Raw genomic sequence first — 72089 nt, forward strand, 5'->3', positions numbered from 1 at the left:
TTAATAATTCATTTAAATTTGAATGAAAATTCAAATTGGGCTAAAGTTTGAATTTCAAATAAGTTGTCATTTTCAATGTAATTAATTTAATATTTTTTTAAAAAAATCATTTTTGCAACTCAGTTAACAATGTTTAAGAGAAAGGACGATTTTGGCAAACATGGAAGATGAAAAAACATTGTCATCAAATGAGAAGGTGAATGCGTTGGATTCTTTGGCAGTGATGGTGGTGGGGTTTGCGGTGGTGGCGCTGAAGGGGCGGCGGTGGGTTGTTAGCTAGGGTGGCAGCTTGGTTCTTGATAGAATGCAGCGTCTTGTGACAGACCATGCGCGATATAAAGAGAAAATCTATGGAGGATATAAATTTAATTGTGATGCATTTGTAAATGAAGGAAGCTGGGTGGGTCTTGCGACGGTGGCTAGAAATGCAAAGGGAGAGGTTCTATATATTTGGGGTTAGATTGGAAAAGATGTATGCACTAATCGATTTCCCTAAAAAAAATAAGGATAAATTCTAATTAACAATGTAAACGTTTATATATTATTTGCAGATTATATTGTGTTACATATTTTGTGTTTCAATTGAGTTATTAATCCTCCTAAATTATAAAATGGGTATCTTCGCAAAATATACTCATTTTCAATTGAAGTAGTGAAATGAGTAAACGCTTCCTATCAATTTCAAATGGATTTGGATTTTTGTTTGAAATACAATAATTATTAAAGGCACACAAGTAACCGAAGCCATATTGATAAATAAATAAATTGGAGATTTGAAGGTTGACAACAATAATGGTTGAAAATGGTCTTAGGTCGACAAGGTCGTCGACATTGGCGAAAACCCCCAAAATATTCGAACAATGTTGTTTATAATATCTTTAGTAACACGGGAACTATATCTGGTAAGCACATATCTGAAAAGGACACAACCATTCATAATGTAATTTTTAGTAACATGGGAAACTACATTTGGTAAGCACATATTGTTTCCGAATTACATAATTCCTTAAAAGCGCATAATTTATCCCTTTGGGATTTTTTTATTATTACCTTTATAGCGATATTGTGTAATTATTTTTTTTTTTTGGTAATTACTTCTTCCGTTTTCTTTTACTTGCAACACTTCCCTAAAAAGGAAATGTCACAATACTTGCAACACACTATAAAAGGAAAGTTACATTAGGGAAAAACTATACTATTTCCCTTATTTAAAGCACATGGCCCACTAAATTACACTCCTAACAACCATTCATCCTTTTTTAAAGTTTATTAATTATATCATGTAAACCCCACCTTTCTTTATTACCGCGCTAAACGGTGTGTTGCATCTAAAAGAAAACGGAGGAAGTATAACTTAGCTTCCAAAGTTACAAAAAAGGAATTTATAATATTAGAGTGGCGTTGACCTTATATAATTGTATTTGCTTAAAACAAACTCATATTTTGAGGAAAAAGGTCCACCTATCAAGTCTTTTGAGAATTAGATAATGTGACACCATCAATGAAAAGTAATCATGGTGAAAAGTAAAGGTAATCAAGTAAATAATTATTTTTCTTAATTTATTCAATAGGTTAGTACATTAATTAGTAACCGTATATATGTTAGAGGAAAAATGTAGAATATGTAACTTGTTTTTCTAGTAATAGGGGATGCTAATTCATGAAATTAGTTGTAAACTATATGGATTATTTAGCAATGATAAGTTTTTGTCAATTGAAATAATTTTTTAATGTAAGATGTCATACATGAGCAAAATAATGAAATTAAATAAACACTATAAATTTTGTTAGACGATCACCTTAAACACTTAAAAACCGATTACTTGTCAAAGGAACTTTCTATATTGCAGAATATAAAATTGTAATAAATGTAATATTTATTTTCAAATCCTTACTAGCATCACAATATGATAAGTTCATTTAAAAAGATAATGGTGGATTCTATTTCATTCTATATAAAAGATTTAACTGAAAAGCCTTCATTTGCATATAGTCCTTATTGATATACGACATATCTTATACTTCCTATGTTTCTATTTACTTGATTAACATTTCTAAAATGAAAATGTCACATTACTTGACCCATACTATATTTGGTATGCTTTTGGTAGATAAATTATCTAAATTATTCTTATAAAGTGCAATTAATGGTAAATATGTAAATAAACATATTAGACGATATACTCTCATCTATTAATAAGAGTTTAATTATTAAATCACACAAAGAAAAGGTTAGATGCAATTAACATCATATCAAAAGGAGCTTAATTATAGGTAAACTAACATTATTAGAATATAAATGTTCTCACATATATTCCCACATTATTAAATAGATTTTTCCCTTTTATTTAGTATCTTAATTTGTAGTCGTGTATGTATTATAGGTTTTAAAAAAGATATAAACCATTTTTTTTAGTAACAACACTATGAAAAATCAAATAATTTTAAACATAAAATAATCCTTAAATGTTGTTCAATTAAATACTATAATTTGTACAATATGATATGTTTGTATGTTTTTTAATAAATATAATAAATAGCATGAATAATGGGTTCTTCGCTTCTTCCCTTATTGATTATACTAACCAATATGTATTAAAATATGTGGTTTGTTACTAAAAAAATGTCGTTGTTACTAAAATAATACTACTATAAAACTTTGCAAATAAAAAAGATAAGTTATAAACACACGGGAGTATTTAGCAATAAGCGATATAAATTTGTGTGTAACCTTAACTTTTGTGATTTCATGTTAACTCTCAATTATTTGATTAAAAACCTTCAAGAAATGAATAAAACCCTCCAATATAATGTATGAATTAATCCGTACAACATGTACTTGATAATTGTATAATTGTAGCTAACACCTATTTAATTTTATATAGTTCCTTATACGTAATAAATATATAATATGTACTTTTTTGGTATGTTTGAAATTTTTGTAGTAACAATAATGACAAATTACTAACCCTTCTTTAAAAAAGTTAACAAACATAGTAAGGTTAAAATTGTCCAACTTCATCAATTTTTTGAAAATATATCGATATGGATGTCTATAAAAAGATCTTTAAAAAATAATTTCATTGGTTTTTTTTATAATAATTTTTTGATTTGTAGTTTGTAAAATATCGTTAAATGAAGTATTATTCGATTCTTATAATAAACATCTCTATTCATTAATGACGTTGACTAGGATGCTATTTTCTCAGTAACAAAATTGTATATTTTAGTAACCTAAAATATTTTTTAGTAACAAGAAAGATTTTTTGGCGCCAATGAAATTTGTCCCGCCTTCTTATGGTAAATGGCGCCAAAAACCAAAAACTTTTCCCTCTCAATTTTCCCTCTCATTTTTTTAGCTAATGATGAGTTGTCAATTTTTAATTGGTAATGTATGTTGGGACCACATACATTCAATGTATGTGTATCATTCCCCTGGTGTAGTAGGAGGTGGCAACAACATGGATTTCATCTTATCCAATGGGTTTCTAATGGTCGAACATGTATTTAAAATTGAATTTGTATAGGAGGTAGCAACTAAAAAAAACGAAGGAAGTATTTAAAATTGAATTTGTAAGCATTGAATTCATTGTTATGTGAGAATAATTGATTCTGGAATAGACCATTTTGGATGAAAATTTGGAAGAAGATAGTTAAGTCCCCTTCAACAACGTCTATTTCCTTCACTCACAGAGTATATTTTTATCCATTTAATCTAATTGTCTAAAAAGACAAAAAATAGTACCAAGACATATTCACAAGAATGTTATTAGAATTTTAATTAATTGCCCTTTATTAAGTGTGGTCAACACTTATTTAGGACTTGTTCTCTTCACCTGAAACAAGTAGATCTGATCTGATCTGAATTTTTATTATCTGATCTGGTCTGCTTTAATAATTTGACTAAATTTAGACCGCATTTTTATACTAATCTATAAAGAAAAACATTATCAAAATGGATCTTGTTAGATTCGTCTCATTATGAACTTTTCAAATATGTAATTTTCATAATTTTTTGCAATACGTAATTAACGATATTTAGCAATAAGTAAATGATAATTAAAAGTTCTGATCTGGTCTTATTTGAATATTTCAGGTCTGATCTGATCTGAATTTATTAAGAAATAAGTAATAAGTACTCAAAATAAGTTAAAGAAAACATATCCTTAATATGGGTGTTGGGTGTTTCAAAAATTTCATACACTCTTTTACATACATCAAGTACGTGACAAATTTGACAAACACAAACACAAACGCAAACATAAATACAACCATGAACAAAAATCCCAAAAAAAAAAAAACACCCAAAAATCTTATCCTCGAATCGAACACGTGTTAAGTCTTTTAGCCTGTTAGCCCTTCTTGATTTGTAGCAAAACAAACAAGACAAATTCACACACCATCCAAATCGAATACGACGTCGTATTACCCTTATCAATAACGCCACTCTCACCTCACTCTCACACTCACTACTTGCAGTTGCAGCATAATCAGAGAAGAGAAAAAAAATGGTGAAACTCGGCGGGAAAAAAGTAGGGGAAATGGTCGGAAAAATCGGCGGAAATGGCGTCGGCCAAATTCTGATAGCCGTCGCCGCCGCTTTCTTCGTTCGTTTGTTTTCCGGCCCTGGTCCTGCGTTGTTGCCGGAGAATGAATTTGACGGCGACGAGAATGAATCTGATGATTCTGATGAGTCTTCGTTTGACGGAAAAGTTTTTCCGGTTACTATTCGTTGGAATAATATCACTTGTTCACTCTCTGATAAAAAGTCTAAATCGGTTAGTTTCACTGAATTTTGCCATTTTTTATGAGTTGTTGTATATAATTTGGTTTGAATGATTGTTATTGTGATTTGTTGATTGCATTGTTATTTGTTTGTTTTATTGAATTATGCTGATGCTGTAGTAGTTGACTTGTTGTTGTGGAAAATTATACTACCTCCCATTCCCATATACTCCCTCCGTTTTTAAATACTTGCTCCATTTCTCGCGCAGAGTTTTAGGAAAAATTGGAAAAAGTAATAAAATAGGGAGTAGTGGGGTTGGTGGAAGAATGAAAAAATGTAAAAGACAAAAGTAGTTTAGAGAATTGTAGGAGAGAGAATATATGTTGAGTCTAGAGAAATTAATTAAATACTGTAAAAGCTTTCCAAATAAGGAAATAGAGCAAGTATTTAAAAACGGCTGCAAATGGAAAGTGGAACAAGTATTGAAAAACGGAGGGAGTATATCACTAGTTGTATTGCAAGGTGGAATCAAGGTAGTTTTTGGCTCTATGTCCATGGTGCACTAGGGTGTATATACTAGTAAAAGGTAGTTAGGGAAATTTATAGTCGTAGCATAGTACCGTTAATACTACCTCTGTAAGCTTTCTACGCTCTTCGTTCTAGTTCATTTTGTTACATTATCTTAGGCAAACCCCGTTTATTATGCTCTGACTTGTAAGTTTAGGTGATTATAACAGTAACTATTGGGAAACATGGGGGAATTCTATCACCATTTTCCGGAAATGTGGCACTATATTTATAGAACACTACAAGAAGGATTTTTTTTTTATTATTTTTTTTTATTTTTTTTTTTTTGCTAAAACTTATAATAGTGAAGCAAGGATAGGAACTTGGAAAGGTAAAAGCGAACAATAGTTGCAATATTTAACAATGATTAAGTGTTAGAGCTTGCAATGGAAAGGGTTTGTTCGGCATCACTGTGTTTTTTGTTTTTTGGTTTTTTAAAATCATATGATATATCTCATATAATGAATCAAAAAATAGTCAAACTTATTAAGTTCATGATAATTTTGAAAACTGACAACAGAAAAGTAGAAACACTTTTTTCTTGTTTCTTGTTTCCTGTTTTTGGTATTTTGTTTTCAAAAAAAATGAAAACTGAAAACAAAAAACGATGCCAAACAAGCCCTTAGCTCCTCGTTTTTGTTGCTGTGTTGTAAGCTCTAACATTGAAACACTTGTATATTCTATGAGTTGGAATGCCAAAAAAGTACAAGAGTGAGCAAGGCAAGCACACCCCACAACGCGAGGTTGGAAACTGTGATAAAGATTGTATGAGCTTCAAAATCCTACTCCCTTCATTTGTATTTATTGATGCAACGTGTTGAAGATGCACATTTTCTAAGGAGCTCATGAGTAGAGAAGAGAGATGAAGAGAGCTAAATAGGAGGGCCCATGTGACAAGTAGTGAGAGATAGAGAACCCAGAGCATATATTGTGATAGACTAGTCAGCAGACTCTTGAATATGAAGCCTAAGCCTCAGTTACTGAATTCTCATTGTAGCTTTACTGGTGTACAGTACACAGAAAGATGATGTGGCTAATTGTTGTGTGATTAGTCTAGATGACTAAAAATGGACTAAATTTGGTAAAAGACTTATGTTGTGTTAGAGCTAAGGGATTACTTCAACTTGAGTTTTCTTCTTCAAATGGTTGAAATATGTAATTGCTGGTGGTGAGTGCCCTTTCTCTTGTTAAACTTCCTAGGACACAAGTGCTTTGGTACACCCTGATTATTGGGAAGGTTTTTTTGTTTTTTGTTTTTGTTTTTGTTTTTGTTTTTGTTTTTTTAAAATTATTTTAATATCATGATATATTACGAAGAACTCAATGTATTCTTTCGTGGGTGCTGAATATTTTGGCAATTTGTGTTAAATTTGCTTCTTTTGCATGAAGTTTTTGTTTTCTTTGATATCAATTGGCTATGAGCATCACGGAGCAATTAGATCTTATGGCCTCATGTTTCATGTCTGGGTAGCATAATTTTAAATAAAATTTTCTAGCTTGATTTCCTGATTTATTGTTTAGGTAAGATTCCTGCTGAAAGATGTTAGTGGGGAGGCTAAACCTGGAAGGTTGCTAGCAATAATGGGGCCATCAGGTTCAGGGAAGACAACATTACTTAATGTTTTAGCTGGTCAACTTGCAGCTTCACCAAGATTAAGTTTATCAGGTTTCTTGGAGGTCAATGGACAGCAAAAGTCAAAGAAATCTTACAAGTATGACCGCCTTTTATGGAGCTAATCCTTTTTAAAATTTGATCATTGGAGATTTTGTTTCCTGCTTAACTTCATTCAATGATGTTCTTGCTGTTCTAGGTTTGCTTATGTCAGGCAGGAGGACCTCTTTTTCTCGCAAATGACTGTCCGTGAAATACTTTCTCTTGCTGCAGAACTACAGCTTCCACAGATGTCTTCAGCAGAAGCAAGGGATGCTTATGTGAATGATCTCTTGTCTAAATTGGGCTTGGTAAGATTGATGCTATTGATAATTTGTTGAATCCTCCAACTGAAATTTGTATAAGCATTTTGGAAGAAAATTACGTGTTCACCTTTTGTTTCTTCTTACTTGATATGAAGAGCCCTTGCTGAAATTTGTTTCTTGTATCGAACTATTCCCAAAGGTCAGTTGTGCAGATTCAATTGTTGGTGATGCAAAGGTGCGTGGAATTAGTGGTGGTGAAAAGAAACGTTTGTCTTTGGCATGTGAACTAATTGCAAGTCCTTCAGTCATATTTGCAGATGAACCAACGACTGGTATGCATGCTTCTCCTTAATTATGCAATCTTGAAGGTCTTCCCTTTTCAGTATGATGTAGTCTTTGCATTATATTTCATTGACCTGAATCTTAATACAGGTCTGTCAGTATAATATTCATTTCATTTTACCTGATATGCTGTTTCTAATCGATTACGCATATATTTTTTCCATGGACACTGCTACATAGTATCACTCTAAACATTTTCAAAAACCAGTGGTAAAGATTATCAGATTATGTTAACATAAGCCTTGGGGTTTATCTAATCTTCAGATCATAAAAACAAAGCTGGTTTATTCCAATTTTTATGGAATTCCAACTTCCAAATCCCCATGTAATTTATTTAATCATGCTGTTCTGTATGAAATTTGTACTGCACAGTTGTGTGATTAAAAACCATGCGACAAATTTGTATCACAAAACCTAGTTTAATTTGTTAACTGGAATATCTGAATAATACTGTTGTGATTTACTGTACCAAGCTCTGTTTAGTACCGTATGATTAAAGTAGGTCTGTCAATGATTATTTTTTAGATAGTGAGAAGATAAACAGAGATATTGTTTCATAACATGGCGTCCTGAACTCATAGCTATTTTAAACTCTTGTCAGTGTCAAGTCTCTGGGTTCATATTTTTGGATTGATGGCCAAATTCCTAGATGGTCTATATTATTTTAACCCAGGCCAGAAGTGAATTATTTTATTATTATTATTATTTTATTTTTTTTCCATAAGGGGTTTTGATCCAAAGGTCCATCTGTCTTTATTAAATTACCCCATTTCACTGAAGGCACTCTCTTCCCTGTTCAGTGTTGGAATATTTATGTATTATATGTTCTTATGAGGATTTCACAAAGATTTACATCATTTGGAGTTGTGTAGTTTAATGATGTAGATTTAATTTAGAGCTTAGAGAACTAAATAAGGATAAAGAATTATGTGTTGAAGATTGTATTGCGTCCGTGTTCGCTTGTGCCTAAAAGTGTAAAATTGTAGAAGTGCCTGAAATTTGGTGGAAAAGAATAAAACTCTAGAAGTGCTTGAAATTTGGTGGGAGGTTGTTTTGAGGAGAGAATTTTTTCTACAAAGTAGCCAAAGAACTTAAAATTATGCTATTCAAAGTTTCATTTAACAGAGTAGGGATTACATATACACAAACCATTGTTAGAGCAACCTTGTAAGAAAAGTCAAGTTTAGTTGATCTTCATTGTATCTCAGAAGTGTTACCGTGAGTGGGGTCAATAAATAACTATTAGGAAAGCTGCATTTGGTTACTCGTCTAATATAACCTACCCTCCCATTACTAATAATGTTTTTGTAAGATACAAGGGCTAACACCTACCCTCCCAGACCTTTTCATCAGTCTCTTCAATAGTCCCTATGCATTTGAGATTGTAGCAGAGGTTTAGTTAACATGCTCACATTGTCACATATGTATAATTGTATATCTCTGTTATAATCCTTTTAACTCCAAATTAAATTTGCTTTAGATTTGTTAGATCTGTTTGATTGTCTCGTTAATCTAGCTGGCTTTTGTTACTTTTTCAGGGCTTGATGCCTTCCAGGCAGAAAAGGTAATGGAAACGCTCAGTCAACTTGCACAAGATGGTCATACTGTGATCTGCTCAATACACCAGCCCAGAGGATCGATTTATTACAAATTCGACGACATTATCTTGCTGACAGATGGTTCTCTTATTTATGCTGGTCTTGCTAGGGATGAACCATTGTCATACTTTGCAAATCTTGGGTTGGTTGCTAAATCTCACACTATATGTTGTTCTAACGCCACCTAATATTTGGTTTTTAATGGTGTAAGCATTGGTATGTTGCCTAATCTGTGGGTGCACCGAACAGGTACCCTTGCCCAGATCATGTCAATCCTGCTGAATTTTTGGCTGATCTCATATCTATTGATTATAGTTCATCTGAAAGTATTAACAGCTCTCAAAAAAGGATTGATGGTCTTGTTGAGGCATTTTCACAACAAACTTCCTCTGTTATTTATGCAACTCCACTTACCAGTGAAGAGAAATTCATAAAAAGAATGAGGTTTGGTAGAAATGCTTCTGCTAAGAAAGGGAATTGGTGGAGGGAATTCTTCTTGCTTTTTAGACGTGCGTGGATGCAGGTATCTGATCGCATAATTTCCATCTTTGTATGAATATTTTTTATGAAGTGCTCAGAAATGAGTTATATCTTCTATATTTTAGTATTACAGCAATGTGAATACATAATCTGTGGCTCGAATGTTTTGATTGAAGAGATGATGTATTGTTCTTTATTGAATGGGTCCAGGGAATGGTACATTATGTCTTTAAGTTGAAGTTCTAATCTTTTGTTGTCCCACTTATCTCTTGTAAACAAAGTCACATAATTATTTCTGCTAGAAATTAATCTTTTTGTTTAATTTGTGTCTCTGGTTTCTGAATGCTGCTATAATATATCTTTTATTGCTGCTATTGACGTGGCTTGTGTGATACACATTTGTCTTCTGAGAGATTCCATCATCTTAATTTTCTGTTATAAGTTTTGTACTTTGATCTGTGATTTTGTTAGTTCTCCTGATCTTTTAAGTTTTGCTTGATCAGGCATCTCGAGATGGACCAACCAATAAGGTACGGGCCAGAATGTCAATTGCATCAGCAATAATATTTGGTTCAGTCTTTTGGAGGATGGGAAGATCTCAGACATCTATTCAGGACAGAATGGGGCTGCTGCAGGTACAATTTGTACTTCACGAGTTATTTGGCTTGGATTAGCATGTAGTGTCTGCACGTTCTCTTTTATATATTGTCTGGGAAGGAGTTTCCATGGACCTAGGGAAAAGGGAGGGAATTGTTGGTAGAAGAATATAAGGTATGTTAACGAGGGATGTTGAAACAATAGTGAAGTGTCACAGTCTGTATTTTTGGGGGTTCGGCATGCACAGCGCACTCTTGCCATTTGGTGGTAAGAATTGAGATGATTGTATAATCCTGAATCCTCATTGAGTCAAGTGCTAACTAATCTGGTATGAAGGCTTTTAGTTGTGTTGAAAACCCCATTGTTGTACACATGTGAGCTGTCCCTTAAAAAAAGAGAGAAAAAAACCACCTTATAAGCTAGAGGAGTTACTGGCTTACTCCTACTATCGCCAATTGTTAAGAGGATACCAAAGTTAATAGTTTGTGATGTAGAGTGCACCCGATTAAGGTTGTGCTATTCTCTGTTGTGCCTGCCTTTTCTTGTTGTAAGTTTGGTGATTAATTTTTGGTTCCTTGTGCTAGTAAGAAAAATTCTTGAACATGTGGAAAATGTAATCATGTGACAAATTTTCAATTTTATGTTTTCTAGAATTTTGTTTTTGCAAAAGCTGAGATAATTGATTGTGGATTTACAAGAGTGTGGACAAATTATTTATTGCTCTCTTACATCAATCATAAGTTGATTTTGTCACTTGATTTTTGAAGCAGGCTTAATGTACATTATATGTTATGTGAATGTTTGTGGATATAGCTTGGTATTTTCCATTTGAACTCAAAATGTATGAAATTTCGGTAGAAGGCTTTTTGTACCACAGGGTTTCTTTTTGTGGCTGTATTTTGGTCCCTTCTTCTAGGTACTAACATGTGTATCCTTTTAGGAAATCTTTCCATCGTTGTTGAGAAAGTTATTAATATTTTAAATGGGTGAATTTTCAATTTTAAATTACTGATCAAATGCCTCACTACCTCACTAGTGGCTAGACTATGCGTCTTTATTTTGTGTGTGTGTGCTAGTAAGCTGCCTTTTATATCTAGGGTCTAATAATTCCCTCTTTACAATATGGGGGTAAAGCTGTAGGAGCCTCTATGCAATTGTACATGCAAGGCTTCTTATGCTTGACCTTCCTTATCTTGCCTAGGCATGAGCCTCATTAGAGGCTTTGGGGTAATGTTGTAGTTGTGTATGCATAATTAATCTCCAAAATGTACCTGTGAAAGCATGGATGTTTATAAGTCAGTTTGTGTAAATGGGTTGTATTTGTCTGTTTTTTCCCTGATCTTGTATATATTTTGCTACTGCTAGGTTGCTGCTATAAATACTGCAATGGCTGCTTTGACGAAGACTGTGGGTGTTTTCCCGAAGGAGCGTGCCATTGTAGATAGGGAACGAGCAAAAGGATCTTATTCATTGGGTCCATACTTACTGTCTAAGCTGCTGGCTGAAATACCTGTTGGAGCCGCTTTCCCGTTGTTATTTGGTTCCATTCTATATCCTATGGCACGCCTGCATCCCACTTTGTCCAGGTAAAGTTCTTTGAAGATCATGTAAACAAACTTGCGGGTGAGAAAGAATTCACTAGCTCTACTCCGTGATGAGCAATATTTAACGGGGAAATGGGTTAAGGGGTTTCTTACTACCACTGGTTTTCAAAATTTTGTACTAGGCGATCTAGAATTGTTTTGATGCTAAGGACTTAGGGAACCAGGCACCCTCTGTCTTTTATGTTTGCTTTCGCAGTGGACATCCTGAGTGCTTGTGTTTATTTATTTTTTATGTCTGTTAGTGAATTTCTTGGATCATTCTTTTCCTTTCTGTACCCATGTTATACTCTTATCATATGATGCCTACCTGTGTGCAGCATGGGTTTGATGCTTCAAAATTAGCAGAAACCTTAGAAACCTTGGAAAGGTAGATGTATATTTGGAATAAACCATATCCATGTTCAGCATTATTGGCAAGCCTGAATAACATAAATGCTCGGGACTGGGAGATTTACTGAACAAGAGGCTTTAGAGTAGTGGGGGAGGAGGTGTTTATTCATTTATTGCTCGGTTGCTCCTGCTATTTGTGGCTTCCTATGTGCTATATCCTTTTTCTTTCCCCCCTTGTCAACCCGAGAGGTTACTTTCTGTGATTTTCCAAATTGTCTTTGGCAACTCAAGTGTCGTAGACTCGTAAGATTAATTTTCAGGTGCTTGTCTCACTTTGGATGTCTGTGTATGCAGTTATGCACTTTATTTGGTTTTTCTAATGGTATAGAGGTTTATGATTTAGAACTTTCACTTTGTATTGGGCATTATTTTACAATTTCAATTACATTGCACTCCATGTAAGTTTACTTTATTGTTGTCACGCACAGAGTACTGTTTTTAGTCCTCCTCAGTATTATTTCAGAAAAATGTTGAGTGATATTTGCTTTAGTACACTTCTTACCCTACATGCTTAGTCTGTATTTGTGACCTGCAGGTTTGGTAAGTTCTGTGGAATTGTAACTGTAGAGTCTTTTGCTGCATCTGCTATGGGTCTAACTGTGGGAGCCATGGTTCCTTCCACTGAAGCTGCTATGGCTGTTGGGCCATCTCTTATGACTGTCTTCATTGTCTTTGGGGGATACTATGTTAATGCAGATAACACGCCTATTATATTCCGATGGATCCCTCGCGTGTCTCTGATACGATGGTAATTGCACCACCTCTCCTGTCTCTAATAAATCTTTAGGTTTAGCCTTTAGGCAGGGAAATCTGTAACAGTGTCTTGAAAAATCATAATTTTTGCATTGCTTTTGTCCACTTCCGAATATGTTTTTTATTTGTAGGGCCTTTCAAGGACTGTGTATCAATGAATTTAAAGGCCTGCAATTCGAGCATCAGCATCCATTTGATCTACAAACTGGAGAACAGGTATTGTTATACAGACCCCACCCCCAACCCCTCTTTGAGATTTTCTGAAAATCAAGGCTATTTGTTGGTGGTGAAAACCAGAAAAAATGAAATTCCTTGCTAGTAAAGGAAGATCTGCTGTTAAACTTCATACTAATATGAGACGAGAAATTATGGTTTTGCGGTTGACATTTCCTTGTTTCTACTAGTATCTCAAAGTTTGTGATTTCAAGTTTCTTGTCCTTATACATCTCTGTTTGCATTAGCATCCTGCAACACCAGAGTTAAGTGACATATACACATTGCAGCACACCTATTCCTACATATTTTATCATCAGTCAAAGCTATGATTTCAATTCACATTTTGGTTGCAAAACATAAAATCTAATTCATATGAGTAGATTTAACCTCCAACTGATTCAATAGGGTCAGGAAAAGATTGCTGTATGTTCAATATGTTATTTTCATCTATTTTTGTGACACTTTAGTGAATAATCAACTCAATCAGTGAAATTAAACTGCAATCTGAGCAAAATGGTTCAGATGTTATGCTAGTTCATGGTTGTCTTGGAGATTTGGTGTTAATGAAACTTAAATGCTAGAGCTTCTTAAGTAAGCTTATCATGTTTTCTTTCATCAAAAATAGATAAACAAATTAATTTTTATTTTTTTTACTTGTGGTGTTTTTTGGGGGGCCTAATTACACTTTCGCAAACCAAGAAAAGTAAGGAAAAGGTGGTGTAGCTTTAAAGAAATGATGGATAAATTGTGGAGCAAGGGGATAAGATGGTATTTTTTTTTTGTAAAGAAATGGTGGTTAGAACAAAAACTCACATTTTTTTTTTAAATTTATGTTTTTAAATGTGGAAGTATGTAGGATGGAGAATGGTTAACTAGAATAGTACTGTCTACTTTGCCTCTCTGTTGTGGACTAGTTGGTGTTCATGCTTGTGCCCTGTCAAAAATAGCAAACGTCAGCTACCCTTGGGGTTTTAACCAAGGAAACCTCCTCCAATACCTATGTCATTTTTCAAGTATGAGATTTTGTATTTATAGAGAGAGCATGTGTTTAGAGAGAAGTGAGAATAAAGTACAATGTGTCAGGAATCTCTCCAATGGGAGTAAGTAGGGGGTATTTATAGATGGACTCTGTTGCAGGTGCGCGATCATCTGATGCCCTACACGTGTATGGGTGAGATGATTCTTTCTAGCTGAGCTGCTTGACAGACTAGTGATCAGCTAGGTTGCCATGCTTAGAGAAATTTCATTATACGTGTCAGGTCTTTTGTTCAGGGTTGTATTCCATACAGTTGAGACTTGGGAGTATGTGTCCCAACTTGGGGGAGGGAGTATCAAGTAGTTGACTACGACACATGATCTAAAATGACGTTTTTTAGCGCCATGGTTGTTGTGAGTGTGATTGTATGTTAAGTTTATGGCAAATTCTATCATGAGTGTAACATTTAATAGGGGAACATTGCATAGAATTTTCACTGATAATATCATACCTTGTAAAAATGCAAAGCGGCTAAAACATAATAATGAAGCATGCAGTGCGTTATTTTTGATGTGTTTGCATGCTCCACACCAATAGGTTCAGGCTACAGCGACCTGAAATCCAAATTGCAGATTATGTTACTAATGACTTAATGAGACAGTTGATTGAATTCCTTTGTTGTCTCTCAAGCAAATCACTGTCCAAAAATGTGAGGAAAATATTGCCAAAAAGGTAAAGCAAAGAAATAAACATAGCCATTATGTAATTGTACACTCTACACTGTACTAAATTTTGGAAGAAAAACCTTCATATATGATTTTATGATCCTAACCATTTAATTGTATAACCATTAGTTTATTCTCTAAACTATTCCAAGTAATTTAGCCGCTTGGATGTTTTAGCATTTAAGATGTTAGATTTGTACTATCTCTAAGAGATGTTGTCTGCAAAATAAGTGGAAGATTTGTCCTGCATCTTATGTTATCAGTTATATTTTGACATGGAAAATAACAAGGAAGATTAGTTTTGCAAGTTCTTGTTGGGACAGGAGCCATCCTTGGTCTGGCTCTCATGTTATCAGTTTATATGTGTGCAGAGGGGAAATTATTGCTGTCAGTTATTTAGATTATTAATATGTTATGGCTCTCTTGTCATGTGATTTGTTGTCGAAAATTTGTTTGTACAAAATGATATATGTTCTGGTAGCTTTGGAGTTTTGGCTTCAGTTGTACGTTTCTTATTTTGAGATCAATCTGCAGGCACTGGAACGACTTTCATTTGCTGGCAGTCAAATTAGAGAGACTGTGGCAGCGCAAGGCAGGATATTGTTATTTTGGTATTGCACAACTTACCTTTTGCTGGAGAAGAATAAACCCAAGTACCAGCAACTTGAGGTTCCTTCTCCAGATCAAGTGCGTCAAGTGCTACCATCTGAGACTGCCGTAGATAAAGAAGATCAGCATTTTTCTGATCAAGTTGAGGGAAAAGAGCAGCTTGAACCTCAGGCAGATCAAATCCAACCATTTATCCTGGAAGGTTTGTAGAGTCTTGGGTAGTTGGGTACATTATAGTTGGCATACGATACGAAGGCATTTATTATTTTATCTCATACAGGTTCTAAGTAAAGAAGAAATACTTTGGCACCAAAGGAGGCTGTCTTGCCTGCTCTGATAACAGAAGATAACTCAGTAAACAAGCTGTTGTGCTCGACTTCACAATGTAGCTAGAATAAGGACATGTAAGAAACTGATCATTTTGGTCCATATGGAATGCTTGATCAGCTAGAGTCTGATCATAGAGCTTGTTTTGTTGTACAGAATCACTACCAGATTTAGTCCTAATTCTCTTTTTTCAGGTGTTTAATATTTTCCTAAAATGGTGGTCAAATTAGAGTTTCCTGATGATATGGGAAACATCTTAATGTCACATGTTTTTCATTGACAGTCATATTCTGGAATAACCCGGTGTCTGTGATTTTGTGGCTAAGCGCTCGTGGAAAATCAAAACTGTTGAAAAGGTGTTGTAGGGAAGATTATTATTCTATGGTATGGGTTGGAGTTAGAATCCCTGTGGTATGATGTTCCATGCTAACAATAAAATCACCCAACCAAACCACTAGAATGGATTTCAAACTCTTTTCCAAGAAACACGTGTTGATTCGATGAATTCTGCCTCCATCAATTGCACCGTGTAGCGCAACTCTGTGTGAAGTGTTGATGCCATATTTGCTCCCTTATGTACACGGTTAATGATTATTGTAGGTCAATATATTATTCATATTTGCACAAGTTCCCCTCCTGTTATGGATTAAGATCCTTGATAGTCAAAGTTAGGAAAAAAAATGTATGTAATTTATTATGGAATGGAGGGTATCACTTTGCATTAAATTATATTATCGTTAGATATTGAATATGGAGTAATGAATACTCTACTCTTTGAGAATCAACTCATCAAGTATCCATCAAAGATCAAACTTAACTTGGCTGCCAAGTGGATGGCCAAGTCCCAACAATAGCAATTACAAATTTGAGACATTCCACGAAGACCACAAACAGCAAGCCAACAAAATAAAATGAAGTCATTGCTTCTTTATTGCAATATCAAAGGCTTTTACTTATATCCTAAGAACTTCCATCTAACTCTCTAATTTGCTTTTAAAAACAGAGGGTCTCTCACCGTTATATTTGTAATGCTCCCTTCATCTCCTTTTAATTGCCTTCTTGAATTAAGCCCTTTTTAAAATTTTGATTGAGAGAATATTATATGCATAAGTATTATTAATTATTATGAGCATTAATTGTTTTTTATAGAGAGAATATAATAAGTGTATAAAATAGCCGACAATCAGTCAATCAATAGCCAATCACTAAACAATAAAAACAATTTTTGATTGAGAGAATATAACAAGTGTATAAAACAACCGACAACCAATAGCCAATCACTAGACAAGTCCGTAACATGAATCATAAAAACGATTTCATAAATTGTTTCTTGGGAAAAGCCTATGTCTTTAAACAATAGCGAGTACTTTGTATAAGAAATAGCACACAACTAATTCATTTGTTCCTTTTTGTTACCATATGGTTAATTGGTTATTAATTGTACTAGAAGGTTACAATGTGTGACTTTCCAAAAGACGGCCACGGTGTAACAAAGTCAATACCAAAGGGTTATTACATAGAAAAACCCAAACAAGAAGAACGTAAAGCGGTAAAGGTAATTTAATCAACGGTTTTATAATTAAATTTTTTTAATGGTAAATTTTAAGTGGGCCATACCCCTATACCCATCTTGGCCCATATATATAGCCGCTTGAACTCCATCTTCAATTCCTTAAAGAATCTGATTTCAACTATGGAATATACACCACACTATAAGAAGATTAATAACTCTAAAACTCAACTAATTGGCCTTACTTCTGGGAATCTTTCGTCACTATTCTGGAAAATGCACAACAAATCTCGTCTTTTCTAAGCACTCATCAACAAAACGTGTAATCCCATGTAAATCTTTCTTTCTCAGTTCTACTACTCCTGTCATTTTCAACTATGTGAATTATTGTAATTTTAAATTAAAGATTAGTTAGTAGTTAATTGTCTCAATACATACTTTTTCATTATTGCTTTCAATTATTTGATCAGATTCACTTTCTGGGTTTTTCTTTTGCATGACAAAATTGCTATTCATTGAATTATTTATTTTGTTTGATTTCATTTTTTTAATTATTTTTTTTCTGGGTGGTTGAATTTGCATGATATACTTTGTCAAAGTGTATTCTGAGTTGATATAATATATGCTTAGATTTGTTTTTTTATTTTTTTTTTTTTTTTTTTTATTGATGGTGCAGAAACATATTTTGATCTGAGAAATAATGGCACAAATTGGTAGATTGTTGTTTGAGAGTAATATGAATTCACAACGTGAAGATGTTTTGAGTGCAATTGTTCCATTGTTGAAGCTATTAAGCCTTACAATGATTGGATTAGTGCTTTCGCGCTTTGAAATGATTCCGAGAGCAACGTTTAAGCTGCTTAGCAAGCTTGTTTTTGCATTGTTCTTGCCTTGTTTGATTTTTACTCATCTTGGCGAATCGATTACTCTCGAAAATTTCATTCAATGGTGGTTTATACCAGTGAATGTGGTGGTTAGTACCCTTTTTGGGTGTTTGTTAGGATATGTGGTGGTTCTTATATGCCGGCCGCCACCGGAATTTAACAGATTTACAATAATTATGACTGGGTTTGGGAATACAGGGAACCTGCCTCTTGCAATTGTGAGTTCTGTTTGTCATAGCTCGGATAATCCGTTTGGGCCGGATTGTCATCGGAAAGGGGTAGCTTATGTGTCGTTTGCGCAATGGGTTGCTGTGATTTTTGTGTACACACTTGTTTACCATATGATGGAGCCTCCAATGGAGTATTATGAGATTGTCCAAGAAGGTGCTGAAATTCAGGAAGAGGGAACTGAGGATGTTAGTGCACCGCTTCTAGTGGAAGCAGAGTGGCCTGGAATTGAGGACAAAGAAACGGAACATTCTAAGACCCCTTTCATAGCAAGGGTGTTTAATAGCATCTCGAGTCTTTCAAGTTTGCCCGATATGGATTCCAGAGACGGAGCAATCTCAAGAGGCAATACACCCATGTCAGTTACATGTTTTGCTGGTCCAAATAAAGTAGCTAGAAAGATCAAAGTTGTTGCTGAGCAAACTCCCATTCAGCACATACTCCAACCGCCCACCATTGCTTCATTGTTAGCTATAGTTATCGGAATAGTACCTCATCTTAAAGAGCTTGTATATGGTGATGATGTCCCACTGGCATTTGTTACTGACAGTCTACAAATTGTGGCAGGTGCTACAATCCCAGCAGTGATGCTTATTCTTGGAGGCATGCTTGCTGAGGGGCCAAATGAATCTACCCTTGGACTTCGTACAACGATTGGTATCATAGTGGCACGACTCCTGGTTCTTCCTTTGGTTGGAATTGGTGTGGTAGTGCTGGCTAATAAACTGAACATAGTAGTTGCAGGTGATCAAATGTACATGTTTGTGCTATTTTTGCAATATACGACTCCAAGTGCCATCTTACTCGGGGCAATTGCTAGCTTGCGGGGTTATGGTGTTAGAGAGGCTTCAGCACTTCTGTTTTGGCAGCACGTTCTGGCTCTAGCATCCCTTTCTCTGTACATTGTAGTTTACTTTAAATTGATGTCATTCATTTAGGATTGTTATTTTTGCCTTTACTTTTTTCTTCAACAGTATATTTCAAGAAATGTGTGCAAGTGTTGCCATCGTTTTTCATGGCATAGCTATCTCATACAAGGGTTTTTTTTTTTTTTTTTTTTTTTTTTTTGGTTAATAGCTCATAAACCTGTAGAATTTATTATACCAATGTCATCTTTTCTTTTTCATCTGTATGTTTCGCTTTCTTGCTAGATTTAATCAGTCTTTAACTGTCCAAGTGTTGTTTTAGTTTGTAAATGGTTAGTCTTGCTAATCTAGCTAAACACGTACACTAGCTTCCTCCTTTTTTACATGGAGTCATGGAATGAATTTTTAGGTTACAAAAATAGTATAAACACACAAAAACCTGTCTGCTGTCATGCTAAATGTACTAGTTGCAGTCAGCAATGTCATAAGAGATAGTTGCAGTCAGCAATGTCATAAGAGAGCACATTTACACACAAAAATCCTTTTTTTAGTTGTTTACGTTTGATGAAGAGTCCAACTTAAGGTAGTGTAAAGCTGAATGCTGATGGGGCCTGAAAGAAGATAGGAATGGCAGGTGCAGGATGTATTATACGAAGGGGGAATGGAACTTGGTTCCTGGGTAAATCCTGGAAAATCAAAGCCAGGAACCCTGCTTAAGCTGAATTAATGGCAGTTATGGCTGTAAGGGGTGGGATCGCGCGTGCTGTTGACTCAGGATTGGAGGTCATACATCATAGTAGAAACTGATGCAAGCTTTGGTACGCATGAATCGGTCTAATTCTTGCTGATATAGGAGATATGGCAATATATCACATACGAACTAGTATAATTAATGTAATTTTGTGTGTTTTTGTTTTATTTTTTCTTTTAACATGTACTATTCCCTCCATTTTATAATGATGTTCCTGTTTCGCTTGATTACAGCTTTATTAGAAATCTGAAATTGCTGAAGTTTTTAGATGAATTCAACTTCGTTGATGAATTCTTCTACACCTTGCCCAGATGCTCTTGAAAGCCTTTTTACTGCTATTTCTTGACCATTTTCTAGTTAACCCTGTAAACAAACATCATATTATCTCCTTCTATGTTTTGTTGCATTTTAGACTACGTAAGATCATGTTTGAATTGAACTCATTCTTACCTTGGCCAAAACCACCCTTCCCGAGCAAGTTACTCTCACTAAAGCCGTCTGTTGCTATTATCAGATGTTCAAGTTTTGAGACTTTTAAGTCTTCAATCATTACTTGGGTTTTGTCTTTGAATAGATATGAATCTGTTGCTTTCCCAGCTTTTTTCTCTGGTATTGATTTAGATTTTCTATTTCTATTCGATGTGTGTTTACCCTTTTTCCGAGCTCTCCATTTGAACAGGAAGTATATGATAGTGGCAATCACTGCTGTTCCTAAAGTCATATCTCTTACTAGTACCTGCAAAGCAGAGGAAATTATTTTACATATGCATACTAACATGATCTTTTTTACTAGGTGGGAAGATGAGAATTCAGAAGCCTATAATATCTCCTAAAGTGTCTAGCATTCAAAATTTCAAAGAGGTATGATTAACTTAGCTCTGATTGTTCAAGCCGAATGAATAGGTCCACCCCTCCAGGCGAAAGGTCCTCTATGTCAATCAAGTTCTCGCTCCATCTCATACATCCAGTTCCAGTATCATGTGTATAAGCCAAACAAGAGCAGTTTGCCAGGCAGGTTGTTCTGCACTGATCAGGATTCAGACCCACAAACCATTCAGCAATATCAGCATTAACTGGCACTTTCATCATCTTTAACCTCAAAAACCCATCTTGTTTTCCCCCTTGAACCCCACATTGCAGCTTCTTTCTTCTCACACACCCCTTGTCCAGTTTCCTCTCCTCCATTCCTCTGCGTTCTTTGGCACAAACCCTTTTAAGCAGCTGCACATAGGTTTAGTCTGCGGGTTGCAGTTTCCAAATTCTCCACACATACCATAGGTGTTACATATATTTTCCACGCAATTCCCCTGTTCTTCTTGCTATCATCCCACCACCTTTCAGCTAATATCCCTTGATCAATTATTACATAACGAGGCAACAAAGTCTCATTCGCACCTGTAAAAACCAGAGAAAGCATCCCTCTTACTTCCTCCTGTGCGAATGACCCGGTGTTAATGAGTATATTACCATAACCAGTATTATAATATCTTGTTCCCATGAAAATGTTTCCATTCCAAGGTCCACTTCGCCAATAAGGGCGATCCCCATGACCCCATCCCTTATGATAATCTGAAAAAACCTAGAGTTAGTACCAACTGAGTACCTTCCAACTGATGGATCTGAAGGACTTTTCCAGGCCTGCACGACTTTCCTGAATTCAGGATTATTGTTAAGAATGAACTTCATATTTGGTAAGACTGAGTCTGTAGGATACTGAAAACTCTGCCATATGATCGTCCCATTGCCACGAGTCGCGTTGTTCGGAAATCCTTGGATAAAAATGTTCCCGGAATCTTGAAGTTGAGCTGCTACGAAACCAGCTGTAGGATGAGTGACATTGGATGACCAAACAGTCTGATATTTTTGCATCAGAGACTTGCAGATTTTCGTCGAGTGATATCTTAAGTACAATAGAAGTATCAGTGAGGGGATTGTTCCTGTTAGCTACCCATACAAGATACAACTTCCATTTCAAAAGGGTGATTATATCAGATTCCAACATAACGATTGGAAGAGTTTTGAGGGCTGAAAAATCCTAGATTGAAAATGCTATTTTTAGAAAGTATTGATTCTGAGTCTTTTAGGAATTGTGTTGGTGTAATACTGTCAATTGCAGAGCAAATTTTAGAACTGAAAAGAAGAATGTATGGAATTAATGCAAAAATAGGTATCATTCTTTGCTTAATTGATTATATCATGTAACATTTGGCAATTTAGAGATAATATCAGGGCTCTGAAGGTAAGCTCTGTGTGTGTGTTTTTCTCTCTCTCTCTCTATTTATTTATTTATTTATTTATTTTTTTTTTTGCTCAGAATTTCAGAGGTCTTTGGTGTTAGGCCTGTTAGCTCTTTGAGTGAAACACGTGAACTTATGAGTGCTTAAACTAGTGGATGTTCTGGACTTCTAGTGTATTGGTGCTGTTGTTAAGGTTTGTATTGATTGACGACTATGACGAGTAGATTAAAATATTTCGAGTTTGACTAGCCGTATTGTTATATAAAAAAATCTTGATATATATAAACTTTAATAATTTTTACTAATCTGAAATCAAATATATAAATGATCAAAGTATTTGTATTGTTACATAGCAAGATAAATTAATATGCAAGATCATTCATGAGTTGATATGGAACGACATTAGTTGGTACTTGGGACACAACTTTCTCAAATTTTCTCTACACCAAAAGAAAGAAGCAATTGGCACATGTTGCTACTTTTCATAAGGGAACAAGGTGAAACATTTAAAGGTTGAGAATGTAAAATAATCAATGCCAAGGCCAAACAATTCAGTTCAGTTAAGTTAATTTCAATTAATTTATAAATTAATTCAGTTTCAACTAACTTAAGTGGTAATTAATTTTTTTTCCGATTGAATTTTCAGTTATGAACCATTCGGGGTTTGGTTAGTTTCAGTTCAAACAATACTCTTCAGTTTAGGTCAGGGTTGGTTAATAGTTGAACCATTGATACAATTATACAACAATACCGACTTGAATTACGTGCCCAACATAAGGCCCAGTTAGAATATATTGGGCCGTGATAAAATGTAGCAATTGGGCTAGGCCCAAAAAGTTATACTCAGTATCATCTTCCTTAGTTTTTCTGTCTCTAATTTCTGCTACTGAAGAAGCGAAGAAGGCAAGCATGGCTAATCAAGTCATGAGGTTTCAGGTATTCACCTATTCTCAGCTTCATTTTTTTTTTATTTGTATATTTTGTTTATATGATGTATTAAACAAATTAATACTATGATTTATCTAATTTCTAAATATTTTTTCAACTGTTATGATTTTTTTTGAAGGGATGTTTTGATGAGATTTTTGATAATTATAAACATGATCAATTGATGTGATAAACATCCATTATCTTTATTTACCTCGTTTTTGTCATTAAATTATGCTTCTTGTTGTTGTTGTTGTTAATTTGATGAATTTTTATAATGGGGTTATTATTATTATTATTATTATTATTATTATTATTATTATTATTATTATTATTATTATTATTATTATTATTATTATTATTATTATTATTATTATTATTATTATTATTATTATTATTATTATTATTATTATTATTATTATTATTATTATTATTATTATTATTATTATTATTATTATTATTATTATTATTATTATTATTATTATTATTATTATTATTATTATTATTATTATTATTATTATTATTATTATTATTATTATTATTATTATTATTATTATTATTATTATTATTATTATTATTATTATTATTATTATTATTATTATTATTATTATTATTATTATTATTATTATTATTATTATTATTATTATTATTATTATTATTATTATTATTATTATTATTATTATTATTATTATTATTATTATTATTATTATTATTATTATTATTATTATTATTATTATTATTATTATTATTATTATTATTATTATTATTATTATTATTATTATTATTATTATTATTATTATTATTATTATTATTATTATTATTATTATTATTATTATTATTATTATTATTATTATTATTATTATTATTATTATTATTATTATTATTATTATTATTATTATTATTATTATTATTATTATTATTATTATTATTATTATTATTATTATTATTATTATTATTATTATTATTATTATTATTATTATTATTATTATTATTATTATTATTATTATTATTATTATTATTATTATTATTATTATTATTATTATTATTATTATTATTATTATTATTATTATTATTATTATTATTATTATTATTATTATTATTATTATTATTATTATTATTATTATTATTATTATTATTATTATTATTATTATTATTATTATTATTATTATTATTATTATTATTATTATTATTATTATTATTATTATTATTATTATTATTATTATTATTATTATTATTATTATTATTATTATTATTATTATTATTATTATTATTATTATTATTATTATTATTATTATTATTATTATTATTATTATTATTATTATTATTATTATTATTATTATTATTATTATTATTATTATTATTATTATTATTATTATTATTATTATTATTATTATTATTATTATTATTATTATTATTATTATTATTATTATTATTATTATTATTATTATTATTATTATTATTATTATTATTATTATTATTATTATTATTATTATTATTATTATTATTATTATTATTATTATTATTATTATTATTATTATTATTATTATTATTATTATTATTATTATTATTATTATTATTATTATTATTATTATTATTATTATTATTATTATTATTATTATTATTATTATTATTATTATTATTATTATTATTATTATTATTATTATTATTATTATTATTATTATTATTATTATTATTATTATTATTATTATTATTATTATTATTATTATTATTATTATTATTATTATTATTATTATTATTTATTCTTTTTTATTTTTTTACGAGTATTTATTTTTTGAAGGATAATAGGGCTATTGTATTGAGCAAGGATGTAACTATTGTTAGGATAAAATGATGAGATACAAGCTTTTTTTTAAAAAAAAATTGCTATCAAGTATTTAATAAATTAACAAGTCTAATTGCATATTTGCAATGAAAAAAGACTTCTTATAATCTTGTTAATTGTTGAATTTTTAGTAGTAATTTTAATTGTATTAATGAATCTAGAAATACAATTGTCTGTAATATTTTTCAGTCATTAACTCATGTAAGGCTTTAATGAGTTTAATCACATCGTCCTTAGACTATGATTTGTTGTTTAGGTTCTTGACGAATATCTAGATATAAACGTTTGATGCTTGATAAAATGTATTCTGAACTCTGAAGGATGTTTGTGTGATTACTGTTGTACCAGATATATGGATGTGCAAATCAATAGATGGAATTCGAGGCTTTACACTTGTTTTCAATTTCCATTAACTTAATAAGTTGAAGAGAATTAGTTAGATGGAGGTGAAAATCAAAAGAAGCATGCCAATTGCAGCTTTTATGGCGTTTTGCACAAAGGGTGATGTGTACCCTATTGCTGCAGTTGCTGCGGCTTTTGCCTGTGACCAACGAAAGCATGATGTGGTTATCATCACTCACTCTGCACACCAAGACATAGCTGCACACTTGGCTGAAAGTAATGTAAGATACACTTCCTCCTCACTCACTCACTCACTCTCCGCCAGTTCTTCCTCCTCCAGAAAGTAATGAGGATGATGATAACTCTCTTGCTTTGTCATTCAGTATCCATAAACGTACGGTTACAAGGGAGCATAGACAGGAATGTCTTTCAATTATGGAAAGGATATTTGGTGATGGGCCGAGTTTAGATGGTGATTTTGTTTTGATCAACTTCTTTGCATTGGAAGGTTGGACACTAGCTGAATTGTTTCATGTCAAATGCGTTGTTGCGGCTCCCTATGTTTTAAACTACACTGCTCCTTCTTCATTTCAGATGCAGTTTAGGTGGGAACTTCCACTTCTTTATAGGTACTTGCTAGAGGCTTCTCTTGGATGGAAAGATGTGATGCATTGGATGCGGCCGCTTTTCTCTGAAGATTGGGGATAATGGAGAGAAGAACTGAATCTTAGTCCTTTGCCTTTTACCGACCTGGTGACAGGTCATCCTATGTGGCATGATAGGCCGTCATCTTCTTTATTGTTGTATGGTTTCAGTAAAGAGATTGTGGAGTCTCCTGATTACAGGCCTTCAAAATGTCAAGTTTCTGGGTTTTGGTCATCACCTTGCAAGTGGCAGTTTTCATGTAACAGTTGCCGAGATGTTTTTGATTCAAGAAGGGAATTTTGTTCAATTCATACAGGGCTACATAGCTTTCTTAACGCTAATCTATCAATGCCTCTTGTTTTATAAGTTTTAGCTTAGTTGCTAAAAAGGGTTTCTTAAGTCCTACAGCACTACTTTGTTTCTTGCAAGTGGCTATGGAAATAATCAAGTGTAGATTCATTCTTCTGGCAGCTGAATATGAACCATTAGATGTGGCTGTTCAACTTATAGCTTCTGAAAAGAATTCATCAATTAATAGTGATAATATCAGCCTAAATGATGGGATATCTTTGTACAACGACCATTTGTTTTGCTTCTCTAGCTCGCTTCCTTACAGTTGGCTCTTCCAAAATTGTGCAATTGCTATCCATCATGGAGGTAGTGGTGCCACTGCAGCTGCACTTAAGTCTGGAATACCCCAAGTTATATGTCCCTTTATGTTGGATCAATATTACTGGGCTGAAAGGATGTGCTGGCTCGGAGTAGCTCCGGAACCCTTGAGAAGAAATCAATTGCTTCCTGACAATTGTGATAATGTTAGCGTCAATGAAGGTGCTAATGTGTTGAAGAAAGCTATAAAGTGACCACGAGTCCTGATATAAAACTATAAAAGCATGTGCCCAAGAGATTTCAAAGAGAATTTCTCAGGAGAATGGAGTCTCAGAAGGAAAAAAATTAGCTAATGCCAAACCTGCAAGTGATAAATTTTGGTAGTAGGTGCTTTTTGTTTGTAATAGCCTTCTGAAAGAACTTGTAGTGGAATACTGGAATATGATTGAGAATGAAGGCTTGTTCAACTTACTTCGTCACCAGATGGCAAAGATGTATAATATTTCACTATGAGTTTTTCTAATTCGGTAAATGATAATTCTGTTTTCAAAGTTCTTTCTTTTAAATTCCTATCTTCGTATGCCATACTATTAACCCCATGCCCCTAAGTTTCTCAGTCCCACACTCAGGGTTGGATAGTGAGGGTTTAATTTACTAAACCATAAGACATATAATAGCAAATTGAAAATCTGTATACATCAATATACGGAGTTAAATATTGTAGACTTGTGGTCAATAATAGATTGTACTTCGTCTATGAAACACATAATACTGTTTAGATCTATAGCGATGGAAACACTTTTGTGAGATTCTAGCCAGACCATACCAATGAATATATGACTGCTAAGTGCTATCCTTCTTGCATTTACCTTGGATGAATTTGTAGAACTTCACCTCTGTGACTCTGTCATCAACCTTATCCCCTATACTACTGACTGTGAACTTTAATAATAATTCACTTCATCCGTTTATGGAAACGGTTTAGTCCGGTCAGCAAGAGATCAGTTTAGATACGGGGTGGGCTATAAACAGTTTGGTCCAGGAGTGACTCAGATTAAAAGAGGGTCTTGATTGAGTTGAATCAGGTTTTGTTCCTGGTTAGGCGTGGAATATAATGGTTTAGATTGAAAGTATTGGTGATATCAGTTTCAAATCTACTTTAAATTGCATGTGGCTTGGGTTTAGGTGTCTATTTTACCAGTATATTGGGAGTTGGACTGTCTGCTGTTGGGTCGGGTACGAGTGTCTAATATCTCTGTTATGTTTGTGACCACTTGGGAATGTAGATGTAAGCAGCCCAAAATTGGTCAGGCATCCTGCAGAAATTAAAAGGAGATGTGGGATATTGAATTCAAATCAATTGGGATCTTGTTTGGCTGTGGTTCTGTTTAATGATTGGGGCTGGAATTCTTGAGCATTAACAATGACAATGTTGAGATACCGGTTTCTATGGAGTAGTACACTATAACACAAACCTCATTCACTTCTCTTCTAAATGGACTAGATTTCACCCTCCCTAACTGCATCACAACTTTGAACTCTATAAAAATCTTGATATCCCAATGCTGTCTTTTTTTTTTTTTTTTTTTTTTTTAATAAATAAAATTGCTGGTGTTTCTAAACTATTGTGAAGTCTAACACAACTCACTCTGAACCTATTGTCAACCTCAGCTCATTTCGATTTTCCAACTTTATGCATCAGGAATTGTTAGACTTCAATGCATACCTTTGTAAGCTTTGTTCCCTAGAATTAGTTACTATGTAGAATTCATGCCTTTTCTGACTTGCTCTATGGGAGTGTGTTACCGTTGTTGAAAATATTGCAAATATACATTTAAATCTGATTTTATTGCCCACCCTTCATATGCTCTCTAGTATATTGGTTGTGATCTATGTTTTGTTTGGTTTTTTTTATTTAAGATTATCGCACCAGTCTCAAGTATATGCCCTGCCTATACAATTGAATTTCGATATTCAAAATTCTGGAACCAAGTGCCTTCTGTGGACATCACTGAGTTAGATGGATTGCAACTCCTAATGATATTGATGGATATTTGACTCGAATCATTACTTGACAGTTGAATGATTTTTTGTGTTAAAATTTTTCATGTTGGTTGATGCAAGTGTTTTATTCTTGGTTTACAATTATTGAACTTACTATGCTAGAGTCCTTATTCTTATCATTGCTTCTGAAGATATTGTTAAAGAAAATGGCTGTTCTAAGCCAATTGGCCACTAAAATTTCCAGACTAGATTTTTTTTTTTTTTAAATAAAAATTTTGGGAAAAATTAGAAAATAACACCATAAAATTCTCAAAAATTAGAATATAACACCACCTAATTCAAAACTTTTATTATAACACCACATAAAAACCAAAAAAATTAATTTCACCACCATTTGACGGAAATCATCCAAAAATCGTTAGTGGGCCCCACAACAAACGCGTGTCACTATTCTATTTGATTTTTAAAAAAGAAAATAAAAAAAAGAGAAAAAAAACTTCAACCCAGCCACCACCCTCACCTCCGACAGCCGTATAACCCATCACCGGCAAGTCTACACATCCACCACCCTCACCGAAATCTCCTCCTTAACCTTGGAAATCACCATCAACCCCCGTTAAACCCAATCGCCCACCAGCCCCACCCTCTAGAGGTCCACAGCCCCGGGTAATCGAAACCCTAGCTCCGACCACAACCATAAAAAAACCAGGAATCAGAGAGGGAATGTGAAGATGGTGGGTTGCGATTGATGGTTGTAGTAGTATTCACAGTGGGGCTGTGGTGGGTTTGGCTGGTGGGCAAAGGGGTTTGTCGAAGTTTTGGTGGTGGTTTTGGGGCTGTAGTGGGTTCGGCTGGTGGGTAATGGGGTTTAGGAGGTGGGTTTCGGCTAGGCTATGGGGGTTAGGTGGTGGGTTCGGTTGGGCTATAAGGGTTAGGTGGTGGTCCCGGGGGCTGGGATTGGGTTATTGGCGGTGGGGTTAAGGTCGCCGGTGGTGGGCCGGTGGCTGGGTTAGAGTTTAGAGTTTTTTTTTTCTTTTTCATTAAAACAACGTCTTATTAACACGTGTCCATAGTGGGTCCCACTAACGGATTCTATCCAAAAATCCGTTAGTTGGTGGTGAAATCCAATTTTTAGATTTTTTGTGGTGTTATAATAAAAGTTTTAGAATATGAGGTGTTATAATCAAAATTTTGAGAAATTCGTGGTGTTATTTTCTAATTTTTCTGCAATTTTATTACCAAAAGAGAAAGCTTACGGACTACAGCAAGCTAACCTGCAAACACCCAAAAAATAGAGACCCTTAGGCCACAACTACCCAGAAAACAGTTCCTAAATACATGGTCCCATCTTCTAGGAAGGGTTCACCATGCAAGAACTGACTCACGCTTCAAGCAGTCAGGACCAGACAAGCAACTCTAAAAACATCTTTAAACACCTCACAGCTGGCATACAACACCTTGTGAAGACTATAGCACTCCTTTGGATCAAGATGTTGTTCACTATCTCTACAAGAAACATAAGATAAAGCCTTCCTGCAGCCTTTGATTTCCTACAATATTTAATACCCCATATAACCTCAAGGTCAAAAGTCTGCACAAAACTAAGCAAACAATATTCCAAGCAACAAGATTAGATGATTCTCTTTGAATACAAACACTCAAAGAAAAGATGATTCACATTTTCACAGGTATATAGGATCACAGTGGATATTCACAGATAAGAGCATATCCTTTGTCATCAACCTTAGGTAAGCAAATAGTATTCCAAGCAACAAGGGATTTTTTTTAGGGACTTGATTGCCCTGTCCAAAGAAAGGCTCTAAACTTGGCCTCAATCTCTTTTAAAATCTTTTTTGGTAGCACAAAGATTCGAGCCCAGAATGTTTGCACCTCAAACAACACACTTTTTACTAATTGAAGTCTCCCAGAGTAAGAAAGATGTTTTGCAGTCCACCTAGTTATTCTAGCAGTAATTCTATCCACAAGAGGTTTGTATTGACTAATAGTGCGCTTTTAGGAGGATAAAGGAACTCCAAGATATCTGAAAGGAATAGTTCCAGGGACCACCCTTAGAATCTGGAGAAGAGAGGATTCTTCTGCATCAGAAATACCCCCAAAGTAGGCTTCACTTTTATCAAGATTAGTTGTGAAGCATTAGAGAACTTGGTGAAAGCTTGAAACAGCAGTTTCACAGATATCTCATCTGCCCTAGCAAACTTGAGTAGGTCATCAGCAAACATAAGATGAGTCAGATGTAATTTTTCACATCTTGGGTGAAAGTCAAATCACCTTGAAAGATACTCCATTCCAATGGAAAACTAAAAGGGAGACATTAGGTCTCCTTGTCTAAGTCCTTTCTTGGTAGAGAAAGGAGGAGCAGGAATGCCATTGAGAATTAATGAATAAGCCACTAAAGTGAGGCACCCCATGATCAAAGAAACAAAGGTACTAGGAAATCCCAGTTCTTTCATAACAGACTTTATAAAAACTCCATTCAATAGAATCATAAGCCTTTTTGAGATCAACTTTGATTATGTATCTTGGTGTGACAAATTTATTGGAATACCCCTTAATGAGCTTTGTTGCTTTCCAGCTGAATATTATCACAAATATGCTTTCTAGGGATGAACCCAAGCATCATCAACAACCTCACCAATGACTGCAGCAAGCCTAGAAGTCAAGATCTTAGAAATGATCTTGTATAACATAGAATGAACAAGAAGCTATAGGCCTAAAATCTTTAGCATAAGAAGGGTTTTGCACCTTAGGCACCAAAGTGTAGTGCAATTCCAATCTTTATGCATCTCCCTAGTAGTAAAAAAGTGAAAAACAACATCATAGACATCAGCTTTCACTATAGGCCTAAAATCTTTAGCATAAGAAGAGTTTTGCACCTTAGGCACCAAAGTGTAGTGCAATTCCAATCTTTATGCATCTCCCTAGTAGTAAAAAAGTGAAAAAACAATATCATAGACATCAGCTTTCACTATACCCCTAGCTTTCTAAAGAAGAAAGAATCGAAGCCATCAATGCCAGGAGCTTTGGAAAGATCAATTTCTTTTAAAGCAGTATCAATTTCTTGCTTAGTAACTGGGGCCACCAAATTTTGCTATAATTGGCTACCCTTCCTTAAGATTATAAGATCATCTACATGGAGAGTCCTAGCAGCAGATCCCATTAACTTCTTATAGAACCCTGTAAATTCTTTTTCAATATCCTCATGCTTCTTCAACAGAACTTGATCATCTTTGAAAATAAAATCAAATCTGAACTTGCTGTTTCTAGTTTTCATACAGTAAAGAAATAATAAGTATTAGAATCACCAAGCTTGATCAAATCAACTCTAGATTTTTGTCCGTAAATACTTTCCTGAATATTCCTCCAATATTTCAAATTCTGAATGCATTCATTTTCTTCAGCAACTAAGCTTGAACTAAAATTGAGAGTCAAGTTTAGTCTGAATATCCTGCAACTTATCATAAGAATTCTCAATTTTGATATTAATATTACTGAAGTGTTTCTTATTAAGATTTTTCCATTCAAATAAACTATTGAAAATCTCTTACCTTATAGTCAGTAACCGGATTACCATTCAGCCTATCATGTGCATGAAGAACAGTATTAAAATCACCAGCAAACAACCAAGGAAGAGGAGTAGCAGGGAGATTCTGAATACCCTCCCAAAGAGATCTCCTATCTAATATGAAATGAATACCATAAGTAAAAGTACAAGCAATTTGCATCTGACAATCCTTGGAACTAATCAAGGGTACAAGCTGCTCATGCACCTGAATAACATCTAGATTTAATCTATCATCCTTCCAGCCAACCCAAATCCCAAGACCAGCCTAAACCAATTCTTTCTGAATAGTAAGAATATTCTTTATTTTGACTTTATTTTCAAGCAAAGCAATGACATCACAATTTTGTTGTAAAAGCAGCTCTTTGACATCAACTACCTTATTGGAGTCATTAAGACCCCTAGTGTTCTTGGTGATGATTATCATGGCACTAGACAATCCCCCTTGATAGGATTAGATAAATCATCCTTACTCAAGTAATGTAGAGTAAGGATTTAAGCTAGGAATTACTGGCATGACATGAACATTACTATTACTTTTATGTTTCCTGCCAACCAGTCTCCAATCTTTGTCATGCTGAGCTGTTGGAGCAAGAGTAATAATACGAGCACCATGAACATCCCATTACCACCATTGGAGACAGAGACAACAACTACATGTGCAGGAATAGGAACAGGTTGGGCCTTAGGAACGCACACCTTTGCTTGTTCTTTAGGCTGCTCCTTGGAAGCATTCTGTTTCTTCTGAGTCAAGCCTTTTTGGCAGGTCTGTTGCAAACATGGCCAACCTTATTACATTTTTTAGAAAAAGGAGTCCATCTGGACACTCAACCCAAATATTATGAGGTAGAGGTTGAGTAACATCTACTTCAATCAACAATCGAGCAAAGGAGACCCTCAATTGCTGTGAAGTACATTCATCAGCACATATTGGGACCCCAAGCACACTCGCCATGCATCCTACTCAGAGTATCCACCCCCCAGCAATTAAGAGGTAGATTAGGGAGCTTAACCCATAAGGGAACAGTCCTTAAACCTCGGTATGAAAATCGAACTTCTCAGACCAAGGTTTCACAATTGATGCCTTGCCGAAGAACACATGTGGATTGGTACTTTGAATAGTATTCATATCATCAGAGTTTTGCAATGTAATCAAGAAATACCCATCATCATGCCAAAATATGTCAAGCTTAGCTACGACACTCCAATTATCAGCAATATATCTATGCACTGCAGCAATCGTAGGATAGTAACCTATAACATAGAAAACTACAAAGTTTTTCCACTTAACTACTTAAGCTTACCTTCTTGAAGTTCTGCTTGCTGCAATTGAGCAATAGCCTTGCCATCTTTGAGAACAGGAGCAACAAATGAAAGCGCAAATCCTTTAGCAGCAAGCTTAGCAGATCCTGTTTTCTGAGCTGCAAGAACTATTTCAGGATGACCAGGTGCATCCACATTAACCTCCGAAGCAATCGATTCATCAACAAAAGCAGTATCGGGTCTGGAATCTAATGGAACAGTACTTTGTGAAACCCTAGATATTGCTGGATTTGCATTCCCTGTGATTGAACCAAAATTGAGCTCATTACCACCCATAATCAGCTCAGAATTACTCCTTATATCATCCATAATCGGGTCTGGAATCCTGTGGAACAGTAACTTTCGACACTGTTTCATTAGATCTCTTCAATGTTAACTTGCGATGCAGTTCAAGAGCTATCACAACTGCCCTGGTTATCTTCCCAGCTGAGGGATGAACCAATTGAGGTGGAGGAGTGACCAACTCTTGAAGTTCATCAGATTCTTCTGGAATTGCAGCAGATCCAGAAAAACCATGAGCATTCAACTGATTTAAACCATCATTCAAATTAGCCAATGAAGCTAGATTAGATTGATTCAGAGTATTTTGAGGTATGGGGGTGGATTGTTTCTTCTTTCGAGCCATTGAAATCGATTAAGCTGAACAAATACCAGCAAAATCAAATCGCCATATTTCCAGACTTGATTAACATGTACTATATGACAATCTGGTACTTCAGATTTAATTTCTTCCTAGCTTTTGATTTCTTTTTCTTTATTTTTGTCTGTTTGACCATTTAAGTTACTTGGTATACTTCAAATAACGTTGTTCTGTATTTTTTCTATATATAATTGAGTTTAACCCTTTTCTTTTGATCTTCTTCTTTCCTTTTTGTTCAGTGCAAATAGCAATGGATGCAATTCATAATTTGTTTACTATATCTCATCATGGACCTACAATTGAAGCAGGATCCAGGGCCTTGGATTTCAGACAACTATGCTTCATGTATGTTAGTCAGTTCGAATTGGTTATCAGAATCAACTTTTTTTTTCCAAGAAATGGGTGATCCATAAGTATGCTAAGTAGGTTCACCCGCCTCTATATCTCTGGTAGACTTCATTATGAGTAATTTGTTGCCTTTCTGGCACACTCAAGTTGCTTAGAGTCTTAGACATCTTTAAGTTCATGATTATAAGCTTGAGTCTTTTTAGGAGAGCCTACTTTTACCCAGAAACTTTGGAATTTACGAGTTGAAAAGAACTACCTTCAAATATCTAGCAGCCAGCTGTTCGCAATGTTCTTTAAGACTTGCATCCCTGCAGTCACTCTTTAATTGCATATCAAAGATATATAAACCTTGAAGACTTTGGTTCTCTATCTATGTTTATTCCTGATTCATGGCCAGCAAATTTGTACATTGCCAAACTTAAGCTTACTCGTTGCACTATTGGCAGAGATGAACTTTTTACATGCCTACCCTTTCTTGAAACCTTTTATCTCCACTTTGCTAATTTCGAAGATACTATAATGGCCTTGAGGTTTGTTTGAATAAGTTGGTCAAATTGAAGATGTTCTCTGTTATATGTTAAATTATTATGAAATAACTTCATAGTATATCAGAACTCCATAACTTGCAAGAGTTAAAACTCAATGACTGTTTAAGCCACCATATTCGGGAGAGCTGGTCAATTTCTGCAAAATCAATGTGTAATGAACTAACTTAGGGGAGGCTATTATGGGCATTTTAGTATGTTAGTAGTATCAAATGTAGTCTGGGCAATATGGGAATTCTAGAATTATTAGGTTAGTAGTTGTAGCCGTAGTATAAATAGAAAGAAGATAGATGGAAGAAGGTAGGCAAAAATTGGATGAAACTTGTTGAGAGTTGTGACCTCAAGTCACTCCTTGGAGAGTTGTGAGCTAAACTGACTTTTGAAGATTGATAGCCTTAAGCTACTATCCTATCTTTTGTAACCTTTCAACCATTATCAATCAAAATCCAAGCTTTAATCTTTGTCTACTTGCATTATTAAATCAGATTATAATCCCCAAAAGTCAGTTCATTACACAATGACAGTGGATCTAGAATCAAGTATCTTTGCCAAGACCGAGAGGTTTAGGGTGAAAAGTTTGTCATACAATATAAAAGAAGTAATTGTTGTTGTTGACATTAATGAAACATAGTACAAGCATATGACGTCTTCAATTCTCAGTATCTCAACCTGCAGTGAAGACTTATACAGTGCCAGCTTTTATTTAGCAAGTTGATGAAGCTTTATCCGAAGAACTAAAATGGGACATCAATTCTTCCAACACAGTATGGGCTGTCATGAGCTGGCATCTGAACTAGGTGTTATTGCTGAAATCCTGGAGGTAAATCCTTTATTTTATATGTCAATATCTATGTTGTGCAACTCGTTCTGTCTTTATATTAGTTTTACATGTCCAGTTTTTTGGTGATTGTTTGCTTTCCGCTTCCAACACTCCATATGAAAGTGATAAGCCCCATAAATTGGGTCTAACAAGGGTTTTAACGTTATGAGTTTCAATTAGTTTCCCCCTTCAGGCATTCTTGTTTATTTATTTACAATGAATATGCCACTGATCATCATATGATGGGTAGTCCAGTTTTTTTACCTTCAGCGTGGTTGGGAAGGGACTCTTGAACTTATATCAATCCCACTAAGTGTATTTTGCCGTTTTTAATTATAGAACAGTAAGCAATTCTTGTTGGGACACCTAATCTTAACACCAATACTTAAATCACGTAAAGCATATGAACATTTCTGACATATTGTTTTCTTGGTAATTTAACTTGACTAAACATTCTGACATGTTGAGTGTATGATATACTTTGTATGTAGTATGTTATACCCCTAGTTGGCATTACTGGTAATGTTGTAGAAGTTTTCCAAGTCCATGTCCGTGAATATATAGATGTTGCTTGATCATTGATGCCAAACTTCACCGCAATTGACATAGTCCATTGATTTCTCAAAAGCCTTCCTGTGCCTTTTCATGCTTCTATGAGGGGCCATTCACAACATTATTGATTTGTGTACATAGACAATGTATGGGCTAGTGGCCTGAAAGTACTTTCAATAAGTGACAGTTATTCACTTACTCCTATAGATATATACTATTTGTCCTATCTGTTGTGGTTCGGAGTAATTTCAAGTTTCGGGTCTCTTAAATCATTTATCATACTTGATGATAATATCAGTTTTAAGGTTTGCAATGAAGCATCTATTACACAGATTAGGGGAGCATGTTGGTGCAAAAAAGAGTACAGCTGACAGTGACTATGTGGAAGTTATATATGGATTACAGAAAGTCAGATTACATTGTCAAAGTTTGTATTAATGAAGTGTATGCTGTGCCACTTTGACTAAGGTCACTTTAAAAGGCAACTAAATGCTTATATAATGGGAATTTCAAGCAAATTCAATGTGAGAGGTACTTAAGAAGTAGGTATGAGGCTAGATCTTGAGTTGAAAGATTTAACTTGCCTAAACATGATGCAATCTGCTGGCTCACATGTCCTGGATATAATGATGTCGAACAAAAGAAGCAGACTCTCAACATTTTGGAATTTGTGAGGATATACGCCCTGTGTGTGCTAAGGAAGGTGAGAGTGTGATACAAGTGATCATATGTTCTTCAGTAATCAATTTAGCAGACAACACGTCTTATCAACCATGGCGAAACTAGGTTTTTTTTTAAAGTGCAAACAGTTAAGAGTATCTCTGCAAATGGATTATGAGTCTTTATAAGGAAAAAAATTCTGGAAGCTAGTCAGCTATGCTTACGTTTCAGCTATGGTGTGATGTACATGGAGATGCAGGAATGAAGCTGTTTGAACTCCTAATGCAGAGAATTTACAGACCCAATAAGCTCTGTGATGAAGTTCATTTGAGATTCAAGTGTTCGATGTAGAAATACTAGCATATATGATAGGAATTGTATGTAGCATTTTATTGTTTCTTTGAAACTTAGAGGCTTGAGATAGGTCTTCCTAGATGTGTTGATCTGTATTGCTTGTACTTTGTATTGTTTTTCATTGGCAATAAAAACTCGAGTTACACACATTTAATGTGAAGTATCAGGATTTGGATTACTAATGAGCATGACTTTGGCAGGAGCATATGTAAAGCCATTCACTAAGGATTGCTCAAAGCTGTAATTCAAGTTATTACTGAAATTACTAATGTGTATATCATTTCTCTTGTATTTTATATTGTTTAATAAGAACATTTATTTGTCAAAAGTTCCACCCTCCCAAAAATAAAAGAGTGCATATATTGAAATTCTTGAAATTCTTAAGTACTATATGCATGCATAGGATATTGAAACTTTGGACAGCACAAATCTAAAGTAACAAAATTTGATAGAGGATAGATGAGAGAATAAGAACCTAACTACTGATAGATGTTGCTATGCCCTCGCTAGGATAGCTTAACATACACTAAACAGAAATTATAGATGCCTCACAAGTTGTAACTATACTGTAGTCACAAATAAAGCAAGCATTTCACAATATCTGTCAAAGCTACCAGCTTGGTTTGTTTATTATATGAAAAAGTTACTTCCACATTCTAGGAAGTTCACTATAGTCAATCTGCACCAAGAAGAGACAGCTCACACAGCTAAATCTTGCTTCATCTCCTTATTGTTTCCCAGCCCCTCAGCAAAGTCTCCAAGCCTCGGCACCACAATCTTTCCAGCTGCAGCCAGAATGCTGAAATTCTGCAGGTGATAATTTTTGTTAGTAGCTTCTAAATTACTTAACAAACAGCATAAACAATATTCATATAAGACTTACATTTATAGATTTCCTGTCCAAATTGGTAAGAAAATTCTGAACAGATTCAACAGAATGTAGACCATCAACGTCCCCCAAATAGCCTACAAGACTAACGAACACCTCCGTGCCCCTCATACCTTCATTTAACAAATCAGTTTCATTCCATAGCAAACTTATTGGGTCTTCCATCAGGAACTTGTCACTGACATCCACTGGGCAGTTTCCTCTCTTCGACTGAAAACAACAACAAAACACATATGTTGTAGCAGGTAAAAGAAAACAAAGGATAAAGAAAGATAAAATGAAAATTAAAAAGAGAAAGAAGGGAATGCAGTTACCAAAAAACTTCGCATGTAGCCAGTGACTCGCAACAAAAGAAAGACCAACTTTGTTGAATAGCCACCTTGAAACTGTTATTTGATCCATACCATGGCGTGCCAGCCTAGCAGCTTCAGCATTTGCACAACAAATTTTGATAGCAACCTCTCTTTTTGGATCCTTGAAAACGACCATCAGGGTCATGTGTTTCATTGACGGAAAGGCATCATTTAGACATGTTTTGAAGATCGCCTTCATTATATTTATATTCCTCTTTCTAAGCTCACTGTCTGTCACTTCTGCACAATAAGAGGTGTCTTTTGTAGTACATTCAAATTCAGTAATTACTGCATTGTTGATGTTGTATGGGAGAACCTCCAAAACGGTATAAGACAAAGCATTATATCCTCCAAGTCTGCCACCAGCAGTAGCTCCTATATGCTCTAATTCTTCCAACGCATTTCCTCCAGAATCCGAGCCACAAATTAACTCTTCTTTCTCCCCTTCGAAATCCTGATCTGTCTTGCATATGAACAGCAAATCCCCAAGTGCTGGGAGGAAGAATCGCAGCATGATAGTAGCAACTTGTTCATTTGGATACTTGATGTTAGATAAGACGCTTTATGTAGTGCTCCCAGATGAGGCATGATGAATGATGCTAGATGCCTTTGCCCTGCAGTCATTCCCTTCTTTCCGACAATCTGCAAACATCTTTCTCCAATACTAAAGGCCACAACCCCAACATCTTCAAGCTGTTTTAATTTTTTCTTAAAGGTTTCATGTGGGAGAACCACCTCACAGTGGAATTTGATGTCAGGAATGTTCAGAATTTTATCATCCATGCTCAACAATTCTACATAATATTTTTGATTTGGATCCCTCCCTGAAATAAGTAGAGAATGCTTAATTAAACTATCCTAGAATAATATGAAACTCCTAAAACTATTGTCAGTAAGAACTTCAGCCTTAATTGTAAAATTCGTTGCACTTTTGAAAAGATCATCAGTATGGTTTTGCAATTAAAATTTCATAAGAAACTATGATCAATATGAACAATGGTAGGTCTGTGCCCAACTAAAGCGATTCTACATCGTACTTAATGGTGTATCTTAATGAGGTCATGTTACTGTCATCAAATATAATACTCACAAAAATAAAAATAAATCCAGAAATTAATACTAGTTAATATTCAAGAAATGAAAAATCAAGACACATTCACAATTATCATCACGAAATCACAAATTATAACAACTGCTGGAACTTTTTATATTAAAAATTTTATCGACAAATCATATAATTAAACACAAGATTCAACTACAACAAAATTAATACTTCAGAAGTTAATATACAAGAAATGAAAAATCAAGAAACATTTACAATTATCATCACAAATTAATAAATCATAATTGTTGGAACTTTTATCGACAAATTCACAAATTCACAAATCATAATTTAATCGAAAAATTATATAATTAAACACAAGATTCAACTAAAATCTGTTGAAAAGACTAATCTAGAATAATCTAGGAGTAATAGAAATATCTTGTAATAAATATCTAATAAGAAAAATCTAGAAAACTAAACAAAAACATATTATCTAGATTAATCTAGAAAGAAGAAGAAAGAAGGAGAAACAAATTGAAGGAGCAAAGTCGGTGGAAGTGACCGACATTAGTAAGTATAAATAGAAGCTTGCATGTACTCACTTTACTCAAATCATGCAAAAAAAATACATCATCATCATTGACTTCAATTCATTTCCCACAACATAAATTCATCATTCAATTTCACTACAACCCACTACGTACTACTCTTCCCATTTCCAACATTTGGTATCTAGAGCCACTTAATCCAAAGCCTCCATTTTACATTCATCATCCAAATTCAAATATAACAACTCCACATAAATTCAAATGGCCTCCCCTATTCCAAATCCAAACACAAACTTAAACACAAACACAAACAATTTTAATCCCCAAGTTAATTGGGTACCTACATTTAAGGGGGAGAAATTTGATCAATGGAGTATGCAATTGAAATCAATCTTCATCACCCAAGACATTTGGGAAATTATTGAAGATGGCTATGAGAAACCCAAAGATGCTAATGAAGAGGCTTCTTGGGATGCCTCTAAGAGAGGCCAATACAAACAAAACATAAGAAGGGATCATTATGCCCTTTCCATAATTTATCGTAGGGTAGATGAAACAATACTACCTACGATCATGGCCGCTACAACGGCAAAGGAGGCGTGGAGTATCCTGGAGACAAAATATAGAGGGTCGGAAAAGGTAATACTCTTTAAACTTCAATCTTTGTGGGGTTAATTTGATAGTCTACAAATGGCCGATAATGAATCAATTCAATCTTATGTTGATCGAGTCTCAAATATTGTTAACCTAATTCGATCTAACGGAGACACAATTGAAGATGTTAAAATAATCCGGAAAACACTACGCACTCTCACCAAAAAATTTGATCACATAGTGGCTGCTATAGAAGAGTCTAATAAAGATTTAAAATTGCTCAGCATGACTGAGCTAATAGGCTCTCTACTGGCTCATGAAGAAAGAATGCGTAGATTTGATGAGCAACCAGTAGAACAAGCCTTTCAGGCTAAATTAAAATTTTCTAATGGTGAAAATAAAAATGGCCATGAAAATAATTTTCAACCAAAAAAAGAAAAATTTTAATAATCGAGGTCGGGGAAGAGGAAATTATAAAAATCAAGGGAGCCGAGATAATAACACTTTTTGCATATTATGCAAGAAAAATGGCCATAACACAAGAGATTGTCGGTACAAATGCAAAAGATGTACACGACACCCTCATTTTGAAAAAGATTGTTATTTCCGGCAAAAAGAAGAGGCCAACTTCACTGAAAATAATGATCAACTATTTTATACCTGTCTAAATGCTCAAGAAGAGCAAAACGACATATGGTATATAGATAGTGGTTGTTCCAACCACATGACCGGAAATAAAAATTTCTTTGTAACTCTTGATGAAAATATAAAATCACAAATTACTCTTGGTGATGGGAGTAATCAAGAAGTTTCCGGAAAGGGAACAATTGTTGTTAAAACAAAAAATGGCTCCTATAAATTCATCCCCGACGTCTTTTATGTTCCTGGGCTGGCACAAAATTTACTAAGTGTGGGCCAATTAGTCCAAAAGGGCTATATGGTGAAATTTGATAGTAATCAATGCCACATATATGACAAGAAAAAGGGGCAATTAATCACCACCACTAAAATGGCTCCAAATAAAATATTTCCACTTAAGATGCAATTGGAGTCAAACATTGCCCTAAGCACAACAGTGGATGAGTCCACCTTGTGGCATTTGAGATTTGGGCATTTAAATTTTGACAGTTTAAAACTGTTAAAAAACAGAGAAATGGTGATTGGGCTACCACCAATCACTAATGAAAAGAAAATTTGTGAGGGTTGTATCTATGGCAAAATGCATAGATCACCATTTCCAACTTCATCTTGGAGGGCTAGAGCTCCATTAGAGCTTGTCCATGCTGATATATGGGGTCCTACCAAGAACCTGTCTCTTGGCGGAAAAAGGTACTTTCTGTTGATTGTTGATGATTTTTCACGCATGATGTGGGTATATTTCTTGGAGAAAAAATCAGAAGCATTATCCTACTTCATGCAATTTAAAGCCCTCACAGAAAAACAAAGTGGGCATTCAATAAAGGTTCTAAGAACTGATCGTGGGGGAGAATTCACAAGCAATGAATTCAACAAATTCTGTAAAGAGCACGGCATCAAAAAGGAGCTTAGAGTCAGACGCACACCACAACAAAATGGTGTTGCAGAAAGGAGAAACAGGACAATTGCTTAAATGGCTCGGAGTATGATGCAAGGAAAAAATCTTCCTAAACATTTTTGGGCAGAAGCTTTCCGCACAGCTATTTACATCCTGAACAGGTCTCCCACGAAAGCAATAAGAAGCATGACGCCGTACGAAGCTTGGCACAAACGAAAGCCAAGAGTTGAGCACCTCAAAGTTTTCGGGTGCATTGCATATGCCCACGTCCCGAAGGAGAATCGAGATAAGTTAGATGGAAAAGGAGAAAAATGTATCTTCATTGGATACAGTGACGAGTCAAAAGGATATCGTCTCTATCAGCCCGAATCCAAGGAGTTAATCATCTCCAGAGATGTTATATTCAACGAAGGAGGACAATGGCAGTGGAACGAGAGCAATTTAGAAGTTCACGATCTAGAAGTTCCAGCATCAGTCATTCCACTTTCAAGTCCAGATCAAGGCGAAGGCTCAAGCAGCCCAAGATCAACACCAAGCAGCCCAAGATCACCACAGAGCAGCCCAAGGTCACCATCAAGCTCATGTTCAACACCAGAATCAAGTCCAACACAAGAAGTTCGACGATCACAACGACCAAGGCGTCGTCCAGCCTACTTGGATAAATATCAGTGTAATCATGCTATCATGGCCCTCATTGCCAGCGAACCACAAGGCTTCCAAGAGGCGGCGCAAGAAGAAAAATGGATTGACGCCATGAATAAAGAAATCAAGATAATCGAGAAGAATCGCACATGGGAGCTTGTTGACAAGCCACAAGACAAAGAAATCATAGGCCTGAAATGGGTCTACAAAATCAAGTACAATGAAGATGGCTCCATTCAAAAATACAAGGCTCGCCTAGTTGCAAAAGGCTATTCACAACAACCCGGAGTTGATTTCAACGAGACATATGCCCCAGTTGTTCGAATGGAGACAATCAAGTCAGTCCTTGCACTCGCAGCTCAACTTAAATTACAAGTTTTTCAATTAGATGTCAAGTCTGCTTTTCTTAATGGCGAACTAAAAGAAGAAGTATATGTTGAGAAACCGCAAGGATATGTAATCGAAGGCAAGGAAGAAAAGGTGTATCGCCTTCGAAAGGTCCTATATGGGCTCAAGCAAGCTCCTCGTGCATGGAATAACAATATTGATGGCTATCTTATTCAAAATGGGTTTACAAAGAGCCCAAGTGAGCCATCACTCTACATCAAGACCCAAGGGTCACATGATTTTCTCATCTTGTGCCTTTATGTAGATGATCTTATCTACATGGGCACTAACTCAAAAATAATCGAAGATTTCAAGAAGGCTATGATGTCGGAATATGAGATGACCGACCTTGGAGCTATGAAATACTTCCTTAGTATGCAAGTCAAACAAAGTCCAGGAAGAATTTTTCTCTCACAAGAGAAATATGTTGAAGACATGCTCAAAAATTTCAACATGAGCGATTGCAAGCCAATGGCGATACCAATGGCTACGAATGAGAAACTCTCCAAGTATGACGGAAAGGAGAAAGTAGATGCATCGCTCTATCGTAGCATGGTCGGATCTCTCATCTATCTCACAAACACAAGGCCCGACATAGTACATGCAGTCAGCATTGTCTCTAGGTTCATGAGTGAACCTAGAAAGACACATCTTGCAGCAGTAAAGAGGATTCTCAGGTACATCAAAGGGACGAAGAGCCATGGAATAATGTACGAGACCGAGAACGACTACAAGCTCACAGGCTACACAGACAGCGACTGGGCTGGAAGCATCGATGATCGAAAAAGTACGAGTGGATACGTGTTCCAGATAGGATCAAAATCCATCTCCTGGTCATCAAAGAAACAGGAAACTATGGCACTATCATCATCAGAAGCAGAATACATATCGGCCACAAGCGTAGCATGTGAAGCAGTCTGGCTAAGGAGAATTCTTCAAGATCTACGGCAAGACACTGAAGATCCAATAACCATCCATTGTGACAATATGTCAGCCATTGCCATGACAAGGAATCCAGTCTTTCACAGTCGCACGAAGCACATCGAAATACGACATCACTTCATTCGAGAAATAGTTGAGAAACAGGAGATCAAGCTACAATTCTGCAAGACGGGAGAGCAGCTTGCAGATATATTCACCAAGGCATTACCGACAGATAAATTCCTCCATTTTCGAAGGCAACTCGGTGTTCAAGATTTTTCAGATTAAGGGGGAGTGTTGAAAAGACTAATCTAGAAAAATCTAGGAGTAACAGAAATATCTTGTAATAAATATCTAATAAGAAAAATCTAGAAAACTAAACAAAAGCATATTATCTAGATTAATCTAGAAAGAAGGAGAAACAAATGGAAGGAGCAAAGTCGGTGGAAGTGACCGACATTAGTTAGTATAAATAGGAGCTTGCATGTACTCACTTTACTCAACTCATGCAAAAAAAATACATCATCATCATTTACTTCAATTCATTTCCCACAACATAAATTCATCATACAATTTCACTACAACCCACTACGTACTACTCTTCCCATTTCCAACAAAATCAACAAAACTAAAGCCTTAATTGCGAAAATTTGGGGTTGATTAATACGAAATAATATCACGAAATACAGAGTATTGCAGGAAAAAAACACTTAAATATTGAAATTTTCGAGTGAGAACGTGAGTTGAAAAATTTAATCGACAAATTATATAATTAAACACAAGATTCAACTAAAATCAACAAAACTAAAGCCTTAATTGCGAAAATTTGGGGTTGATTAATACGAAATAATATCACGAAAAACAGAGTATTGCATGAAAAAAACACTTAAATATTGAAATTACCGAGTGAGAATGTGAGTTGAAAAATTTAATCGACAAATTATATAATTAAACACAAAATTCAACTAAAATCAACAAAACTAAATCCTTAATTGCGAAAATTTGGGGTTGATTAATACGAAATAATATCACGAAAAACTGAGTATTGCAGGAAAAAACACATAAATATTGAAATTACCGAGTGAGAATGTGAGTTGATTCGACCCATCAAGATGATATATGTTAAGTATATCATCATCTTTAGCAGCAATCGGGTACATTTGAGACACATTAATCAACTTCCCAAAAATGGGTTTCTTGCAGTGATATTTCATCATCTCCGTAGACTTGAAGAACAGAACCGCGGCAGCTTTAGAGTCCGTATTTTGGACTGTAATCTCGAAACCTCTTTCGGTAATATCCAGCCTTCCCATAGCTTTGGGGTTGAACTTATGGTCACACAAACACATTGCAGATTGCTTAAGACTTAATTATGGACTTAGTTCAAACTCTATTAGTTTTTCAGGGTTTTTATGAGATGCCATTTTTAGTTAAAGAAAGAAGAATGAAGAATGAAGAATGAAGAATGTTGATATTTTCAGGTGAAGATAGTTAGATAGAGAGTAACAGAAAACTGAAGTTGAGAAGGGATTATATAGTTTGAAGTTCTGTTGCATAACTTGCATTAACCGCCTAATTATTAAAAAACTGAAGAAATAACAAGATACGACTTAAAACTAGAGTGAGAAATTCTCTAGAGTGAGAAAGTTTTTTTTTTTTTTGACAAAGGGCAACTCAAAACAAAACAAACTAAAACGAACTTGTAATTGGTTCTTTTGTCTTTGTATTGTTCGATTACAATCTCTTATGTAAGTGTCGTATGGCTTATTATTAATGAATTTTATCTCCCCCCTTCAAAAACAAAAAAAAAAAAAAAAAAAAAAAAAAAAAAAAAAAAAACTGACGTCTCCTGTAATGCCCCGTATTTTTAATATATTTTATTAATTATTTATTTAATTATAAAATATATTTTGGGTCAAACCATTTTAATTATTGGATTATAGATAAAGTAAGTATTTATATTTGGGTCAACAAGTATTTAATCCAAATGTAGCCCATCTTTCTTATGAACCCAATCATCCTATTTTTACTTTTGGGTCACCTATTTCATCATTTAAAGTCCATTATTTTTATGAAGCCCAAACCTACCCTAACCTACTCTACACTATAAATACTCTATTTATCCCCAAAAATTTGCCACACAAAAAGGTTAGTCTTATTTTCTTCTCTTTTGTTTTAATAATTGTGTAATTATAATAATTGATTTATGGATTTTGATTTTATTATCTGAAATTAATTTAATTAGTATCAAATTGTATTGTTGATGATTAAACTTTATAATTTCAGGAGGGTTCTTGATTTATGAATAATTGAAGGATTATGATGTATTATGGTTTAGATTTTTGATTAAAGTGTTTTAAGGCTAAATTACAGCAAGTTTTAATTAAAATAAAGTGCTGGAATTTTTAGTAGAGTATTTAAAACTAAGTTTCTTTAAGAAATTTCAATTACCCATTAATTGGGACTTATGTATGATGTTTTAAATATAATTTCATCTTATCTTAATTAAGTTATGAGGGGTTTTATAATAGTATATATTGCTGGAAAATTGTTTAAAATGGATTTTAATACTCTACTATGATTTTAATGTATAAAAGATTTTGAAGTAAGCGATTTTTATTAGTCGTGTCGATTTTAATATCGTACTCAAGGTAAGTTTGCGTACTTAGCATATTTTGGTGATGTAGTATCATGCTAGGCTTGATTTAAATCAATTACAAGTAGTATCATGCTAAGGTCTATGTTTGGAAGTGTGAATTATTGGTGTTGGTGATTGAATTATGAATCATGGTTTATTTGTGATGGTTTATAGATTGGAAAATTATATTTTGACATGATTTTATGGACTACACTTTTATTTATGGCATGTTAGAATGCATGTTTAATTAAACTACATGTTTAATTTGGCTTGGAATATTGAAAAGGAATTTTATTATGGTTCATATAATTTTTTATTAATGCTTTAAGCATGGGAAAGGAGCTATATAAGTATCTATGTACACGAGGAGTAAATTGTATGCTGGTGCCTTTGTGCACTTAAGGTGTTTTTAACACCGAGGGATAGGATTTTGGCGCTTTTGCGTTTAAGGTGTCTTTGACACTGAGGTAGAATTAAAAAGGGTTCAACATTAAATAGTATGTGGTCACTAAATATTCAAGAATTAATATGGTATGTTTATTTGGTTGAATAACTATTGTTGATTGAATTATTATGCTCTGAGAGTCATCACAAGTTTAATAATATGTAAATAACGTAAAGTGAAAGAGATTACGCACCAAAACTCTTGGAACGTATATACCTCGAGTATGAACATATGGGGGAGTTATGGGGTTTTATATTTAACCATAACTTCTAATGGAGTACAGGACGCTGTACATTCCTTTTTATTTATTATTATGCGCTGGAATTCCACCACCTATGTGTGGTTTTGTGCTGGCACGGTTAGCTCCCGTGTCAGTTAACCTCAATTTATTTGGGGGAGGTAGAGTTGGAAACCCGTTCGATGCGTGATCAACGCTTAATAAATTATTTAGTGGTCTAGTTGAAAACTCTTGTTGAATGTTGTGTGTGCTTGTAAATAGGTGCATTGAGGTAAGTGCGTGTGTTGTTAGGAGAAAGCATGTTAGTGTGTCATTTACGCTTATGTACTCAGCTTTGCTGATATTGTGTCTTTGATAATTGCCTTAGCCGTATTCACGGTGGCGGTAATGTCTTAGAATTTCCTATTTTATATTTTAAAAAGAGCAAAACAGGTATTTTAAAGAAAATGAATTTCTAGGGTGTTGCATCTTACACAACCTAGTGCGTAATAAAACTTTATTAACAAATTTACACACAATAATGTGTAAACTATCAAGCTATCTAACAAACTCACACTACTATCAGTGTAAGATCCACCCTTAGTAATAAACTTACACATCTTAGTGTGTAAGACAATCAAACATATCAATTAAATCAGTGCAAAACTGACAAAAAAGCACTTTAAAATGCCAAAATTAAAGAAAAAACGCGTAATTCTACTGCACTCTATCCCCCTTAAAGAAAACGAGTTACGCCCCCTAATTCCACTTAATTCAACTATAGAATTATCTTATTCTGTTTCTCATTCCATCCAACATGGGATTTTTTTTGTAGACAATCAATAAATAAAATTAAAAAAAATATATGGTTGGAAAATGGCTTTTCAGATGTCATAATGAATAAAACTTCACTGATTTATGTACTCCGTAGCATTATCTCAATCGCTTTTTTTTTTTTTTAATTTTTTTATAATTTTATTTGTTTTCTTCATTTTTATTTTAATTACTATGCTAATCAATTACATTAATACTTTGTAGCAAACAATTTGATTCAATCAATTACTTTTGTAAATACTCAATACAAACAGTTGACTTTAGAAAAAAAAATTAATACTTGTACTTTGTAGAAGTACGTAGCACAAATAAGTGAAGTAGTAGACCTTCAGTTCAAGGTCAATTAAGGTCATACTTAGGCCCCGTTCTTTAGAGCTGCTCTGCTCTGCTTTGCTCTGCTGAAATCTGCTCTGCTTTGCTCTGCTGAAATCTGCTCTGCTTTGCTCTACTCTGCTGAAATCTGCTCTGCTCTGCTTAAAATTAATACTTAATATTGAATTATTTTAATAATAATAATAAATAATTAATACTTAATGATAATAATAATTAATATTTAATAATTATAATAAATAAATAATATTTAATAATAACAATAATATTTAATAATAATAATATATAATTAATATTTAATAATAATATAAATTAAAATTTAATAATAATAATTAATATTAAATAATAATAATATTAATATTAATACAATTAATATTTAATAATAATAATATTAATAATAATAATATAATTAATATTTAATAATATTAATATTATTAATAATAATAATATAATTAATATTTAATAATATTAATATTATTAATAATAATTAATATTTAATAATAAAATTTAATGATTATAATAGTAGTAGTAGTAGTAGTAGTAGTAGTAGTAGTAGTAGTAGTAATAATAATAATAATAATAATAATAATAATAATAATAATAGTAATAATAATAATAGTAATAATAATAATAATATTAGTAATAATAATAATAATAATAATAACGAAATTTGCTCGGCTCTGCTTCAATCTGCTCTGCTCTGCTCTACTTTGCTGAAATCTGCTCTGCTCTGCTTTGCTCTGCTCTGCTGGAATCTGCTCTGCTTGCCCAGAAACTCAAAAGAACAGGGCCTTACTCATATACCTAAAGGTAAAATCATAATATTTCTGTATAATCATTCCTTGTTGCGAGTACCAATAATCTTATCAATCCCTTACTCATTATACCAAAAATAATCAATTTCATCTATACCATTTTTTTTACTAATCCTCTAGTAAAGGTATGATGCACTTTGCTATTCAAAACCATGATTTTGTCAAGCTTTCTCATGATTAGATTGGTTAAGCTCCTATTCAAAAAAAAAAAAAAAAAAAAAAAAAGATTGGTTAAGCTCAATAGTTTCCTTTACAACTCATACCTTTAGTCATTGTTCAAAATGACTACTGAAAAATGTCTTATACCTTACTGAGGTCTAATGATAATGCTTTATTCATCACTTTACCAATTTTTCGCAAACTCATATATTTCCATACACTTTGGGACATATTTTCTTTCACCAAGGGTAGCGCGAAATCATCTTTTAAGTTGATAATTGTCAATTTGATCTACACTACACAACATTGAGACAAGTGTATATCGTTTATTTGCTTATTTACTAAGGGTGTGTTCTACTCACCCGATTTTTACTGATTTGAACTTACCTGAACTATTTGAATTTATTAGATCTTATTAAAACTTATTTTAGTTGTAATTTGTATTTAGGTAACCCTTATAAAAAGTTATTAAACTTGAACCAAACTTATATAAACTTATTACACGCTTAAATAAGTTAAACAGAACATGACCTAGCAAGTCAGTAGGCAAATGTGATGCTTATGGACTTATGGTGCAAGATTACATGAGTGTACGACTTTCTAAGTCTATGGAGTTTTGAATTGTCAGTGGCAATTCATCTTCCAACTCCCAACACCAAAATCAGCTCACCAATTTCTGCAACCCAACAAAAACCCTTCAAATCATGTAAAACATCTCAAATTCATACCAAAAAAATGGGAAAGAAGAAGAAAGAAAGAGTTCCAAACGTATTATGGAGACAATTCAGAGATAAAGCAGCTTCACTTTCCAAAACAATTATCTCAATTATCCCCAAATTTTGCAATTGCAATGGAAAGGGTAAATGCATTCGTTGTGTTTTCGGCAATGTTGATGATGATGCTGCAATGTCGTATTTGATTAGACCTGATGATCCAATTGAGTATCGTAGATTGATGTCTACTTGCTTTGTTGTTGTTCCTCATAATGCTCCGCCTTTTCCCCCTCTTTCTAGCTTCACTCGACATTGGTCTCAGCTGCAGGTTCTTTGTTTTTAGTTCTGTTTTGTTGGTTAATTTTTCTGGGTTTTGCTTGTTTTGTGGAATTTTTGGCATTTTTTTATTACTAATTTGGTTGAATTGTGTGTTAAGTGAAGTGGGATTATCTGAAATGATCATATAGTGAACTCTAACGGAGAAATCATGTAAGCAAAGTAAGGTTTCGGGTCAATAGGTTGGGCGGGTTAGATTTTTGGTTGATTTTGAGTTGTGCTAAAAAATGTATACAAATAATGTAAAATATTAGGTATTTGTATAATATATGTATGATACATGGGTCACATCGGGTTGAACTTGGGTTGTTCGGGTTTGGGTTTCTCTCAAAAACTTCAGGTTCAGGGTAGTTCCAGCTCCTTAGTCATAAGTAGAATAGTAGATGTTAGTTGCTTAAAACTCTGAAACTTTTTCATGATGTTCTTTCATTTCACATACAGAGTACTAATTAATAATTACCGTTTTTCGAGCTGTACTGAGGTTTGGATGTCAATTTTTTTGAGGTTCTAGCTTAATTTTAACAAAATATTGCATATGAGTGGATTAGTGGTAGTGGTGTAAAATGGTTTTGAATTGGGTGCAGAAACCAGCAAAATTATGCCTATACAAGCAGTAGTATTTTTTGTTTATTGAAAGCAGACAAATTGTAGTATCTGCTAGCTGATTTGTTTTCATACTTTTTTCTGCTACTGAGCAATGTGGGTGTAAATATGCCATGGGATTAAGTGAACTTAATTTGTATAGGTGATTTTGAGGATATATTACATTAGACAAATTGAGAAAAAAAAATTGTGCTGCCCGTCATCACCACACTAGTTTCTCATAGTTTAAGTTTCCGCTATTGTTTGCTGTGTTTTTTTTTTTTTCCTTTTTTTTTTCCGGTTGTTTCCATGTTTGAAACTTTGAAATAAAATTATTGTATGAATTCGCATGTATTGGTTTTTAGTGCAAACTAATTTTATTTTCTTGCTAGATAAAATTGTACCTATTTTGTGCTTTTAGATTGTTGAGAAGACCATTCAAGCATTATTCAATGAGGCAACTGCACCATCTAATGTCTTATGCCATGGTTATCAGAAGGTATCCTTAATTTTATGATAAATAATCATGTTATCTTTCTCATCTGCATGTTTGAAAGGTCTAGCATGAAATTATCAATTGTTTATTGTATTTAAGAGATGAAATTCCATTATATTATAGTGAGGGGCACTTATCTACCAAACGAAATTACAAAGAAGAAAACAAATCTCTATCATGCATTACTTTAGTAACGTTCATGCCATGAAAAAACCATTGCCCCATGTCGGCAAGCTTAAAGAGGCACTAAGAATGATGGAGAAGACACTTGATGATGAATGTATCGTGACTCAATTCATTCATCTTCCACCTCCCTAACCTTGTATACCCCACCTCTAGATGGCCAAGAGAGTATATGGAACCCATTGAATCCAACCAAAATATAATAATTATTAGCCTTTACCATAGAAAAGCCTTTGTCTCCAAATGCAAAATTAAGTGGATTATTATTGTACTCGTACAAAGTTACATGGCTACCAAATCAATATTTCATGTTGATTATTAGAGTTACATGGGATTAGGTGTATTTTGACCAATTCATACCCAACCAATTCATTTAAACTTTTAAGGTCTTGGTTTTTTGGTCATTAAGCCAAGACTATGTGGTTGTGTGGCTATTGGATGAAGTTAGGTAGAGGGGTTTGGCTTACAAGTTTGTTGCAAGGAAGGTACATAGTGGTTGTGTCATGGGTTGGTACTTGGTAGAGTACTTTATGGATTGGCGAACATTGTTCTATACAGTAGGTAAGTCCTGTGCTGTGTACACATCAATTATAATGGAATCTGGTTGGGTTGGAGACAGAATCAAGACACAAGCATGGAATGTGTGACTGGCCTTTGTGACAAGGGGAGGGAGGGGTGTTAGGTTCTTAAGTAATTGTCAACAGATGATATAAGAAACTCACGAGTCTGGGTAACAGGGTAATGAGGATGTCTAAATTCTAAAATAGTGACGGACACTTTTTTCTTGGGTTCATGCGATCGTTGCCACGCCTAATATAAAGCAATTTACAAAATATTTATTTCGCTATTAGGTCTATTGTTGTTCCTGCTTTTATGTTGTAGGCCCTGTTCTCTTCACCTTGTTCAAATAAAATTCAGTATAAATAATATTGGACCTTTGATTAAGTAAATAAAAGTTCAATTAATCAGTAAAAATTAGTAACTTTGATGAACAAATATAATAGAGAATCATTAAAAATAAGTTTTAATCAGTAAAAATAATTTCGGTTCTGCAATTATAAGATGAAGAGAACAGTGCCTTATTTTGATTTGCATGAGTAGGAGAAAAGAAGTTGCTTTATTAGATAATTTCAGCATTTAAAGTTAGATGGCTCCTAGCAGTGACAAATTCTAATGCTGTATTGAACTCATTGTCACAGTTTAAACTGAACAGCACCATTGTAAAGGTTCTAACTAGCTGGACATGGGAACTAGCCTTAGAAAGGGTATGTTTTCACACTTTTGGCTATTCAACTGATGAAATAATTATGAGTTTCTGCTAAATATTTGCCTCCATTTACTTCAAATTTATATTCTGCACAGGTTGGGGATAGTATCATGATTCATCTACTTATGCACACATTGATATTTATGTCTATCACGTGCAATGCACACCAACAAGTAGCGGGTCCTCTTGTCAGTCAGCTGGTTGCAAGGCTTCCCATGCACATACCCCTAGATGACTCTGGATCTTCCATGCATGAAACTGATGCAAGTAGGTAAAACCATTGTGATGTTAAGCTCTACATTGTTTAATTCTTCTCTACCTCTACTTTTGGAATGTTGAAGGTTATATCTCCAGATAGTAACTTTTCTACTGACCTACTGTAAGCATTGTACAAGTAAAGGAGAAAGGCTTTCCTGTGCATTCTTTGGTGTGTGTAAACGGAACGACTTGTTCAGACAAGCTCCATGCTCTAATTCTATGTGAGTGAGGGTAATATTTATTCTGTTTCTTTATGCCTTTAATATTTTTGTTTCTTTTCCATAAAAAAAAAAAAAGTTTACTCCTATGCTTAAGGGTTTTTGGTTTACTTCAGGGATCAATTCTTAATATTTGTAGTGCAATAGGGATGTTTATTGTAATTTTTTTTTTCTTATATCCTATATAATTGCCATTCACTGCTTTGAATCCTCCAGAAATTATTTGCCCACTTCCTTTAGTTGTTCCCTTTCACTTACGTTTTCTTTCTATTCATTCCAGCTTATGTTTTCTTAATCTATCCACTTTCTTACACTTTAACCAACATACTCTCTCTCTCTCTCTCTCTCTCTCTCTCTCGCGTTTATAGCCTCTAACTTTTTTAAACTTTTGATTCACATTCAACATCTATCTATTAATAAATGAGCCGAAAAGACGTGTGTGACTTGTTTTTGGATGGAGGGGGCTTTATTGTGACTTGTGAGAAAGATTTAGAGGGCGTCTAGTTCACTACAAAAAATGGAATAATCAGGAAAGTAAAGATAAGGAAGACCCATATATTCCAGCTTGTTTGGTTAGGCAAGAGAAATGGGTCTAAATTCCTCTTGGTTGTGTTTAGTAGAAGATTGAACAACAAAACCCTCCACTTCTTTTTCCTGTCTTGTAATATAGCTCCTTTTCCATTGATAGAAGAATGAATGCCCTCTTCCTGAACCAACCTAGTCAACACCACTACCTCTTACACCATGTGACCATAGTAGCCATTCATCTACCACCTATCATCTCGCGATCACTAAAGGAACGCTATTGCTCCACCCCCACAAGAAATCTACTTTTGGTGGCCATCTAGAGCTTTAATGGTGGATTTCAACCATTTAAAGTCATTTTGCATTTTTTTTTTGCTACCTTCTATTCTTTCTATCACGCTTTAGTTTGTGTTATTATGGTGGTTTTTGATGTGGTGGTTGTGGAATGGGGATGATTCCTACCTTGAATGGGGTTTTTGGTGGGAGTGATCGGTGGTGTTAGCCACGTTAGGGTTGTTGTGGTGGTTGAAAGTCTTGGGGGTTTTTGGTCTTTGGGGTATGTTGTAGTGGTTGTTTTTTTTTTTTTTTTTTTTTTTTGGAATAGATGTTGTAGTGGTTGTTGGTTTTTGAGTAAGTGGATCAGGTTGGTGGGCTAAGTTTTTTAGGTAGGGGTAGGGGTAGGGGTCATGGTGGTAGCGAACGGAGGTATAAAGGGAAGTGTTTAATGCTAGACTTATGGAGGATGATAAGGTCTGCACTAGTGGTGGTTGCCAATGGCTAGAGATGACCTGATGAAGATTTGTTGATGGATTAGCAGTAGAGTAGAAGGTTCGGTAATCGATTGTTATGGTGTGGAGGAGTTTAAGTCCCAAATGGTAGGTGGGAATCAAGATGAGGGGAAAATGGGTGAGCTCCAAATTGATTAAAGAGGTGTGTTTTTTTTCTTTTTTTTTTCAAGAATTATCAAGCTGAAGTATGTTCTAGGGAAATTAAGAGTTTCAGTTGCCTTTTCCTTTGATTGATTTAACATAACAAACAATCCCTTTTGTCCAACTTTTTATACCATTTCCTTTATGTAATTACTATTATTTATATTTTTGACAGCTTAATAAGAAAATTTGCTAATAATGCTGAAGCTATTCATATATTGCCATTTTAATAGTCACTCTATTGAATTGTTTTCTTAAGTTTATTTTTGTTTTTTTTTTCCCTGTAATCTATTATGGAGTAACAAGTTTACTTCTGTACTTTAGAAAAAGTTAAATGTTGATATTATAAAAATATGGGTTACACCCAATATATCGAAACTCAACATGGCAAATCTAACAAAATCCCACATAATAATTTCTTTTCGTATATACTAGCCAAAAAGTATGATCAAAGTTACAAAGTTTGACTGTGACAGTGAAACGAGAAATTGAGCAAAGGAGTAAGTATATTGCATTTATGACAATCATTACATGATTGCCGCCAATATGCATGCTGATAGCTACATATGACTTCAGCACATATTCAACGATTCAAAGGCTGTAGTGTGATTCTCCTGCCACCTTGAATCTAACCTCTCTTTAGCTATGTTACTCGGACTCTTCATTTCGTACCCGTGTCGGACCCTCGACACTCGGACATGGGTATGACACTTGGACACTTCACTCTTAGTTCAAAATCATGGAATTTTTTCAAAAAATAGCCGAGTCAGACACTTGGACACGATCCGTGTCGGACATGGGGTACCCGGGTCCAAGTAACATAGCTCTTTAAATGGGAACTTTAAATATGCAGGCAAACCTGCTAGATGATGTACTCATACACTCATAAACATGCTTAAGTGTTGGATGAAAGTATTTGCATTTTCAATTCAAACTGAATATCTTTTGAGCTAGTATTTATAGACATGTGCTTTTGATGGCTACATTTAGGATACAAGCGAAAGCGAGGAAGAGGCAATGGAAAGATTTTGAAGTCTGAAGAGCCTGCCAGCAAGGTGCCTTGTAGAGCTGGTCAGGAGAATTCATTTGGCTCAGTTGACTCTGAAATAGTTGTCTGTCAAGGCAAAAATTCTCCCAAAGTGAGCCCTATGATCTCTGAGAAATGTTTACTTGGACAACATGCTACTGAAGAGCAACCCATTGAGAGGCTCAAAGTGGAGCCAAGGAAGCGTTTGAGATTGCCAAGTTGGCAACGCCGAAAGAGACGCAAGAAATTGGCATTACAAGACTGCTGTACTCAGGATCCTTCCAGGAAAAATTTGAAGGACGTGGGTGATTTTCACAAGAATTGCCAGCATGGTTGGGTCAACAATAAAGGCCAGAGTCTGGTGGTGCCTACTTCAGTTGAAAACAAAGATAATCAAAATGGTGCTGATCTCTATATGGAACAATCGGTAAGCATAGGAACAATCGTAAGTGAAACTTCTTTGGTTTCATTTTATCTTATTTCTTGCGTAAGCATATGAATATTTTTTTATGCTTGAAAGTTGGTATATAAATTCTTTTGTTGCTCATTTTGGCCAGACACATGCTCTGTCCTGTAAAACTTTGTCATACTTTGTCCAACTTTGCAAAAATTTGTACAACTTAATCAATTTACTGTTTACTTTGTATTTGAGATGCAGCTGTGCCCCTGTTGCTCAGTGTTTCAATCACTGTCAAGAGTCCCTAAAGATGCTGAAATTACTAGGAAGTTTATGTTCTACAATGTGAAGTATTCATCATCTCTTTTCCTAAAAAAGCGTATCCTTTATTAAAATTTGTAGGCTGCAACTTTTTCTGTTGTCTTTGTGTGCCTGTTTTTTCCTCTGTTCTATAGTTATTTCTTAATCTCTTAGATATCCTATACTCCTTGAAACCTGGTTTTGCAGGTGTAAGTGATTTTCTACTACATATATTTGGTTTGCCAAATACAAGCTCAAGAAATTTACCAGCATCATGCTTCCATAAACGTGGGCTTTGTTCACAAGGGTCTATTTGCTTGTAAGAGTATCATTCTGTTGTTATACCTATCTGTTGTTCTAATCACATGACACTTGCATTTGGAATTTGTAAAAGCAACCAAGGTTTCAGTATTGAGAAACTTAATGACCCGTGCTTAATTCTTTAAATTGCATTTTTGATGTCTCAATAATATTAACATGGTAAAAATTTGAGATGATTATTGATAACCTCATGTAACACGTTCATTGTTATTTTAATGAAGAAATTTTGGAATGGAATTTCATGAAAATGGAGAAAATAAAGTTGGTTTGGCTACTTCCCATGGCTATTTATTCTTTTCCAGTCCCCCTTAGAGTGTGAGGATCGATGTGGGGATAGTTATAGAGCTCTTTTCTGCTTATGTTGGCTGTGTGGAAGCCCTAACAAAATTTTTAAATATTAAATAAAGAAAAGGGATGTTCCTATTTCTTATTCTACTTATAATAATAAGAGGCATGGCAAAAGTTACTAATAATATTTCAATTTCAAATCTTTTTTTTCCCTTTCCCAGATATTGCTTATTATTTTCTAGGAAGTAATATTTGTTGACACTTCAGCTTATAAATGGAACATGATGGCATTCTCTTAATTTGTGCTGTGTGGATTAATGAAAGGTGAATGAGTTTATTAGTCATATGCCACCTTTATCAGATTGAATATTTTGCTCTAAAGCTAGGATTAGTGGACAACTACTTTAGGCTGCCAACAAATGTAGTTAGCAGTTACCCTGATTTTTTTGACTACTACAGGAAGAAGATTGGGGAGGAAGGGTTGGTGGTGGAATTAAAAACCAAAAACCCATCAGTAATTTAAATAAATACTAGTCAAGGTCTTTTTTTTCTCCTGCCAAATAATGGCTTAAAAAACCTTTACCAAGCAATCCTTTTCCTATAACTCATGAGACACTACTGACTATTCTTTATATTTAAGTGTATACTGTATATTCCTGAATATTATTATTATGTTCTTTTAGATAATATGCTAATCTGTAGCTACCGGAATCACACTATAATTGCCAAAATATCATAATTTTACAAAACTTTCCTAACATCACAAATTTCTCTAGTTTCCGTGGTCAAAGCTCTTGATGAACGGGAGCTAAAAATCCAGACCATATTGAACAAATTTCCTAAGATTGAGCATAGAAAAACTTGGATTTAAACCAATTTTTATTAGTTCGTTCAAACTGGGAGGAGCTTTTCAGCTTGGCCTATATCTTTCAATGCGAGTAATTGATCTGTGTGCTTCTCTTGTTATTGTTTTGTATTCTCCTGTTCTTTAGAAACGACTGAGGCCAACCACTACATAGGAATAGGAAGTGAGAAAAGATGGCATATCTTTGTAAGCGGAGTTAATTTTTAATGTGGCTTTTTGTTTCCCTATAGTGGCCATAGCTTCCATTTAGCTTTCTGTGTACTGTAATGACCTATTTGGCTTTCCTATGGATGTTTGCTCATATTGTTTTTCTGGTGTTCGTATTCTAAGGTGGGATATACTTTTCTTAGTTTCATTTCTTATGCTACCTCCGTTTCACATTATTAGCAACATTTGCTAAATATAGATGTTTCATATTATTTGCAGCAAATGTTTTCTCTCCTTTTTAATTTGTCTATTCTCTCTATATCTCTCCGCATCACATGCATCTCTTTATTCTTCTCTCCATTTAACTCTCACAAACAAATTTTTCCTAGGAGTCCGTACAACCCTCCAAGGCTCCAAAGTTACAAATAATAAGAAATGGAAGTATTATTCTGAAATTATATGAGTGATAGCTTGTCCTCTTTTTTTGGTCTTTCCAAAAGAAATTTTGTTTTCCTATTATTGCTAAAAAGTCATTTCATTTCAGATGTCAAACTCCTTAAGATAGCCTTGTTCCAACATTCTCCACCTCTTGCAGTGTTGCCTCTTTTGACTATATGGTGTAAGTGGTGTGATACATCAGATTATTTTTTTATTATTATTATTTTTTTTAATAGATCAGTCTTGTTTCAAAATTATACTCTTTAACGGTTTCTGTTGCAAGAGGCAAAGGACGTTCAGTTTGACATTTCATAACTTCAAAAGGCATGGAAGCGGCATGTAGCAGATTTCTGTGGAATTACCCGACTAGAAGAATTTCCATTTGGCTGAAAATTTTAGTCTTCTACCATGACTGTGTACCGGTAAAATCGATGTGTCATCTGATAATTTCTGTGACCATCTCCTTTTTAACTGGGAAGACGTTTTGATGGAGATATTGAATTGACGAGGTCAAAAATTGATTAAGCTCTTGGTACCTGGAGAAATTATTCATCATTCAATTGACTGGAAAAGATGTTAGCTTAAACCAGTTTCTTGAATTTCTTCTTTAATGCTAATGAAGAGGACTGTTTGACCCTTCTAAATTTACTTGCAGCAACTCTACTCTGTTCCTAGCTCTTTATCCCTTCGTGGAAACCTTTCAATGTGTGATGTTAGATTAAGTGCAAATCTCTGTTGGCTCAGTAATCTGAAGGTTGTTTATGAATGAAGATGACTAGCTTTACATCAGAAGCATGCAAAATATTCTGTAGCTGTGCAAGTTCTTTAGCATGAATTATTATTTTATTTGGTTAAGAGCCACTGCTCAGATATATTAAAATTTAATAATGATTTTAACACACGGCTATTTATAATGAATTTTCCAGATACCATTCTCTCGTGAAGTTGCTTAAGGTCTTTCTTCGCAGAGCGAAGAAATGCCACCATATAAGGTTATTGGAGAAGCACTGTCCTTCCCAACCTCTTTTTCAGCTTGATAGAGATGGAGATGTTGGTTCCAGTCTTGAGGTGAATTATCTTTTATCTCATATACATGTACCTACTTTCTCTTTTGAGAGTTATACCAAAACATGTTTCCAAACATTAATAATGTACCTTTCTATCACTTTTGCATACATGTCTATATACTTTAAACATTAAATGTAAATATTTATTTATATCAAATTGATAAACGCAGCCGTAAGGGCTCTAACAAGAGTCTGATTGAAACATTAAGTATTAATTGAACATGTATAACATTGATTTGCTTTATATCATCATGAATAATCCTCCCTCCATTATATTATGTTCTATTCAGTTACTATAGATATGCAATTTATGAAATTATTGAAGAATGTGAGTGGGTGTAAGATTAAGTAGGATAAAGTAAGAGAGTGAAATGTAAAAAGGTGGATTTGTATAAGAAAATGATGAATAAAGTACGAGTGTGTGGAAAGGTATAATTATTGTGTGGTTGAAGGGGTAAGATGGTAAAAGGGATAAGCCAAAAATAGAATGAAGCAAAGTGAGTGGTTCAAAAAAATAAAAATAAATACAGAGTATTTATCAATTTGAGTGGTTCATCAATTTGATAAACAAAATTTGTTTATCAAATGGCAAAATGGTAAATAAAATAACATAAATACCTAGTCATTATGGCATTTTTGTAAATATATATATACATATATGATGTGGAAAATGTCAAAACAGGTACTGTGTTGCCAAGTCTTTTGAAAATCTGCACCTTTTAAAAAATAAGGGTTGGCCAGGACAGGAGTGTTCTTAGATTCTGATCCTACACAGGAATGTGTATACTGAATACTTTTCTACTTCAATTCTGTAATGTATGCTAGCAAGAGATTTGGATTGTTTTGTAAATATTGTTAATTTGGTGTGTAGATTGTTAGTCTAACAATTGATCTTTTTTCAGCCTAGAAAAATGGAATCAGAGAAATCAAATTCTAAACAAGACGTGTTTCAAGGAACTGACCAGTTCCCCAAGAGGCTTACTTGTACCGAAACAAGGGGTCACAGGAGAACAACTGAAGTCATTCAGCGTCAATTCGGTCTCAGCCGGCCATATTGCTTAAAGGATGAAGTCGTATCATATATTTGGGCTGTTTGTCGGAATATAGTCCCACCTGATCTTTTAGGATTACCATTAAGCCGCAGAATCTTGCGAAGAAACATCTCTAAATTTATTAAGCTGCGGAGGTTTGAGAAATTTTCATTAAAGCAATGTTTGCATAAGCTAGAAGTGTCAAAATTTCCATTCCTATCAAATATTGAGGCTTCCAAGTGCTCTAATGCCTTTGTCTTTAAGCCTACAAGCGATCAAATTTCTGTGGTATCGTCAAATTCACAAAACATTGGCTATTGTCCTTTAAAACAGATGGTTCTGGAACGATGGATCTTTTGGTTCTTTTCTCATATTGTGGTACCCCTTGTACAGGACAATTTTTACGTCACGGAAAGTGAGCAGGGTAAACAGAACTTGTATTATTATAGGAAATCAATTTGGCAGAAGTTGAGTAACAGAGTTATCACATCGCTGAAGGATCAGACTTACCGTTCCTTGAATAATGCATCTGTAGCAGAAATATTAAGCAAGAGGTCATTTGGTTTCTCAAAGGTTAGGCTTTGCCCAAAAGAAAATGGAGCAAGACCAATAGCGAATCTGAAAGCAGCATCCAGATTTTGCATTAAAAGATCACTTTCACATGCTCAATTGCGCAAAAAGAAGAGAATAAAAAGAACTCATAACAGAAATGCCCCCTTTTTGAAGTCTGTAAATACTGTTCTACGCAATTTGCAAGTCATATTCAAGGATCTGAAGGTGAACGAACCGGAAAGGTGGGGCTCCACTGTTTTTTCTTATAATGACATCCATAGGAAATTATGTTCATTTCTGAGGCATTTGAAGGAAGGACAGCCAACTATGCCTATGGTATACATTGTAGTTTCAGATGTACAAAAGGCATTTGATACTGTCAAGCAGGATAAGCTTCTTTCGGTAATTGATGAAATACAAATGGCGGACACATATTCCCTGCAGAAGTCCTGTGAGATCTTCTGCAGGAAAAAGTGCCTGTGGATTTCTGAAAATCGAAAGTTGATGATTGAAGGTAACAATAGTGGATTGACAGAAGACATTCCTCCTGTCCATCAAAGGACTTGCCAGACTATTGTTGTGAATCAGGTAAATAAGTTTGTAAAGTAGCCATTAAAATGGTGTTCGTATTTGAATTGATCTCAGATGCACAGGTGACTGGTATTTCTGACTTTGAACCTAAGCACATCATAAAATTCAACACCTAGATAAATATTAGTGAAGGAGAGGGTTTTTGAAGAACGCTTGTTAAGAATGATCAGTTAAGCCACATATGATGTGTCGTTAACTGAAAGTGAACTGATTGAGATAGATGTGTCGAATGTGCATTTCCCAAAATTTGTATTTGTGTACAGAATAAAAAAAGGTGTTTTTGAATTAGTTTCCATGAACATGTCTTGAAACCAGGGTTTTGTGTGTCATTTATAGTCTAATTTCTGCTTGACCATTCTGCCAACCTTCAATTGAAGATGCTTCCTTTTGTGCAACTTTACAAGACACGATGAAACTGATTAATGTGTAACATGTTATTGACTGCAGGAGCAAGGCATGACTGTAAGAAGGGAAGAACTTATGTATAATTTGAAGGAGCATCTGAAGAACAATGTGCTCAAATTAGGTCAATATTATTTTTTGCAAACTGTTGGCATCCCTCAGGGGAGTGTTTTATCAAGTCTGCTTTGTACACTGTACTATGGACATATGGAGAGGAATGTTATCTTTCCCTATCTTTCCCTATCTGGTCAAGACATGCCAATTCATGTTGACAATGGTTCAGCTGCTCTTGTAGCTACTTCAGCTGTATCTTTTTCCTCTCCCAAGTATCTCTTACTCAGGTTTGTTGATGACTTTTTGTTGGTATCAACATCCAAAAAACAGGCTAGTAGCTTCTTCTCCAGGTTGCGAAGAGGATTTCATGCCTACAACTGTTACATGAATCAGGAGAAATTCTGCATGAATTTTGATTATGGCGGTACACATAAAGTTGATTCAAAGAGGCTTTTAGTAGGCAGTGATGGTGTCTCATTTATGCAATGGAGTGGCTTGCTTATCAATAGCTGCACTTTAGAGGTTCAGGCAGACTATAGTAGGTAATTCCTAGACTGGCCTTTTTTGTTGTTTCAAGTCATTCTATTTTGTACTCCCTCCGTTTCATAATGTTAGTCCCATATGGAATCAATCACATAAAATAAGAAAACAAATATATTTGGAATCTAACATTAAAGTACAACATAATTAATAATTAGTTTACTTTATTTAACTTTTTTGATTTTTTTATTAGGAAAGCATAAGTCATAATTGTATAATTTAAGGTAAAATTTTCCTTACTTAGAGTCATGTCATCAATCCACAATCAATTAATTCCAAAAACAAGCAAGTTATAAATGAATTATATTCAATATGGGTAGATCTTTTTGAAACGCCCAAAATAGTACTTCCTCTGTTTTCTTATACTTGCAACACACCTTTTATCACGTTTTTTGAAGAGACGATTAAACTAGGTAAACGAATGAATTAAGCTATGAAATTTAAACCGTAGCAACTTATCCCTTTCTTCGGTAAAATTTTGTAAATTAATTTATTCGTTTACCTAGTCTAATATCTTCCTTAAAACGCGTGCCGAAGGGGTGTGTTGCAATTAAATAAAAACGGAGGAAGTATATGGGACTAATATTATGAAACGGAAGTAGTATGTGTTTTTGTTTTTCAGACAACTAAAGATCATGTAGCTAGAAAATGATACTGATTTTCGGGGATTGTGTTGTCTACTTAACTATAAGGCCCCGTTCTCTTCACCTTATTTTTGCCGAACTGAAATTATTTTTACCGAAACAAAATTATATTTGCTGAACTTAAATTATTTTTACTGAACTGAAATTTATTTTACTGAACTGAAATTATTTTTGCATAGATATTATTTTTACTGATTTTCTATTATAATTCTTCTTAAGAAAACTGAATTTTACTAAAGTGAACTTATTTTCACTGAACTAAAATTATTTTTACTGAACTGAACTTAATTTTACTGAATTGAACTTATTTTTACTGAACTGAAATTATTTTTACTAAATATTATTTTTTTAAGGTGAAGAGAATTAGGGCCTAAATAATTTTCTTGTGAACTATTTTGAGTCATGAATCTCGGGATGTCTCCATTTATGAACGACAATGACTGGAATTACAAGTGTGCTTACCACATTTCTGAGAGGTCAGAATGTGTGAACTGTTATTGGGTACTATTCCATTAAGGAGCAGCTAGCAAGTTAATGATATAAACGTTGCTAAATTGTTAGTAATACTAGAAGGTACATTAGATTTACTTGTATCAGTTTGCTTGAGACATGTGCTTTATGTACTTTTTCTATTCCATATATCTATCCCACTTGATAAACTTTTTTTTTTTTTTTCTTTTTCACATTAAGGAATTTAAATGCAACATTTTCAGTTTCAAATATAGACAGTAATATTAGTCAGAAGTTTCCAATGCAATAACTAGATAGTCCATATGTGTGCCTAATCTGTAAAGACACTTGTTAATTAATGTTAGGAATTAGGAGTAACTATTACATCAATGAATCTTTGCTTTAACATAAGACTATCAAATATAAGTCTAGTCATTTCATGGTATATGAAAGTGACAAGTATAAGGACAAGCTAGAGCCATAATGTGGAACCTTTGTTCACATTATACAAATGCTTCCCTAACTCTGAAGAGAAACAGACTATATAGTATATACCAAATTGATAATTATACAATCAAATGTTCATAATTTCCCTTTTCCCGTGATTTTATATTGGTTGTAATAATATTTCATGTACCGCAAGTAATGGCAGTGGCTAGGAAGGAAATACTTTTTAATATTTATCCTTTTCCGTCTAAAATTCTCAATTTTCTGTGAGCAGAAAAACGGATGCTTTCTCCGATGTGTTATTAACTAATTATGTTCTTTAACTTTTCAACTTTATGAAAATAAGTTTCGGTGCCAATTGGTTCAAAAGCTACAATGTTCAATAAACAACTAAAAATAAGTTCAAATAGTGTTTTTAGGTGAAAAGAATGAAACCTATGTTGTAGACGGCCCTGAACTTTGATGTTATGTACTCAAGCTTAATTGGTTTTTTTTCAACCTGGTCTAATAATTTGATTTAGTAAATGGTTAAAAATCCCCTTTTAATTTGTTGCAGTTTGCTGTGAGGTCATCATTGCTAATGTGAAATCATTTTGAACATACTATCATTGAACTTGTTGTAATCTGCCATGCAGTGAATTCCTCAATAGTGACGTGAAATGCTGTTAAATCTTATCTTGGAGCAGGTACCTAAATGATCATATGAGTTCGACGCTGACTGTGAGCTGGCAGCATAGACCAGGACGCCAATTAAAGGCCAAGTTGCGTGCTTATATGCGGCCTAAATGTCATCCTATATTCTATGATACAAGTATAAACTCACCAGCTACCATCAGGCTAAATGTGTACCAAGCTTTTGTGGTGTGCGCGATGAAGTTCCATTGTTACATCCGTGAATTGTCATTCTGGTGCAAGCTTCAGCCAGCTTCCTGCCTCTCTAGTATAGAAGGGTCAATTAGGTACGCCTAAAAAATTAAACTTTATCTTCCTATATTTCACTTTCCTTTTTGAAAGAGTTCCTATTGAAAATCCATTGTCATGCCATACAGAAAATAAAGGCAGTGCTCAAAAGTGCTTTCTGTTGCTGTAAAGTCATCTCTTTTCAATTTCTTTTCGCATTGGTCTAAATTCAACTGCGAAATATGGATAATAACCCTGCTTTAACTCCATGTACGGAATAAATCTGAATTTTTATTTTATCATGTAGCCGACCCCACTTATGGGATTAAGGTTCTGATATATTGATTGATGAGCTACAAGGTATGAACTATTTTGTTGAACCTTTTGATTGTCAGATATATGTACAGACTAATGAAGCGAAGGATGTATAAAGTTAATTACGAGCCTGACTGCAATCAAGTACTTAAAGTAGCAAAACAAGAAGTTATATGGCTTGGATTGACAGCTTATATTCGGGTGCTGAGCAAGAAAAAATCACGGCATGTGTTTTTGCTAAGCCTCTTAAGAGCCAAGTTGGCGGCAATTTCAAATGTTCGGATATCATCAGGACTGAAGTATGCTGTTGATGATTCTCATTCATCCTTTCTGTGGAAGATTAAGTACTAGTGACAGGAAGTTTCTTTCAAAATTGTCTTTAAAGACACCTTTAAGGCTGTACTTCAGGTCGGCATGTCCAACAATCCCTATCTATTTTTTGGCTCTTTTGGCAATATTTTAGCATATCCTAGTGAAATGGTCCAAACTATTGTCTAAAATTAAACCCTATATATTGAAATCACCATGATGTGCGAAATGGCGAAAGTGACTGGCCTATTTATAACCTCTATTATATCTGTGGGAACATGCCCTAGTTCAGAGAATTTATTCAGACAATTTATCTGAATAAAAAAATTTGGGGAGTTGCCGAATTTTTGACAAATACGCACCTTTGCTGTCTTAATAGTACCTTTTCGTACTTAAATGACCTTTCCATCGATTCGATAATTAGAATGACACAAATTCTTAAATGAAGTTGGTTCATACTAATTTATTGTAAACCACTAATATTAGAGAAAATATGGTTGTTTTATTAATTAAATAAAAAAGTCATTATAATAAAAATAAGGTCACTATGTTGAAATAAAAGTCATTTGGTTAATATATAGGCTATAAGAGGTTATTTTTTTTTAATGAAATACTTTATATACTGGTCAATATGAATGATAAAGGTCACTATGTTAAAATTAGGGTCATAACGTCGTATTCAAGTTTACAATAATATTAATCATTGTACAAGTTTTAATAAAGTTTACTATGTTAAAAATAAGGTTACTATGTTAAAAATAAGGGTCACGATATGTGCAATATAATGTTAGTTGTGTGTATGAATTTCGAGTTCACAGTAATATTATTGTGGACCAAGTTCACGCAAGTCTTTATGTTAGTTTTTGAATAACTACGATGGCTAACGAGTGACGACTTAACGTGGAAGCCATAAATAGTCATAGTAGTTTTTTTTTTTTTTTTTTTTATTTATTCTTATGTTATAACTTTAGTTGTTGGTAGGATTAATTAGAGAGATTTTTTTAGATTAAATCATCCCTTTAGGTTTTCTCCTTGGGAGGGTTTTATTTCTTCCCTCTAGGGTTTACCCTTGGGAAGGTTTTTCCTAGCCTCCATTGCTAGGTTTTTTTCAATTTTTTTTGAAGGTTTTTTCTCTCTCCGGCCTCTCCCTTTTCTCTCCACCTCTACCATCTCTTTTCCTCTTGGTCTCAATTGTGAATCTTTATAGGGACATTCAATGGTATTATTGTTGGTGGTAAGCCCCAAGAACCTTTAAATTTCTTTCAATAATAGATCTCATCCAAGAGATATGATTTTTCTCCTGATTATATTTTCTTTATATGTTTCTATGACGAGAGTTGAAAATCTAGGGTTTCATAATCTCTACAAGAATGCGAAGGACCACATAAGTATTTTCACTTAAACGATTACGCATAGTGGATTTCAGAATCAATGCGAACTCACAGATTGTATTGCTTCAGATGAAGTTTTTTATAAAGGCGATTGTCAATTAAATGTATAATGTATTTAGTTTTAAAATGTGTACTTGTTGGAATGTTTGATTTCTTAGGAATTCTATGTAAGTGTCGTTTGGCTATATTTTATTAACAGAAGGTTTTGCGTGAGACCGTTTCACGTGAGTCCAATTTATAATGCATACCCATCTCCCACCCACTGCCATTGCCACTACGTAGCCACTTGCCGGCGGCCGACGACCACCCTCCCCGTCCGTCCCCCGGCGCCGGCTACCCTCCCCCACCCATTCCCCGACGCTGTTTGTTAATTTCAATTCGTTGTTTCTGGCAATCGACAATGAGGACAAGATCAAACAGATCATCAACTTGGTAAAGCACCATCTTCAGCCTTTGAAGCCACTCCTTGATGACATCACTGTCATCCGCTTCTTGGTGCCTCTCAGCATCGCGAACTCGAGCTTGGATTATCTTGATGGTGTTCTGCAGCTTTTTCAAATCGGCTCGTGCACCCCACCAAGATGCAGCCTCTTTAAAGGCTGCTTTACCCAAAACTTCCAAGGCTTTTGTAGCTAAATCAGATTTAATTCCCTCTGCCATTTTTCTTAGTTTCTCTTTACTCTGAGCTCTCTCTTTGTGAATATTGTCTAGTATATGATAATTATAATCTAATTTCTGACTATAATAATCTAATTCCTGACACTTTTAATCTAATATCTAATAATTATAATCTAATTTATGACGATTACAATCTAATTTCTGATAATTATAATCTAATATCTGATTATTATAATATCATTTCTGACAATTGAAACCTAATATCTGGACTGTTTTTTAAAAGCCTTTGGTGATGCGATTTAGATGTATGGTCAGGTCTCACGTCTTATAACTTGATGTTTAGTTGACTGGAGGATGTGCAAAGGCTAACAAGGTGCTGGGTACTAATGACAAGCTCCCTATATTGATTGGCTTGGCAGTGTCAAAATTGTATGCTCAATTGTTATGAAGTTGACGCAACTCTATCACTGAGGAGAGGGTAGACCTTCAAAGTACAGGAACAGTTTTAAAGCAGAAATAGCATTGCAGTATCCAAAAGTGGGTGACCTTGGTGTTTCTGCTCCAGCTTGTATTTTACTTATTGTAAATTTGCAATCTATTTATGATTCATTATGGTTTTGCAGTAGCTAGAAGTGTTGTACATTATTGCTTAATTTTGATGATCTTGTATGATAGATCAATATTCCGAGATGGGTAATGTTGATGCATTAATTGTAATTCTTCTGACTATTTTTTAAGTTAAAGGGAGCCTATTTGAAAGTATTTTGAGGTGAGAATAACGTCATTCAGTTATTCAGCAATCAGCATATTACTCTACTTACAATGTCTTCAATCTAATATCTTGTCGTTATTATCTAATTCCTGATGTTTTTAATCTAATTTCTGATATTTAGAACTTAATATCTGACCATTTTAATTAATTTCTTGGCAATTAAGAATTTTATTTTTTTCCTATTTGTATGAGTGGACTCACGTGAGTCCGTTCTACACAATACTTTTCCTTTTACTAATGAAATCCCTTTCTCTTCTTGTCAAAAAAAAAAAAAAAAAAAGGATTAATGAGAGATATTATATAAACAAATACCTATAGGTAAATAAGTTAATAAACATTTAAGAAATTATTATTCAAATACTATTCATTACAAGTTGCTCAAACTTTTTAAAAGATATGGACTTAATAAAACTCATTTGGAGATAGATTAATTGTGAGAACAAAAGAGGTTAAAAAAAAAAAAGCCTATTAACGTTAAAACATATAAAAACGAACTTTTTTTTTCCCCTTTCTGTTACATTATATTGATATTGGATATTGTGAAATAATTCGAAGATATAATCTTTCTTATGAAATTCAAATGCCTCTTGAGCCTTGATTAAGTTACGACTCTTTACTTTGGTCTTCAAGTTGCATTGCCATTTGTTTGGCTGATTTGCAAATTGAATGAAAAGCTTTAGTTATTAATTAATTAAACATCTTACTTTCTATCAAATTAAAGTTCGTGGACTTCTAATGCAATCCTAATATCCTATCACATCATCAACATGCAATGGGTCCTATCTCCTATGGCATCAAACATGTTTACGTAAACCTAATATAGCGGCCGACTTCCTAATATGTCTTATCGATCATCATCCTTCTATATTTTATGCTCGTTCGTTTTTAAATCAGTGGGTCACTTGTATATACTTAAAGTTTTATGCAAGTGAATTAATGCGAATTTTTTAGTGTGTAAATAAATAAAGATGAAAATATAAAATGTCAATGAAAGGTAAGTTAGAGTATTTGATTCACAATTGTTATTCAAACTAGGGTATCCATGTCCGAGATGAGTATATATGTCTAGTTCACATTTACTGAACTGAACTGATTGGAGCTGAACTATACTGATTTGAGCTGAACTGAACTGAACTAAATGTAAACAGGCCCTAAGTGTCTTACCCAACTATTTTGGGAAAAGAAGTTCTTGGTGATGTTCAAGTCATCAAGTGTCCAAATGTCTTGGTGTCGTAAGTCCAACACGGACAATTAAAGTCAAAAGTCCAAATCACATAGTATATAAAAGAATGTGAATATGAAATAGAAATATGAAAAAGTGATGCAATTATTTTAAAATATCTTAATAACACAAAAGATGATAAACTAAAGAACGATGGGAGAAAACGGCTTAGCCTTCTGTATTCTATTAATCACAAATATATACCAAAATACAATAGAATACCTAACTTGCCTAAAACTCCTAAACAAGATAAACTTTCCAAATATACAATATTAACAAATATGACAAACCAAACTCTAATACTCCCCCTCAAGTTGGAGCATGTAAATCACGAATACCTAACTTGCGTAAGAGAAAACCAAACTGTTGCCGTCCAAGAGCCTTGGTGAGAATATCTGCCAACTGATTACCTGTCGAAACATATGAGGTAGAAATATTACCGTTGATCAACTCATCACGAACAAAATGACAGTCTACCTCTATATGTTTCGTACGTTCATGAAACACTAGATTCTTAGCGATATGCAAAGCCGACTGATTATCACAAAACAACTGCATAGGCTTTGAATGCTTAATACCAAGAACAAACAACAACATTTTCAACCATTTCAACTCACGAGAAGTAAAAGCCATAGACCTGTATTCAGCTTCAGAAGAGGATGTGGCCACAGTAGGCTGCTTCTTAGTCTTCCAAGAAACAGGGGAGCGACCTAGGAAAACAAAATATCCTGACAAAGAACGCCGACTCAAGGGGCATGCCGCCCAATCACTATCACAAAAAGCCGTCAATTGCAAATCCTTCGTAGGTCGCAACAAAATACCTTGTCCCGGACTACCCTTAAGATAGCGCAAGACACGAATGGCCGCATCCCAATGAGAAACCTGAGGAACACTCAAAAACTGTGCCAAAACATGCACCGAATAACTCAACTCCGGTCGAGTGACCGACAAGTAAACCAAACGACCAACCAAACGACGATACTGCTCCGGATGAGCAAACGGCTCACCGGAGGCAAGTGCAAGACGATGATTCTGCTCCATCGGAGTATCAATGGGTTTACAACCCAACATTCCTGCCTCAGTCAAAATATCAAGAGCATACTTTCGTTGTGAAAGAAAGATGCCCTCGGGACTCCGAGCAACCTCAATGCCTAAGAAATACTTAAGCAAACCCAAATCCTTCATATAGAAGCATTTGCTCAAATAGGCTTTAAAACGAACGATGGCATCATGAGAGTTGCCTGCAATTATCAAATCATCGACATAAACAAGAACATGCAAAGAGACACTACCCTGTACATAGCTAAACAGAGAGTAATCAGCATATGAGTTTTTAAACCCAAAACCTCGCAGAGCACTGGACAGTTTTGCAAACCACTGTCTCGGGGCATGTTTCAAGCCGTATAAGGATTTGTCCAACCTGCAAACTTTGCCAGGTGTCGAAGTACCGTACCCTGGAGGTAATTGCATATATACTTCCTCTTCCAAATCACCATGAAGAAAAGCATTATGAACATCCATTTGATGTAACTCCCAATTCAAAGAAACTGCAACAGACAACAAAACACGTACCGTAGTCATCTTTGCAACTGGAGCGAACGCCTCATTATAATCAGCACCTTCAACCTGACGGTTGCCACGAACAACC

At 34.2% G+C, this 72089-nt stretch overlaps 6 protein-coding genes across 9 annotated transcripts; 5 read left to right on the forward strand and 1 right to left on the reverse strand.

The window, feature by feature from the left end:
- The first annotated feature begins 4469 nt into the window (after positions 1–4469).
- On the forward strand, positions 4470–16029 carry LOC145603153 (ABC transporter G family member 7-like). Its single transcript, XM_081659281.1, has 12 exons — positions 4470–4778; positions 6815–7005; positions 7105–7255; positions 7410–7542; positions 9091–9292; positions 9400–9673; positions 10134–10265; positions 11593–11813; positions 12757–12969; positions 13106–13190; positions 15426–15702; positions 15781–16029. The coding sequence occupies exons 1-12, from the start codon at positions 4509–4511 to the stop codon at positions 15789–15791; spliced, it is 2160 nt and encodes a 719-aa protein (XP_081515407.1). The 5' UTR covers positions 4470–4508; the 3' UTR covers positions 15792–16029.
- Positions 16030–17485: 1456 nt separating this feature from the next.
- LOC145602694 (protein PIN-LIKES 2-like) lies at positions 17486–19501 on the forward strand. 2 transcript variants are annotated; one of them, XM_081658859.1, is made up of 2 exons: positions 17486–17669; positions 18014–19501. In XM_081658859.1, exon 2 carries the CDS (start codon positions 18038–18040, stop codon positions 19385–19387), a length of 1350 nt encoding a protein of 449 aa, XP_081514985.1. In that variant the 5' UTR covers positions 17486–17669; positions 18014–18037; the 3' UTR covers positions 19388–19501. The 2 variants fall into 2 exon arrangements, with proteins under 2 accessions (XP_081514985.1, XP_081514986.1); XM_081658860.1 differs by having other exon boundaries at positions 18055–19501.
- An 829-nt stretch (positions 19502–20330) lies between these two features.
- LOC145600496 (G-type lectin S-receptor-like serine/threonine-protein kinase At1g11300) lies at positions 20331–21935 on the reverse strand. The gene is made up of 5 exons (XM_081656384.1): positions 21540–21935; positions 21340–21498; positions 20976–21287; positions 20517–20802; positions 20331–20419 (listed from the first exon to the last, which is right to left on the reverse strand). The coding sequence occupies exons 1-5, from the start codon at positions 21933–21935 to the stop codon at positions 20331–20333; spliced, it is 1242 nt and encodes a 413-aa protein (XP_081512510.1).
- Positions 21936–25513: 3578 nt separating this feature from the next.
- LOC145600497 (uncharacterized) lies at positions 25514–26123 on the forward strand. Its single transcript, XM_081656385.1, has 2 exons — positions 25514–25691; positions 25741–26123. The coding sequence occupies exons 1-2, from the start codon at positions 25514–25516 to the stop codon at positions 26121–26123; spliced, it is 561 nt and encodes a 186-aa protein (XP_081512511.1).
- A 60-nt stretch (positions 26124–26183) lies between these two features.
- Positions 26184–26923, forward strand: LOC145600499 (uncharacterized). The gene is made up of 2 exons (XM_081656386.1): positions 26184–26319; positions 26439–26923. Exons 1-2 carry the CDS (start codon positions 26184–26186, stop codon positions 26921–26923), a joined length of 621 nt encoding a protein of 206 aa, XP_081512512.1.
- A 23476-nt stretch (positions 26924–50399) lies between these two features.
- LOC145601983 (telomerase reverse transcriptase-like) lies at positions 50400–66705 on the forward strand. Of its 3 annotated transcripts, none has more exons than XM_081658085.1 (12): positions 50400–50887; positions 51899–51976; positions 53356–53421; positions 53519–53690; positions 56344–56825; positions 57039–57156; positions 57252–57396; positions 60063–60204; positions 61106–62374; positions 62825–63375; positions 65601–65873; positions 66210–66705. In XM_081658085.1, exons 1-12 carry the CDS (start codon positions 50582–50584, stop codon positions 66478–66480), a joined length of 3873 nt encoding a protein of 1290 aa, XP_081514211.1. In that variant the 5' UTR covers positions 50400–50581; the 3' UTR covers positions 66481–66705. The 3 variants fall into 3 exon arrangements, with proteins under 3 accessions (XP_081514211.1, XP_081514212.1, XP_081514213.1); XM_081658086.1 differs by having other exon boundaries at positions 56344–56807; XM_081658087.1 differs by lacking the exons at positions 50400–50887; positions 51899–51976; positions 53356–53421; positions 53519–53690 and adding an exon at positions 53743–53912.
- Positions 66706–72089: the final 5384 nt, after the last annotated feature.

The sequence above is a fragment of the Chenopodium album genome, chromosome 21, assembly GCF_948465745.1.
Source record: "Chenopodium album chromosome 21, dcCheAlbu1.1, whole genome shotgun sequence".
Lineage (NCBI taxonomy): Eukaryota > Viridiplantae > Streptophyta > Magnoliopsida > Caryophyllales > Amaranthaceae > Chenopodium > Chenopodium album.

Excerpts from the sequence above, each read along its gene's own strand:
- LOC145602694 (XM_081658859.1), top strand. The coding sequence starts at position 18,038 with ATGGCACAAATTGGTAGATTGTTGTTTGAGAGTAATATGAATTCACAA.
- LOC145600496 (XM_081656384.1), bottom strand. The coding sequence starts at position 21,935 with ATGCAAAAATATCAGACTGTTTGGTCATCCAATGTCACTCATCCTACA. Across the intron at positions 21,499-21,539 it reads AACAAGATATTATAATACTG|GAGGAAGTAAGAGGGATGCT; the intron begins GTTATGGTAATA and ends TCATTCGCACAG. Across the intron at positions 20,420-20,516 it reads GAAGGGTGGTTTTGGCCAAG|AAAATGGTCAAGAAATAGCA; the intron begins GTAAGAATGAGT and ends AGGGTTAACTAG.
- LOC145601983 (XM_081658085.1), top strand. The coding sequence starts at position 50,582 with ATGGGAAAGAAGAAGAAAGAAAGAGTTCCAAACGTATTATGGAGACAA. Across the intron at positions 51,977-53,355 it reads TATGCCATGGTTATCAGAAG|TTTAAACTGAACAGCACCAT; the intron begins GTATCCTTAATT and ends TCATTGTCACAG. Across the intron at positions 53,422-53,518 it reads GGGAACTAGCCTTAGAAAGG|GTTGGGGATAGTATCATGAT; the intron begins GTATGTTTTCAC and ends TATTCTGCACAG.
- LOC145603153 (XM_081659281.1), top strand. The coding sequence starts at position 4,509 with ATGGTGAAACTCGGCGGGAAAAAAGTAGGGGAAATGGTCGGAAAAATC. Across the intron at positions 7,256-7,409 it reads TCTTGTCTAAATTGGGCTTG|GTCAGTTGTGCAGATTCAAT; the intron begins GTAAGATTGATG and ends CTATTCCCAAAG. Across the intron at positions 10,266-11,592 it reads ACAGAATGGGGCTGCTGCAG|GTTGCTGCTATAAATACTGC; the intron begins GTACAATTTGTA and ends TGCTACTGCTAG.
- LOC145600499 (XM_081656386.1), top strand. The coding sequence starts at position 26,184 with ATGTGGCATGATAGGCCGTCATCTTCTTTATTGTTGTATGGTTTCAGT. Across the intron at positions 26,320-26,438 it reads TTGCAAGTGGCAGTTTTCAT|TTGCTAAAAAGGGTTTCTTA; the intron begins GTAACAGTTGCC and ends GTTTTAGCTTAG.
- LOC145600497 (XM_081656385.1), top strand. The coding sequence starts at position 25,514 with ATGGAGGTGAAAATCAAAAGAAGCATGCCAATTGCAGCTTTTATGGCG. Across the intron at positions 25,692-25,740 it reads AGCTGCACACTTGGCTGAAA|TTCTTCCTCCTCCAGAAAGT; the intron begins GTAATGTAAGAT and ends ACTCTCCGCCAG.